General features: G+C 37.7%; 3 protein-coding genes, 1 long non-coding RNA gene and 1 pseudogene across 5 annotated transcripts; 2 read left to right on the top strand and 3 right to left on the bottom strand.

The window, feature by feature from the left end:
* Positions 1–2,881: 2,881 nt before the first annotated feature.
* Positions 2,882–4,078, bottom strand: LOC148700260 (putative metal-nicotianamine transporter YSL6 pseudogene; annotated as a pseudogene).
* A 15,320-nt stretch (positions 4,079–19,398) lies between these two features.
* On the bottom strand, positions 19,399–31,050 carry LOC103713741 (putative metal-nicotianamine transporter YSL6). The gene is made up of 7 exons (XM_039130952.3): positions 30,347–31,050; positions 28,460–28,632; positions 25,783–25,880; positions 23,851–23,988; positions 23,321–23,510; positions 21,877–22,009; positions 19,399–20,524 (listed from the first exon to the last, which is right to left on the bottom strand). The coding sequence occupies exons 1-7, from the start codon at positions 30,690–30,692 to the stop codon at positions 19,590–19,592; spliced, it is 2,013 nt and encodes a 670-aa protein (XP_038986880.2). The 5' UTR covers positions 30,693–31,050; the 3' UTR covers positions 19,399–19,589.
* Positions 31,051–39,384: 8,334 nt separating this feature from the next.
* Positions 39,385–40,446, top strand: LOC103713734 (uncharacterized). Its single transcript, XM_026807197.4, has one exon. It carries the CDS (start codon positions 39,511–39,513, stop codon positions 40,165–40,167), a length of 657 nt encoding a protein of 218 aa, XP_026662998.3. The 5' UTR covers positions 39,385–39,510; the 3' UTR covers positions 40,168–40,446.
* Positions 40,447–43,213: 2,767 nt separating this feature from the next.
* LOC149751466 (uncharacterized) lies at positions 43,214–46,038 on the top strand. The gene is made up of 3 exons (XR_016398168.1): positions 43,214–43,593; positions 44,992–45,037; positions 45,678–46,038. It is a non-coding gene; the product is annotated as an uncharacterized LOC149751466 (long non-coding RNA).
* Positions 46,039–47,887: 1,849 nt separating this feature from the next.
* Positions 47,888–55,963, bottom strand: LOC103713733 (Gap junction beta-4 protein). Of its 2 annotated transcripts, none has more exons than XM_008800749.6 (4): positions 55,165–55,963; positions 52,195–52,435; positions 49,534–49,651; positions 47,888–48,328 (listed from the first exon to the last, which is right to left on the bottom strand). In XM_008800749.6, exons 1-4 carry the CDS (start codon positions 55,743–55,745, stop codon positions 48,237–48,239), a joined length of 1,032 nt encoding a protein of 343 aa, XP_008798971.3. In that variant the 5' UTR covers positions 55,746–55,963; the 3' UTR covers positions 47,888–48,236. The 2 variants fall into 2 exon arrangements, with proteins under 2 accessions (XP_008798971.3, XP_038986881.2); XM_039130953.3 differs by having other exon boundaries at positions 47,978–48,343; positions 55,165–55,842.
* Positions 55,964–62,141: the final 6,178 nt, after the last annotated feature.

Here is a 62,141-nt window from a genome sequence, read left to right as displayed (position 1 = left end):
GTCTATGTTTCACTACACTGCAAATTCACATGTAAATCTAATTTCAATAAACTGCATATTTATAATTTATTTTATTTATTATGTTTGTACAAAAGTTATTTACTAAATAATGAAATAATAATAATAATAATAATAGAGTTTTCCAATAGAAAAGTATCAAAATGGTGCACAATATTAGAAGTTAAATAGAGCTCTCCACAATAAAGCTTTTAATTGTATTATTTAATAAAAGAGAGAGGAGATTGTGTTTTTATTTTTTATTTTTCCTTTTAAGTCGGAAGGGGCATGCATAAGAGGCGTCTGAAATTTTGGTGTGCCCTCTGCTTTAAATCAAATTCCAGGAGTGTTCTTGTAATGATTAATATACTTTAACTTCCATAGTTTAGTGAGGTGGACAAATAAACCCCTTCGATCGCTTATCCAATAACTCTGTTACTATTAGCCATTAATTTACTAGATGCCCAAAGTACCCTCAAAAGAGTTTAAATTTAGAGACGGCAATTAGGTCAGATTGAGCAAGATACGGATCGCATCGGATAGACGATATATTAAAATTCTGTCAATCAAAACATGACCTGTTTGTTAAACAAATCAAAAATTTAGACCCAAATCTGATCATTTTATTAAATAAGTAATCTAATCTAATTTACAATAAATTGAAACAAATTATACGAGTTAAATAGTTAAGCATTGCCGTCCTTAGATTTAATGAATCCAAACTATTCAACACTCTCTACGGACCGTAGGCACCTTCCCTATGTCTTCCAAATGACTAGGGAATATCAGAACATGCAAATGTTCGACCAAAAGGTTTGCGGCCTTACAAGAATTTGTTTCATTAGATATAGAATGTTTGGAGATCTTTCTCTTTTCCTCTCTCCTCTTTTTCTTCCAATATGCATTTCTTCTTCGCACCACCAACCTCCTTCAATCTCTATCCTACACCTGATCTCTTACTTCATCTCTGCAATTAGGGGTGGCAATTGGGTCGGTCGGACATAAATGGGTCGGGTCAGATGCAGATCGGGTCAGAAAATCATAAACCAGAACTTAACATGTTTATAAAACAGGTCAAAAAATTACAACCTTAACCTATCATGTTTAATAAACAGGTAACCCGACCCAACCCGACCCGTTTAACCCATTTAATAAAAAAAAAACTTTAATCGTAAACCCTCTCATTTCTTTTATTCAGAAAATCATCTCCTTCTCCACCGCCTATTCAAAATTTCAAATCCGTCAAAAAATTACAACCTTAACCTATCATGTTTAATAAACAGATAACCCGACCCGACCCGACCCGTTTAACCCATTTAATAAAAAAAAACTTTAATCGTAAACCCTCTCATTTCTTTTATTCAGAAAATCATCTCCTTCTCCACCGCCTATTCAAAATTTCAAATCCCTCTCATCTCTTCCTCGCTTCCTCCCATCTTTCCACAAACCCCCACTCGGCCACTCCCCATGGCAGAAGACGATGATCTCTCATCTTTGGCAGCGGTACCTCGAGCTGGACAACGACGACTCCAGCGGAGGGCCCGACTTCCAGCATCTCTCCTCCCCCTCCTCCTAAGGGCTGGGCTATGAGGGATTCGATAGATCCGATGACCTAAACTGAAGGAGGAGAATAAAAACCTAATGGATGTGGAGACAGCATACCTTCTTATCGTCGCCGCTGTCAACGCCGGAACCCTAACCTAAAGCCGCTATGGTGGGCTCGGGGTCTTGAGGGCTGAAGAAGGAGAATGGAGAGAAGGGAGGGCCTGAAACCCTAACCCTAGCCTCCGCCGCCGCCCTCGTGCTGTCGGATTCTCCCCTCCCCCCTGGAGGTCATGAAGCTCCTGGTACCCTTCATCTCCGGCGCCCTCCCCGCCGGTCGATTTCAGGTCAGTGACGTCCGGGGGTATCGCAGGAGTTGTCGGGGCCGAGGATGGTGAGGGGACGGGTCTTGAAGGGGGAGCTTCCACAGGGAGTGGCAGGGGTGATCGCCGACTAAGGAGGAGGAGATCTTCCACTGCTTGCGGTGGAGGTGGGGCTCGGAAGGGGTGGAGATCTTCCGCCATGGAGCTTCGGTAGAGAGGAAAGGGGAATGGCCAAATGGGGAAACGAAAAAAAAAAAAAAAACTGAGGAACTGATGAACTGTGGACTATGGTATGTGGTCCTAGCAAACAAAATATATAAAAAAAAAACTGTGCGCACCAAATTACAAACGGGTTAAATGAGTTAGACATTTAAAATCTGTATCCGACCCAATTGATAAATAGGTTAAATGGATCGACCTATTTGCGATCCAAACCTGTTTAGGCCAAATCCAAACCTGTTTATGGCGGATCAAATACGAGTCAGGTTGGCAGGTCGGATCATATTTTGCGATCCCTATCTGCAATCCTTTCCTCTAACCTAGTAGTGTGGATGTATACTACTTTTAATTCCATTGACTAGATTGGATTGTTAGACTGTACCCCCGTTGTTCATGGTGATCCATTGCAACTCTAAATGATTTGATAGACTCCCAAACCTACGACTAGAATTAGCAAATGTTGAAAGACAATCAAGAGTAGTGGGATTATAATTGACATAAAATTCCAACATTTACTTAGAGAGGAATGAAACTGAAGTGGCTGGCAGTAATACCAGGCGTTCCATGCTTCATAGGTTATAATTGATACAAAACTCCAATGCTTACAAGAAAATTTAAGCCCAATCGAATTATAATCAAAGCATCACTTCCCACTTAATGGGATTGCACTCTAACCAAACACCACAATGATCACACGTATTAGGATATGCACATCCAACACCAAGAGAGTGAGCTCCATCTCCCTTTTAGCATTCACAAACAGGATCACAACCGAGAGGGAACCAATCTTCAAACAATAATTACAACAACAGATACAGCAATGCTGATATTATTCATTAGACATAATACAATGTTCTATTTTACAAATACAGATAGTAGTAAATCTTAGAATAATCAGCAACCAGGCTTACTGATTGACACACTTAAAATGTGCTATTTTACATATTTACAGACAGTAGTGAATCTTAAAATAATCAACAACCAGGCTCACTGGTTGACATATTTCAGCCGGCAATAGCCGGCGCAAAATACATGCATATTGGAGGATCAATCCTAAAGATTGAAAGGATTGCTGAAGGGACAGTCCAGATTCCATCACCACAGATCAAACCGGATGCCATCGCTCCTGCATAGTCCTCAGCGTCCTTCTGGTTCACTCGCTCCCAGAAATACAAAATGACCGTCCCAACAAACATATCAATTGCAAAGTATGCCCCTATGTAGAATGGCACTGCCATTGCCATTGGTATTGGGATATACTTTGATACATTCTTTGGAGCTACATCCCTTGAAAGATTGACAACCAGTGCCGCCACGAAGAACACACAACAGATCTCTAGACAGTGCTTTGGCAGTGCTGAGAAGCCTTCAATACCTAAGATAGCCATCTCCCGATATATAACAGCATATGGAGCCTTATACACACCATCTGGGGATCCGATATCAAATGCTGTCCAAAACAACCAGAAAGTAAGAGGTGCAACGACACAGCCCAATGCTGTCCCAATCAACTGGGACACAAACATGGACCGTGGTGAGGAGAGGGTGAGATAGCCTGTCTTGAAATCCTGCATGAGATCAGCAGCAGTGGACACGATGGACATCATGACACCACAAGCTGCTAGTCCAGCAATGACGCCACCATCCTTGCCAATGATTGAGGCAAAGATGAAGAGACCAATCTTTCCGTAGGTGGAGGCAAGGTTCCAGTCAGTGAGGCCAGTGCCATAGGAATTGCAGAAGGCGAGAGCAGGAGCCAGGATGTAACACACGAGGACAAGGTACCATTTCACCTGTGGGAAGATGATAGGTATTGTTGCAATGGATATTGCAGCCAGGCCAACATAACCAGAGGCTGCAAACCAGGAAGGTATGCTGTCTTTTATGAACGTCTTATTCCGCAGCCGTTCCTCTGTTAACAGCTTGGAGCTCTCATTGTCTGTGGATGACAAGCTGTGAATTAACAAAGCGAACTTGCAGTACACAGTCACCAATGGTCATAATGAATATCTTTATGCCAAAATTCTTTTCTTTCTGATAAAAGTCACGAGGCTGGGCTAAGAGGAAGGTTGAAGCACAAAAAATGAGTATAGCAGACATGCGAACTGAAAACTTGTTGAAAAAGAAAGCTCATAGTCAAAGAAAGTTTGAAGAGAAGGTATAGATGCAACAATTAAGATAGGATACGAAGGTTCAGCAAACATCTGGAAAGGCTGGATGTATGTTTTAAAAAGGAGAACGTCAAAGAAGATGTTCGCTTTAATAGAATATTGAAGGATTTATTATGTTGACTCCAAATAGTTGAAATAATACATTTGCTTTGATTACAGTAATGGCTAATCACAACAGCCCCAACTGCAATGGATTTCAAAATCCCAAGCATCTCATTAGTTAAAAGCCAAAGCAACTTACCAACCTGATATTATCTGCCAAAACATTCTAGCAAAATTTTTAATTGAAGGGAGGGGGGGAGATCTCACCTGTGAGCGGCCGTGATCCAATATTAGGTCGGTCAATCAGAGGCCATGGACGGCCCATGCCAAAGAACCTTCTTTTTCACTCGATTATGGCTTCCCCTTCCATCAAAACCTTAGATCTAAAAATCCTAGAATGCATACCTACCTTCCAATTCATGGAAGGGTCCTTAGCTCAAGTGAATTCCGGTTCCCATGGGTGGAACCAGCTTGATCTCAGCCGGAGGTGATTAGAGAGAAAAGAGAAGAAGATCTCTATCCTCCGGCCGTGGACGTCGTTGGTTCAGGGCACTGCTAGTGTCGTTGGCCCGGTCGTATGCCATGCGGGCGCCGCTAGCTTGGCCGCAAACCGGCGTGCACCACCGGCTTCGGCCGGCTTCTCCTGGTCCATGAGGAAGGGAAACCCCCCTTCACAAGAGAGGGATAAGAAAAGGAATTAGAGAGAGGAAGGTTCGGGAAGGAAGAAAAAGGAAGAAAAGAAAAAGAAGAAAAGAAAAGAAGAAAAGAAGGAAAAGAAAAGAAATAAGAAAAAAATGTTGTGGGCCGAAATGGGCTTGGTTTCGGCGGTTGCTTCAAATAAATTTGGCTTTAGAAGCCTGAGGCCAAACTGGGTCCTAGTCCGAGCTCAGTGTTCTTAAACCCAAAATCAACTGGGCCTGAAGAGCACGAATTTTAATAGAGGGACTAAATTGAATATAATTTGAGGCTAGATCCTCTTTAAATTAATTAGAACTGATAAGGTTTAATTATAAATTAACTAATTGTGTTTCTGGGCCTTAACACAAATAGGCCCAGTAACTGAACCCGGCCAAGGGCCTGATCCAGAACCTAATTAAACTTCAAGCCTGAATTCAAATGGGCGCAAACATGAACCGGAGGGCATTTGGGTCTAAACCAGAAGTGAAATTGGCTCAAACCTGAATCAAAAGCTGTATCAAACCTAAACCAGAAGCTGAAGCTGAATCAGACCTGAATCAGTAATTGAATCAAATCTGAGCCAGAAAATTGATTAGACCTAAACCAGAAATTGGGTCAGACCCAAATCAGAAGGTGAACCAGACCTAAATCAGAAATTGAATTAAACCCGAACTAGAAAGTATATTAGACCTAACCTAGAAATTGAATTGAGCTATAGGCCTGAACCAGAAATTTAATTAGGCTATGGACCTGGAAATAAAATTGAGTCCTATAGATGGGCTGTAAATGACTTTAAGATTATAAATAAATAGAAATCAAATATGCAAGTGACATGTAATTTAATGATCTTGCTAGGTATTGGAGAGTTGGCTTTGGTAAGCAAATTAAGGTAAGTGACCCTGATATAATCTTATAATTTATTAAATACATGTGACTATTTTATTATGAAATTGTATTTAATTATTTATGTTTTCACAAAATTAGGATCAAGCATGCGTTAGTAAATGTTGCATGATTTTAAATAGATGACATTCATCATAATTATCATGCTATGTATATAATTTATGATGATATAAAAGTTGCACGAAAATTAAAGTTTCTAGCATGATCATGAATTTAATGCCATTATTCACCTTTCAATGTATCTATGAATAAGATTTATGAAAGGAATGATATAATTTAAGAACCCTCAGATTGCTATGTAAGTCCTATGCCAGTGGGTAAGAGCAACTCAGCATAAAACCCTCGCTAGTGGGTAAAAGTAACTTGGCTTTACGACCCTCGCTAGTAGGTAATAGTAATTGGAAGATGATCCTGCAGAGGTAAAGGCTTTGCCGTGGGAATAAGAGCGGTCTTAGCTACACTACCATCTGAGAGTATGAATTTCAAAGGATGGAATAATGGCAAAAATTTTATGATGCATAATCATATTTATGAACATGCATGATTGGATACATATTGTTTTATGACTGGTTTGATTATATGTTGTATGAAATTCTTACTTTGTTACAACTATTAGTTTCTTAAATTAGTGCACTGGCATGCAAAACATTATGCTTGCGCTGATAAGATTATGCATGGTTACTTACTGAGCTTTTATAGCTCACACCTACTTATTTATGTTCTTATAGATAAATAGGATTGCTAGGAGCAAGGAGCGTGACATGCTTCAGGGTTATGAAAAAAATAAAATATTAAATGCTAGTATTTTTAGAGGCTCTGTATCAATCCTTAATGATGAAATATTTGATGACATTCATGAATAAAATTGTTCATAATTGATTTGAAGTTTTGAAGTGGCTGCGTTTATTGTATGCTTAACTTTGCAATAGCACGGCTGTCATGATCCGAATTTAAGGCGTGACATTTAGTGGTATCAGAGATATAGGTTTAGCCATGATTAAAAAGTTTAAGACTAATCATGAAAATGGGTAATTAAGTTAGCTTTCACGTAATTGGAATAACAATAATAATAAAAAAAAATAAAATAATAAAATAATAAAATAATAATTTTGGTTTATATTGTCTTAGGTGACAATGAGCAACAAAAAGAAGAAATGTAGGGCTAATACAAGTCATTCTAGGGACGTGATTGTGACAGAAAAACTATCAAAGCTTAGGTTCAGATCATTGTGAATTGTGATTGAAAAACTATCTGAGCTTAGGTTAAGATCACATGGGATTGTGACAAAATTAGAACCAAAGAATAAGTTTAAGATCACTAGGGTTTACAACAGAAATGTATCATGGCTTAAAGTTATGATCACTTGGGACATGACAAAAGTAGTAAAATTAAATTTAGTGCTTAAGTGAAAGATCACTAAGCATTGTGATAAAATGTATGTACTGGATTTAGTATTCGATGAGTACGGAAGGACTAGATAAGATGTTTTTGATCAGGATGAGAGATGTTTGACCTAAGATAAGTGTAGGAAGGTTTACCATGGTATAGCAGTTATACTATGTTCAGATATTATTTAAATGAAAAGAAAGTTTAAAATTGATATGGATTTGGATGTGATTATTAGAGTGTGATTTGTACATGGATTGGTCATAGAATTGGAATGAGCCAAGAAAGATTTTTTTAATATAGTATCATAAAGGATTGTTCTTCGAGGTTAAATCTGTACGTGGTTATAATTGGTATTGGCATACTTGGATATTGCAAATAATTGTATTTCTATTGGTGGATCAAATTCTTAAGGCCATAGAGTATGCATATTGATGGAGGAGTTCTAGTTAATTTGAATTCTCATGTTTGGATTGGGCTATTAGATCTTTCTCATAATTATTGGACACTATTGGATGTGTTAGTTTAACCTCAAGTCTAGGTTTATGATTTGACAAGGGATCCTTGTTATTGAGTGGAGACTTCGATTTTGGAGATTGTAAGGTCTTGGTGAAATCATAAATAAATTTTAATTACCGCTTTTGGATCCAAATAATAGATCTTATTCACGTTTATTGGGGACTATATGATGTACATGAAATTTCAAATCAAAGGTTAGAATTATAAGTTGATCTAGGGTCTTTTGTCAATATTGTTGAGGTTGTTGTTGAAACCTAAAATTGCATGAAGAATTTGAATGGCATGGTTATGATGGAAGATATTCCTAAGATAAAGGTTGATCATTAAATCATGGGCAAAGTTAAGAGAAGAAAAAGGATTAGGAATTATGAAAAGTATTTGATGCTAATGCTCTCACCTATTTTCATTAAGCCAATTATGATTTTTGTGTGAAATTAATCATGAGTAATTAATTTATTGGGCAAAGAATTATGGCATCTAAATCCAAGGTTGTTGGAAGGTTGACCTTATTTTAAAGGAGATCAAAAGAACATACTATGTGTTGTAAATAGAAAGGATCAAGTTTTGGGATGCAATCACTTTGTATGTCATAATTCTTACGCCAAAAATCTTGGGATTAGGTACTCTGAGAGGGAGACTAACTAAGATCTCGAGGAGCGACCAGTAGGCTGGTGGAGCAAGCTCCGAATACAGTAGCCACGCAGGCAGATATTGCTGGTGTATGCCAGGTGGTAGCCCAACTCCTTCTGTAGCAGCAATAGATGCAGACTGCCTCTCGACCTACACTGTCTGCAGAATCCTACCACGAGCGATTCCTTAGGCTCAACCCACCAATGTTTGATGGTGGAGCTGATTCTGTGGCTGCTGAGACCTGGATTCAAAAAATTGAAAAGATGTTCAATGCTCTACAGTATTCTGATGAAGTAAAAGACATATTGGTTATTCCTATGCTGAAAGAAAATGCAGAGTTCTGATGGACTGTCATGACAACTGCATTCGAGAAGGAAAATGAGCCACTGACATCGGAAGAATTCAAAGGACTATTTTATGATCAGTATTTTCTAGAGTCAGTCAAATTGTCGAAGGAAACTGAATTCTTATCTTTGAGGTAGACAAATAGGATGACTGTACTGGAATATGCCAACAAATTTAATGAATTAGGCAGGTTTTGTCCTCAGATGATAGAGATAGAAAGGAGCAAGGCCAACCGATTCGAGCAAGGTTTGAGATACGGAATTCGATCCCGATTGTCTGCTCCGATTTTCACCGGTTATAGGGATGTATTAAAAAGGGCTCTGAAGGTTGAAGTAGAATTGAGGAGATTAGAAAAAGAAAAGGGCGACCAGAATAGACCCGAGATGACAGGAAGTCTGAGTAACAGAGATAATACAAATAAGAAGAAGAGATTTGAGGCCTATACCTACTGTGGCAAGACTCATGCGGGGCTTTGTTTTAAGAAGATGGAAGTCTGCTTCACTTGTAGACGACATGGACATTTGGCACGGAACTATCCAAATAAAAATGAAGAATGACTCGGAACCTACTGAATCTAGTGCTCGGCTGTTACATTGATTCAGTAGAATGCTGGTGCAAGTGACCAAATAGTGACAAGTATCATTCTAGGTAATTCCACAAATGTCATGCGTCAATTAATTGTAAATCTTCTGACCTGTTTGTATCTTCTAGGTTTCAATCCCTCTATAATACACACCATAAGAATTGAACCAACCTTTATGTGATGTCGTCTCTCTTAAAAAAACTATTTATAGATGTTATGTTTAAGAATCTTATCACTTAAACGAGAAAGTTAGAGTTCATACAAATTGAGACTGAGCCTTAGACATGTAGGGCTCGATCAGATTTGCGTAGCAGAAGCCTAGTAAAATATTAAATAAAAGACTAAGTATCTTAATTTGTTTAAGAATTAAGATATGTAAAATTTTGAGTACGAAATTTCTTTTAAAAAGTGAAGAATGTAATTACTGGGCCAAACAGGCCGACCTAGACCATAGTCAGCGACCCATCTGGAAACTTTGAGAGAAAGATAACGGTGGAGATCGCCAGCTGTTGATGCAGTTATAACCGCCTAACAGCCACGATCACCACATTTGAGCTTGATCGAGGGCTATAAAAGCCTATAGAGTCCTCAGAGAGGGACTCCATCAACCATCCTCTCATTGCCTCTTACCCTCTCTTCTTTCTTTGCAAAGGAGACGAATCTGGAGCAATGGAGGAGACACCCCCAACTCGTCACCACAACTGAGCCGCTGGAGGAGACACAATAGCTCGCTGGAAAAGCTTCACAGCTCCTCGAAGCTCGGTAAATTTTCTATCACCCATGTTCATGAATTACATTCGATCGATCTAGTATAATAATTAAAATGGAAATAAGAGAAGGGTAGAAATAAGATGTAGTGGAGGGAGGGGGAAGATCTCACTCGTGAGCGGTCGTGATCCGATATTAGCTCGGTCAACCAGAGGCCATGGACGGCCCATGCCAAAGAGCCTTCTCTTCCACTCAATTATGGCTTCCAGCTCGAGTGAAATCCGGTTCCCATGGATGGAACCAGCTTGATCTCAGCCGGAGGGGATCAGAGAGGAAGGAGAAAAAGAGGATCTCTATCCTCCGGCCAGGGACGTCGCCGGTTCGGGGCACTGCGAGGGTCGTCGGGTCGACCGCGAGGCTGCCGCGCGCCATGCGGGCGCCGCTAGCTTGGGCGCAGACCAGCGTGCACCACCAGCTTCGATCGGCTTCTCCTTGTCCATGGGGAAGGGAAACCCCATTCACTAGAGAGCGATAAGAAAAGGAAGAAGAGAGAGGAAGGTTCGGGAAGGAGGAAAAAAACAAAAAGAAGAAAAGAAAGAAAGAAAAGAAGAAATAAGAAAAGAAAAAAAAATGTTGTGGGCCGAAATGGGCCTGGTTTCGGCGGTAGGCTTCAAATGAATTTGGCTTTAGAAGCTTGAGGCCGAGCTGGATCCTAGTTTGAGCCCAGTGTTCTTAAACCCAAAATCAACTGGGTTTGAAGAGCACAAATTTTAATAGAGGGGCTAATTGAATATAGTTTGAGGCTAGGTCCTCTTTAAATTTATTAGAACCGATAAGGTATAATTATAAATTAACTAATTGTGTTTCTAGGCCTGAACACAAATAGTCCTAGTAACTGAACCTGGCCAAGGGCCTAATCCAGAACCTAATTAAACTTCGGACCTAAATGCAAATGGGCCCAGACCTGAACCAGAGGGCATTTGGGTCTAAACTAGAAGTGAAATTGGCTCAACTTGAACCAAAAGCTGGATCAGACCTGAATCAGAGGTTGAATCAGGTCTGAACCAGAAGCTGAATCAGATCTGAACCAGTAATTGAATCAAATCTGAGCCAGAAAATTGATTAGACTTGAACCAGAAATTGAGTCAGACTCGAACCAAAAGGTGAACTAGACCTAAACCAGAAATTGAATTAAATCCGAACCAGAAAGTAGATTACACCTGGCCCAAAAATTGAATTGAGCCATGGGCCTGAACCAGAAATTGAATTAGGCTATGGACCTGAAAATGAAATTAAATCCTATGGATTGATTGTAAATGACTTTAAGATTATAAATAAATAGAAATCAAATGTGCAAGTGACATGTAATTTAATGATCTTGCTAGGTATTGAAAAATTGGCATTTGGTGAGCAAATTAAGATAAATGACCCTGCTATAATTTTATGTTTTATCAAATATATGTGACTATTTGATTATCAAATTGAATTTGATTATCAAATTGAATTTGATTATTTATATTTCACAAAATTAGGATGAAGCATGTGTTAGCAAATGTTGCATGATTTTAAATAGATGGCATTCATCATGATTATCATGCTATGTGCATAAATTTATGATGATATAAAAGTTGCACGACAATTAAAGTTTATAGCATGATCATTAATTTCATATGATGCCATTATTTATTTTTTAATGTATCTATGAAATAAGGTTTATGAAAGATGCCTAGTGCAACTCACCTCACCAATGCCGGAGGAAGCTCCGGTGATGAGAACAACTTTTCCGTTCATGTCCTCCTCCGACAAAGGCCTCACAATTAAGCATCCATCGAACAACTCTCCACACCAACCTAACTGGTAAGTTGGCTAAAAGGAATATAGCAATGGCCAGATGCATCACAACACTAAGAAAGCCATTGAAGAAGTCCATAGAAAGAGCGAGAGAGAGAAGCTATGGAGGCTTGCCGCGGTGCTCTTGTTGTATCAATGGCATTGCATGGCTGGTGGAAGCCTATTTTTAAAGACATCCGCTGTTCGAGCACCGCCCGGTAATCGATACCGCTCAACAGGCGGCAGGCGTACAGCTCCAACGAGACGCATCTATGGGGTCTGATGCAAGTCCCGAGAGGGGGTGGGTTCGGGTGGTATCTTTCGCGCGAAAGCATGATTCACATTCCTTCGCGACGTCGACCGTTGAATCGCGCCATGACCGCTTCGAGATCTGTGCAGGAGGTCGAAGAAAGATTTGATTGCCTTGAATCTGTGCGAGGTGAGACGCAACGGTGGGCGTCGTGGAAGAAGGTGAAGCCGAGTCCCGGAGCGATGACTTGAAAGGCTCTCACCAACCCGAGGATCAATTCATTGCAAATGCAATAAATAGTTGAAGGGCAAGTTCCCCAGGCTTTCTATTGTGGCGGCTGTACATATCTGTTTATATTAATAAGATGTTTGAGATATTGTTTTGTATCAATATCAGACATAAAACTTTATTATTAACAACAGTCGAGGAAGAAATATGTCATTATCTGAGTACCTACGCCAAAATGAGTTTACAGAAGGTTCATTACGAAAAAGATATTTTTTTAAGATGAAAAACACAGTCCGAGAGAGACTGTATCAATAACATACATGCTTGGCCTCGAAGGCTCTTCCATTCCATACCATTACCTAGATGTCTCGAAACAAGGGGTGATCCAAGCCAGCACCCCTCAGACCTCCCTAGATCCAGCTGATCATAGTGGCCAAATCCTCTTTTAGAATGATTGAGCTAGCATGTAACACTTGTTGTGCATGTTGAAGGCCCATCTAGACAGCCCTCAACTCCGTACTAGAGACCGAAATGTTGAATAACTAACAGCCGCCTACTGCCACCACCCAACCATCAAGTTTCTGAATAGCAAAATAAATTAAGAAGTCAGCTTTTTAAATAATTTAAAAAGTTGCTTAGAACGCTTCATAATTTTTTATTTTTTATTTTTTAAAATGTATTCATACTAAAATTATATAAATAATTTATTTTAGTAAAAAAAATATTTTTTTGCTTTCTAGATATTATTTTTTTTGGTTTGAGCCTTAAAAATATGCTAAAAAAATATATAACCAACCATATTTAGGGTGTGTTTGGTTCCATGCCGCTGGAATGCTTGCAAGTCTATGTTTCACTACACTGCAAATTCACATGTAAATCTAATTTCAATAAACTGCATATTTATAATTTATTTTATTTATTATGTTTGTACAAAAGTTATTTACTAAATAATGAAATAATAATAATAATAATAATAATAGAGTTTTCCAATAGAAAAGTATCAAAATGGTGCACAATATTAGAAGTTAAATAGAGCTCTCCACATAAAGCTTTTAATTGTATTATTTAATAAAAGAGAGAGGGGATTGTGTTTTTAATTTTTTTTTTCCTTTTAAGTCGGAAGGGGCATGCATAAGAGGCGTCTGAAATTTTGGTGTGCCCTCTGCTTTAAATCAAATTCCAGGAGTGTTCTTTTAATGATTAATATACTTTAACTTCCATAGTTTAGTGAGGTGGACAAATAAACCCCTTCGATCGCTTATCCAATAACTCTGTTACTATTAGCCATTAATTTACTAGATGCCCAAAGTACCCTTAAAAGAGTTTAAATTTAGAGACGGCAATTAGGTCAGATTGAGCAAGATACGGATCGCATCGGATAGACGATATATTAAAATTCTGCCAATCAACACATGACCTGTTTGTTAAACAAATCAAAAATTTAGACCCAAATCTGATCATTTTATTAAATAAGTAATCTAATCTAATTTACAATAAATTGAAACAAATTATACGAGTTAAATAGTTAAGCATTGTCGTCCTTAGATTTAATGAATCCAAACTATTCAACACTCTCTACGGACCATAGGCACCTTCCCTATGTCTTCCAAATGACCAAAGAATACCAGAACATGCAAATGTTCGACGAAAAGGTTCGCGGCCTCACAAGAATTTGTTTCATTAGATATAGAATGTTTGGAGATCTTTCTCTTTTCCTCTCTCCTCTTTTTCTTCCAATATGCATTTCTTCTTCGCACCACCAACCTCCTTCAATCTCTATCCTACACCTGATCTCTTACTTCATCTCTGCAATTAGGGGTGGCAATTAGATCGGGTCGAACATAAATGGGTCGGGTCAGATGCAGGTCGGGTCAAAAAATCATAAACCTGAACTTGACATGTTTATAAAACAGGTCAAAAAATTACAACCTTAACCTATCATGTTTAATAAACAGGTAACCCGACCCGTTTAACCCGTTTAATAAAAAAAACTTTAATCGTAAACCCTCTCATTTCTTTTATTCAGAAAATCATCTCCTTCTCCACCGCCTATTCAAAATTTCAAATCCGTCAAAAAATTACAACCTTAACCTATCATGTTTAATAAACAGGTAACCCGACCCGTTTAACCTGTTTAATAAAAAAAAACTTTAATCGTAAATCCTCTCATTTCTTTTATTCAGAAAATCATCTCCTTCTCCACCGCCTATTCAAAATTTCAAATCCCTCTCATCTCTTCCTCGCTTCCTCCCATCTTTCCGCAAACCCCCACTTGGCCACTCCCCATGGAAGAAGACGACGATCTCTCATCTTTGGCAGCGGTACCTCGAGTTGGACAACGACGACTCCGGCGGAGGGCCCAACTCCGAGCATCTCTCCTCCCCCATCTCCTAAGGGCTGGGCTCTGAGGGATTCGATAGATCCGATGACCTAAATCGAAGGAGGAGAATGAAAACCTAACAGATGTGGAGACAGCATACCTTCTTATCGTCACCGCTATCGACGCCGGAACCCTAACCTACAGCCGCTAGGGTGGGCTCGGGGTCTTGAGGGCTGAAGAAGGAGAATGGAGAGAAGGGAGGGCCTGAAACCCTAACCCTAGCCTCCGCCGCCGCCCTCGTGCTATCGGATTCCCCCCCCCCCCAGGTCATGAAACTCCTGGTACCCTTCATCTCCGACGCCCTCCCCGCCGCTCGATTTCAGGTCGGTGACGTCCGGGGGTGTCGCAGGAGTTGTCGAGGCCGAGGATGGTGAGGGGACAGGTCTTGAAGGGGGAGCTTCCACAGGGAGTGGCAGGTAGTCATGGGCATCGGGCCGTGCCGGGCCGGCCCGGCCCAGGCCCACCGGGCCACAGACTAAACGGGTCGTGCCTGGCCTGGCCCGCTTCGTCCGGCACGGCCCGCTCAGCCAAAAACCCAAGCCTGGCCCGGCCCTAGGCCTGTGGATTGGCGGGCCGGGCCCGGCACGGCACGAGACGGGCTGGGCCCGGCACGGCACGAGACGGGCCGTGCCAGGCACGGCCCATCATGGGCTGCCAGACGGGCCGTGCCAGGCACGGCCCGTAACGGGTCCAAACGGGCCGTGCCTGGCACGGCCCTTCTGGCAGAAAAATTCTGCCCGTAACGGGCCGTGCCAGACCCGTTACGGGCCGTGCCTGGCTCGGCCCATCTGGCAGGGGGGAAGAAAATAGCCATTTCCAATGGCTATTTTTTTGTTTTTTCCCAAAATACCCCTCCCAACAGTCCAAAAACGGCTAATTTGAGGGATATTTTGGGAAAAAAATTTGGAGTCCTATAAATACCCCTTTCCTCCCTCATTCTCACCACACCAAACCAACTATTCTCTCCTTCTCTACTACTACTATTTCTCTCTTCTAAAGTGCTCTTCTAGCAATTTAATTTTTAGTTTGCATTTAGCAAGTGTTCAAGTGCTACACAAGAGGAGGTTCCTGTTGAGAAGAGAAGGTCACTCCTGTTGAGAGCACAAGAGGAAGCTCAGAATCTCGGCTCTACCTCTGCCCTCTGACCCTCTACTCAATTCCTCCTTGTGGTTAGTTTTTATTTTTTGCATTCATCAATTTAGATATGTCATCTTTTGAGGAAAGTCATTTTGGCATTTCTCCTGTTTCTAAGGGAGAAGAAACTAATCCCCAACCCCATGTTCCTAGTTCCTCTAGAACTAGTGAACCGAGTGAAGATCAAACCTCTTCTCGTAAGAGGACTAGTGCTGTATGGAATGAATTTGATAGAATTATGGTTGATGGAGTCTGGAAAGCAAAATGTAAAAAATGTGCCAAACTTTATAGTTGTAGTAGTAGTGGGGGAACAGGTCATTTAAAAAGACATCAAGAGAGTCATAGTATGCATGATTCTCATGCTCAAAGTACCCTTAATATACAAGGGGGATCACTTGTAGGTAATTTTGCATATAATCATGAAAATCAAAGAAAAGCACTTGTAAAATGGATAGTTAAGGATGAATTACCTTTTAGTTTATGTGAATCTTTTAATTTTAAAGAATATGTTCAATTAAACCTACAACCTGCTTACAAAAGAACTAGTAGGCGTACATTTAGAAGAGTAGCTATGACTAACTTTTTAGCAATGAAACAAACTTTAATTGAAACACTCTCTACTTTAAATGTAAAAATTTCATTAACTTCTGACATTTGGTCAGCTTCTGTAAGTAGTAATTATTTTATTGCCATTACTGCTCATTATATTGATAATGATTGGCAATTAAATAAACGTATTCTTGCTTTTCGTGCTTTTGATTTTTCACATTCTGGGCAACAAATTTCAAATGCCATTTATCAGACTGTATGTTCATATAATATTAATGATAAAATTATGTCTATTACTTTTGATAATGCATCTAATAATAATTCTGCTGTTACATTATTAAAGGACTCATTGCATCCCATGTTAAATGGAAATTTATTGCATATTAGATGTGCATGTCATATCTTAAATCTTTCTGTTCAAGCTGGCATGGGCATAATTCAAGATGTGATTCAAAAATTAGAAATGCAGTTTCTTTTATTCATGCTTCAAGATTAAGACTTCAAGAATTTAAGGAACTATGTATAAATCATGGTAAACATTTTAAAAAAAATTAAACTTGATGTAATTACTCGTTGGAACTCAACATATAGCATGATACATGATGCATACCCATATAAAAACTTATTAAGTACATATATTAATGATCGTGGATTAGGCTTTACATTGACTGAAACTGATTGGAATAAAGGAAAAATTTTGGAAGATTTTTTGCTTAGTTTTTATAATGCTACTAATGTTCTTTCTGGTATTTATTATCCAACTTCATGTTCATTTTTACAACAAGCATATATAATTAGTCAAAAATTTGCAGAACATAGATATGATGATGTTTTAATGCCTATTATTGAACAAATGGAATCTAAATGGAATGAGTATTGGGACAAGATATGTCCTATGCATAACTTAGCTGCTGTATTTGATCTAAGAGTTAAATTGAATGGCGTGCTAATTTTACTTGATGCATACTGTGAAAATATGATTCAAGATCCTGAACCTGCTAAAATTGAGGTAAAACAACTTCTTTATGATATTTATGCTATATATGATGAAAAAATTCGTGGATCTAGATTCTCCGTACAAAGCTCTATTTCTTCTTCTAGTAGTTCTCGTTCGTCATCTATTTTTTCATTCATTGCACAGAGAAAACACACACATGCTTCAAGTTCTTCTTCATCTTCTTCATCTTTAAGTAGTGAACTAAAATTTTATTTACGAAATGATCTTCAATCTGCATATGATGAAAATCAAATAGAGAGTCTAGATGTATTATCTTGGTGGAAGAGTGTTAAAAATCAATATCCTGTTATGTCTGCAATTGCACGCGATATTTTAGCTGTGCCGATGTCTACAGTAGCATCGGAATCCGCTTTTAGTGCAGGTCGGCGTGTTCTTGACGAAAAGAGAAGTAGGATGACTGGCGAAACGGTTGAGATGCTTCTCTGCTTCAAAGATTGGTTGGATGCTGAGGCGAGACTTCAAGATAAAGGTGGACATAATACAACATCCTCTGATGATGATGATACAAACACTACTGAATAGTGAATACTAAATCACTGATGATTAGTAAGATTTCTTAATTTTTTATAATTGTATATTTTTATTTTTTTAATTGTTAAAGTGAGTCATCTCTATTTTTTCTCCTTTCTTATTGTATTCTGGAGGTCAGACCAAGGTCCAAACCTCCCTTCATGTACCATTTTGATTTAAATTAATAAACCGGTAGGGGTCTATGCCAAACCCCCCACCATTAAGGTGGCTTTATATTAATAAATCCTTAGTTTTCAATATTTATTAATTTATTAAAAAAAATTATTTCCATTCATTTTAAGGGGAACGGGCCGTGCCTGGCCCGGCCTAGGCCCGGTTCAGGCCCTTATGGGCCGTTCCGGGCTCGGCCAGCGGGCCAGAAAGTGGTAACCCAGCCCGGCCCCCTTTAATGGGCCGTGCTAGGCACGGCCCGTTACCGTAGCTGGCACGGCCCGCTTCGTGCCGGGCCGTGCCGGGCCATGAGCGGCCCGGCCCAGTGCCCATCTCTAGTGGCAGGGGTGATCGCCGACTAAGGAGGAGGAGATTTTCCACTGCTTGCGGTGGAGGTGGGGCTCGAAAGGGGTGGAGATCTTCCGCCATGGAGCTTCGGTAGAGAGGAAAGGAGAAATGGCCAAATGGGGAAACGAAACAAAAAAAAAAAAATTAAGAAACTGACGAACTGTGGACCTGTGGTATGTGGTCCTAGCAAACAAAATATATAAAAAAACTGTGCGCACCAAATTATAAACAGGTTAAATGTGTTAAACATTTAAAACTTATATCCGACCCAATTAATAAATAGGTTAAATGGATCGACCTGTTTGCGATCCAAACCTGTTTAGGCCAAATCCAAACCTGTTTAGGCCAAATCCAAACCTATTTATGGCGGATCAAATACGAGTCAGGTTGGCAGGTCGGATCATATTTTGCTATCCCTATCTGCAATCCTTTCCTCTAACCTAGTAGTGTGGATGTATACTACTTTTAATTCCATTGACTAGATTGGATTGTTAGACTGTACCCCCGTTGTTCATGGTGATCCATTGCAACTCTAAATGATTTGATAGACTTCCAAACCTACGACTAGAATTAGCAAATGTTGAAAGACAATCAAGAGTAGTGGGATTATAATTGACATAAATTTCCAACATTTACTTAGAGAGGAATGAAACTGAAGTGGCCGGCAGTAATACCAGGCGTTCCATGCTTCATAGGTTATAATTGATACAAAACTCCAATGCTTACAAGAAAATTTAAGCCCAATCGAATTATAATCAAAGCATCACTTCCCACTTAATGGGATTGCACTCTAACCAAACACCACAATGATCACACGTATTAGGATATGCACATCCAACACCAAGAGAGTGAGCTCCATCTCCCTTTTAGCATTCACAAATAGGATCACAACCGAGAGGGAACCAATCTTCAAACAATAATTACAACAACAGATATAGCAATGCTGATATTATTCATTAGACATAATACAATGTTCTATTTTACAAATACAGATAGTAGTAAATCTTAGAATAATCAGCAACCAGGCTTACTGATTGACACACTTAAAATGTGCTATTTTACATATTTACAGACAGTAGTGAATCTTAAAATAATCAACAACCAGGCTCACTGGTTGACATATTTCAGCCGGCAATAGCCGGCGCAAAATACATGCATATTGGAGGATCAATCCTAAAGATTGAAAGGATTGCTGAAGGGACAGTCCAGATTCCATCACCACAGATCAAACCGGATGCCATCGCTCCTGCATAGTCCTCAGCGTCCTTCTGGTTCACTCGCTCCCAGAAATACAAAATGACCGTCCCAACAAACATATCAATTGCAAAGTATGCCCCTATGTAGAATGGCACTGCCATTGCCATTGGTATTGGGATATACTTTGATACATTCTTTGGAGCTACATCCCTTGAAAGATTGACAACCAGTGCCGCCACGAAGAACACACAACAGATCTCTAGACAGTGCTTTGGCAGTGCTGAGAAGCCTTCAATACCTAAGATAGCCATCTCCCGATATATAACAGCATATGGAGCCTTATACACACCATCTGGGGATCCGATATCAAATGCTGTCCAAAACAACCAGAAAGTAAGAGGTGCAACGACACAGCCCAATGCTGTCCCAATCAACTGGGACACAAACATGGACCGTGGTGAGGAGAGGGTGAGATAGCCTGTCTTGAAATCCTGCATGAGATCAGCAGCAGTGGACACGATGGACATCATGACACCACAAGCTGCTAGTCCAGCAATGACGCCACCATCCTTGCCAATGATTGAGGCAAAGATGAAGAGACCAATCTTTCCGTAGGTGGAGGCAAGGTTCCAGTCAGTGAGGCCAGTGCCATAGGAATTGCAGAAGGCGAGAGCAGGAGCCAGGATGTAACACACGAGGACAAGGTACCATTTCACCTGTGGGAAGATGATAGGTATTGTTGCAATGGATATTGCAGCCAGGCCAACATAACCAGAGGCTGCAAACCAGGAAGGTATGCTGTCTTTTATGAACGTCTTATTCCGCAGCCGTTCCTCTGTTAACAGCTTGGAGCTCTCATTGTCTGTGGATGACAAGCTGTGAATTAACAAAGCGAACTTGCAGTACACAGTCACCAATGGTCATAATGAATATCTTTATGCCAAAATTCTTTTCTTTCTGATAAAAGTCACGAGGCTGGGCTAAGAGGAAGGTTGAAGCACAAAAAATGAGTATAGCAGACATGCGAACTGAAAACTTGTTGAAAAAGAAAGCTCATAGTCAAAGAAAGTTTGAAGAGAAGGTATAGATGCAACAATTAAGATAGGATACGAAGGTTCAGCAAACATCTGGAAAGGCTGGATGTATGTTTTAAAAAGGAGAACGTCAAAGAAGATGTTCGCTTTAATAGAATATTGAAGGATTTATTATGTTGACTCCAAATAGTTGAAATAATACATTTGCTTTGATTACAGTAATGGCTAATCACAACAGCCCCAACTGCAATGGATTTCAAAATCCCAAGCATCTCATTAGTTAAAAGCCAAAGCAACTTACCAACCTGATATTATCTGCCAAAACATTCTAGCAACCTTCGTGTATTCAGAACAAGATAAATTTAAGGCTTTGTTTACTCATCCCTCATGACAGGATTAAGGCATGGTTGATGTCTCCGTTAAATGCTGAACGTACACACAAGCTTTGTCTATGAGAACATGTAAGTTCTTTCATGCATGCAAGTTTGACCGAAGAGAAGCTATATCTAGATTTTACTCCATCATGTCAATCATGTTGAATTCTTTTCTTTTTTTGGATAAGAGATTCTTGTTGGAAAAGTACTATGCAATCTTGGATTGGAAAAATGAAAGAAAGCATGAAGAAACTTCATAATAACTTTTACAATCCAAAAATCAGAAATGCCAGAACATTAATAGAAGACACGAGCAAATAAATTTGCATCAGATCGTGGCGGAGAAATGCAACTATAAATCACAACTATGCCAAGTTATAAGTGATGAATGGGGTTGTGCCAGACCATGAGAAAGTTTTCAACAAAAGATACGCTTACCTTTGTCTATGAGAACATGTAAGTTCTTTCATGCATGCAAGTTTGACCGAAGAGAAGCTATATCTAGATTTTATTCCATCATGTCAATCATGTTGAATTTTTTCCTTTCTTTGGATAAGAGATTCTTGTTGGAAATTACCATGCAATCTTGGATTGGAAAAATGAAAGAAAGCGTGAAGAAACTTCATAATAACTTTTACATTCCAAAAATCAGAAATGCCAGAACATTAATAGAAGACACGAGCAAATAAATTTGTATCAGATCATGGCAGAGAAATGCAATTATAAATCACAAGTATGCCAAGTTATAAGTGATGAATGGGGTTGTGCCAGACCATGAGAAAGTCTTCAACAAAGGATACGCTTACCTTGATGAGTTGTGACAAGAGGAAGGCTACTCTTTTTTGAGCGTGCATTCAAGACTTCCTTGACGGTTAAAACTATGATTTTAATCAAGTTGTAAAGACCATCTCCAAGAATAAGAGAGATCGCTACAAAAACCTGTGGAAAAGTAAAATTGGTCAAAGATACCCCATCTAGAAAATTGATCAATCTCTGTTTTGGTTTACATTTTACTCTTCATACAATGAAACATGGTGGAACTTTCCCCCATTTTTTTTTAAAAAAAACTTAAATTTCACTATAAAATCAAGCAATTCTGAAATAGCATGCAGGAATAGTGAGGACAATGCCTGCTTGACTACAATAAACTAAAGACAAAAGTGCACAAGATGCAATGCTGACAACATTTCTACAGGTATCAGTTAAAGCATATAAACAATTGAGTCTAGTCATGAAAACAAACACCAATGTATAGAGTTTCAATGAATGCTAAAGTGAACTTTTTAAAAAGTGTTTCAATTGAGTCACCTATGATTCTGTCAAAAACAACTGATCCTTAAAAAGTGACCTTTTTAATTAGGATAAAAGACAACTGTTTTCAATCGTCAAACACAACAGTGTGATTAGAGGGTATTATTGGATACCAACCCTAAATGATTCGATATTCCATTTGAAAGACTTCATAGCATAAACAATATCAAAATAATATATTTATAGTTTAGTAATTTCTTGTAAATATATGCAAAATTTATCAAAGTAATTTTACTGATTTGCATGCAAGCAAGCATGCACATCTCAAAAGAATATCATAACAGATACTTGCAATTACATGTGAAATTTCTTTTTGAATAACCTGACATAAATCTAATGAGGTAAAAATATGAACCTAAATTAATGGCCAGGGATTCAAGTTTCTGTTGCAAACACAGAAAACTGGAAGCTAAATTCTTCGGATATTCCAAATTAGTTACATTAAGATACCACATATGCTCAAGTCAAGCATGCAGAGATGGTGCACAGTTTCACCATCAAACTCTAGAATCTGGCTGCATGATATTTGCCATTTAAATTCCAACAAGCGCAACCCAAACACAGCATCTAGACAGCTTGACTAGGGTTACTTATTTCAACAAACTGAAGAACAATGGATGCTTATTCCTAAATTAATGAAGCATGTTTTCCTGGTGTTATTCATCGGCCACTGGTTTCTCTTGTTCTGTTTAAGGATCAGTTGTTTTTGACAGAATCATAGGTGTAAACCCTGCTTTTGACAAGTCCATATGTCAAGAACATCTTCGCAATATTCAAAGACTTCAAAATACAAACTCATGTTATTTAGTTTCACAAATTATCAAATGATTTGTTGACTCATTTATAAGTCCAAATAACTTTCCAGGTACACATAGTAATAGGGAAAAAATTCATCATCCACAACACTCAAATAGATGAAGAGAGAGAACTTTACCACACCTTGTATCCATAGAGTCCTTTAAAGTCATTGCTTTCAAGGTTATCTGGGTACCAATCCCCAGCATGCGTTGTGATGAATGGCCAGAGAAAACCCCATGATATGATGGCTCCAAGAAGAACTGAGCAATTGACAATGTGTGGACAGATAAGACCACATCCAATATAAGTTGGACTGAAATCAAAGTAGAACCTGCCCAATGAGAAAAGAACATTAGATGTTGTACAGATGACAGCTGCCTTCTCTATTACTATAAGAAAAGATACATCTTGTGGAAGGAAACTCAGACAAATTAAAATTTTATGTTGATTGTATATACAGTAGCTTAGTTGCCCAGAGCACAAGCTATTTTATACGTGTCCATACATGGAAAATCTCATGATACAGAGTATTATTAAAGATTAAAAAAGAACCATGAGCTAGAAATTGGCTCATGACAGGAAAAGATGATCATAACAATCAAAATTCCTCACCTATATGTTGTTGAGACAGGAGATAACTGATAAAACGATTAAAGGCACAGTAAACTTACGTATTCTTAAATGCTGCAAGGCCCAGTGTTGGAAAATTATCAAAGCCACAGGAATCTCCTACACCACTGAAGAACCACTTAAAGCAGCTCCAACAGAAGCTTATGCTAAGATATTTTCCCAGGCAATGAACTTGCTTCCTGCATTACATTATACAAGCATGGAAAATATTAGAATTTTGTAATTCTATACTTTCATTAATTATACAAGTGGATACAACATCTGTTTCACCCATGCTGATCACAGGGTGGGATGGTACAGTAGCATACTATGTTGTGACAGTCTTGTGCCACAGCTGCTGGTAAATAAAAGTGGTCCATGCTGGTTTATGCTGGATAGATACATACCTACAGAGGTATGCACTTCTATACTTAGTCATACTTGTCCAGCTCTGGAACATATGAAGGTTTTAAGTTTCACCCAGAATCAATTGCTCTGGCTGAGACCTAGCTGAAACTGACCCCCATATTTGTGCTTCAGCAAGTTTCCATTAAAGCTGACGAGTTTCATGGTTTTGGTGAGTTTGTGCTGTAACTATCTAAAACTAATCATGGTTCTATATGTATTGATTACCTGACCTTTTTGGTTTCATGCCAGTATCATTTCTTCATTTATTTATACAAATTTGACTGGTGCCTATTTTTGGTCATGATCTTTCATTTTCCTTTGAGTTGAAAGGGAGGTTCTAACTTACATAATACCAGCATTCAGTCTATGTAAATTAATCACTAAAGTAAAAAACTGATATTAGTATTCATAATTGATATTATTCAGAATTGTATAGAATGGATATAAATTAATCACTTTTTCTAATATAATATTTTAACAATTAGTCACCTAGGGGATCTATAGTGCCTACTCCTTGTAGTAAAGCTAGCATTTAAGAAACGTTTTTCTAAAACCAACCATTGATTTTTTGCAATTTCTCCAAACGCCGGAAGCAATTAAAGAGTTCAGCTCCAAGAAATTGAGGAAAAAGTTAAGAAAATGGAAGGAATAAAAGAAAATAGTGTTTATTTACACTCATTCAGCCTGAGGAGCAGATTCATAAGATTTTCACTCAAATCTGCACATCTGAGCTCAAATATTATAAACAGTTAAACGTGGTACGTCTAGTTGTTGGCATATTTGCGAACTTTCTAGATTATAGTTTACATGTTAGTAGATGGTACCTGCAATGTTACCTCGACACTCCAAGTTTTGGACTTTTTGACAAGTTGGAAACTTGGACACTTGAGGCACTTCATGACGCTCTTTGACACTTCATACCATCAAATTATAGTGTCATCATCATTATGTGTTTACTTCTGGCACTTCTATATGGATGCTTTTAATTCTAACATAATAATTAGCAATCCTTTTATCAAATTTCATGAATTAAGAAGCATAGGTCTAGCTCATTATTCATTGTATGCTAAAACAAATTTATACGTACATATATTAAGATATAAACATATCCCCATGTCTGATTTTTGGAAGATTCACATGTCGGATTCTTCTGGATACTGGGACACTCGGTACCTATGTACCTAATGTGAATTTATGAACTGTATATCTTGTTGTAGTAATATTTGCGAACTATGAAGCAAATGCGTATTAAGCAAGTGTGCAAGGCCCCATAAGGTAGCTTAGAAAATTGCTTGTACAAGAAAAACATCATTGATCATGCAAGTTGCAGAAAATACTTAGTTTTTTTCAGCAACTTTTCAATGTCATGTTAGTGGCCCTACAGCATGTACTCATTAAAGAGAAAAAAGATTTTTTTCTGAAACAAATCAAGCATATACGACTTAAGTTATTTCCGCCCATTGCTTGAAAAAAAAAAGAACCTACAAAGAACCATGGCATGTTAGCAACTTCATAAAGTAATAGATATGCAGAAAATATAAGCTGCTTTTGGCAACAAACATGTGCATGTAAGCCACCAAACTTACCGTGCAAGCTCAGCGCCTGAATTAGTATGAAAGCTATTTATTAGCATAGCTGTGGCTGTCCCACTAGGATATGTAAGCTTGTAATCAATTACCATGACCTACAAGCATTCAAACAAATAAGGAGAATATTATTAACTATCATCGACCTGTTTAAATATATACAACATGTTTCTCAGAGTTTTAAATTCCTGAGGTATATTAGGTCTAAATTCATGCTCTTATTAACAAAAATGAGAATCTGTAAGCTGATACAATGGAAACTCTTCAATGCCATTGTATGATGCATCGGAATTCGAGAAAATTTAACAATTATCTCTCGACTTGATGTCATTGCTCTAGCAATTGGTGCTGTAACTATTTAGCAAGGCAAAACTGCAAGATAAGGATTTAGATGATAAGGAAATGATTTGTTGGCAGATGGAAAAACCTACCTTACTGGTAACACAAAATCTAAACAAAAAAGAGAAGAAGGGAAAGAACTAATATAGATTATCCACAAATTATAATAGGTATGGATATGGATATGGATATGGATATGTGGATTAACCAAGAATCATCATCCAAAAGATGAATCTTCAAGATACTTGAATATATGGAAGAACAGTATGAAAGAAGAGAGATTAAGGAAAAACCAACAGAATTAGAGCAAGGTGAAGAAATGGAGATGCAGATAAAGAATAATGTATTCACCACATGCATGTGAAATATAAGTGCAATTCTGTAACAAAATAATAGTGAAAAGTACAATTATATAAAACAACTGGAAAGAAAGTAATGTTCTGCAATTTGGAACACTAAAGTCAGATAGCTCAAGCATGGAAGATTTGAATGTTACAGAGGATTTTATATAAAACTGGAATGAATATAACTATAGATAAAAGCATAAAAGGCAACTTAATTAATTGCACCACTAATATTTGTGGCAGTATGCTCCAGTCAATGTGAGAGCAGAGGAAGCCTGGAAAGGATGGGCTTGTATATGCATGAAATGGTCCCTGAAAAGCTAAAGCTGCAGTCCCCAGAATGTGCTTAAATAGGATTTTGCTTTGATCGAGGATTTACAGGAAAGGATGTGAAAGATTAATATTAGATGTTGTTTCTGAGGGCTTTCCTATAAATACAACCACTGGAAGATACTACTCAAGTATCTTCTCAATCGATGCCAACAGCTAAAATAGTGGCACCCTTAATATCCCTTGACACCAAATGCAAGTATATTTATATGGAGGTTGCTGCACCAAACCCTTACATGTACTTGGACATTGTATCCTAAACAGAGGCTACTAGTCTTTCCAATTGAACAGGGAAATCTTTATGGATCAAGATATAACCCAGCAAGGTTTGACAATATTTGTACAACCACCTCACAACCTAAAGCCAACCCTCTGGGACTTGGGGCTGAAATACTGGCCAAGCTAAGTTTTGGCAAGATTTGGAACTTGCTATTGAATTTAAGAGCTACTGGTGGCAAGAAAACCTAATCAAGTGATTAGGAAATCCAAGATCATGTAACTAGGGAACAAGTCATCTCAAGTTCTCTAGTCTCGAAAGAGCAAAGCAAGAAGAAAGAACAATTTGAACTGAAAACTGCATATTCTTTAGAGCACAGATTATAATAAAAAAATGTCATATAAAAACTATAAATAACAAAAAGGGACCCTAAATCTCTAAACGTTAAGCCCTATTCCACATACTATAAAGCACAATCTTTCAATCGGCATGTCCTCCATATCTTTCAAGGCAGAAAAATTTTACTTCCATGCATACCTGAAGATTTGACATGTGTGATGGACTCAACTCATTTGAAGGCATTGTTGTTTTGGGATGCATTTTGTCATGGGCAGACAAATCAATATTACACGTTCCTAGTTCATACGTATTCCATATGTTGAGTACATTAAAGAATCTGACTGAAATTTGTTATGGATCTTGTTAAGGAATGTTTTCTGAAAGCTGGAAATATTCTACCTTGCAGTTTATTGTAATTGTGAACCTTGTAAACAGTTTTTCTGTCAGTAAATAAGGAAGAAAAATGTACTGATACCCCAGTAGATGATCAGATGTAAGAAACCTCAATTTTAACTACTGCAACAATGCATCCATCTCTGCTATTACTTTATCATAATGCTTGTTATATCACAATCTCCATGTGGTTACTGCAACGTACTTCGATCAAAACCCCTGTTTGTGGAGCTTCCTTGTCATTCTCAGTATAATGGATAAGAATGGAATTCCATATCAGTAATTTATAAAGTTGAAGTTAACGTAGTACATTTCCAAAACATCACCATACAAAAGTTGGCAATACAATATCCATGAGAAGTTACAAATTTAAAACTGATGAACATTTCTCTGAAATAATTGCACAACATAGCTTATCCAGGCCATATTTACTACTAGTAAATTTTAAAGTGCACTGTGCTCAACCAAGTTAGAATCTAATGTAGAATTGATCAACAGCACTAGTATAACTGACTCATAAGTATCAAGCCTAATCCTAACTCACTGGGATCAGATAGCAAGCAGATTAAATGTCTTATTTTAGCAAGAAGGCACTAATCTATTATAGGTATTAATTTAGTGCATACAACTTCATAAATCATTGAAATTTTCCACAAACTACGAAAAAGATTCAACAGCAATTTTTTACAAATGCGGATGTGACAATCATAGATACCTTACGTAGTGCGACGAGGCTAAACAGACCAAGAAAACTCACAACAAACATGAAACCAATCATCCATCCCAAGGAAGGATTTTTAATGTCTTCTTCCCTGTTACCAGGATAATCGACTCCAATAAGTTCATATGTTTTCCGATCCATTGATAGCATGTAGGATCCAAAGCCCCCTGTCAAAATGTTATTCAATCCAACAGTTCAAGAAATGAATAAAATCAATCGTGAAGATGATTTTCAGTTTATCAATTGGATGAATATTTCATGTTTCAGTCAAACACAAGCTTAAGAATCTAGTAGATAACATTTCCAGGTCATTTCAAAATGAAGTGTTAGAATCAGTTGAACCTTGAGAGAGATTTAGGGCAACAGCCAGAACCATAAAGTAGACATAAGCCAACCACAACACAAAGGAGGTCTATAACAAACAGCAGATTTATTGACAAAAAAACAATTACAAGAGTTCTTTGAAAGCAAAAGAGGATGTTGAATGCATGTTTGTTAATAGAAACCAAACAAACGCAACAAATATTAAAATTGGATAAGAAGAACAAAAAATTAACTTACAGTACTAGAACTACACATTTTATTCTAAGTATTTTTCCTACAACTATGTTTAACATGTTGAAATGTTAACCATTAAATTACAATAATCAGCCAATGCTGTCAAAAAATCAGAAGAATAATAATGTCTATATCTCAGAACAATGTGTTGCGCATATTAGTCTGATATACATATTGGTTAGTGAAAAACAGTTGCAATACCATAACACATAAACACTATCTAAGTGCACAGGAAAAGCCATGGCCAACTCCTGTTAAAGAAATTCCATATAGTAGATAGCCACATACTCGAGACTCTGATTTCAAAGAAAAATAACATTCAGAAATTGAGTAAAAAGCTAAATAAAACAAAGACAAGGACTCATCAATTTTGTTAATCAGAAAGAGCGATGTCAAACAGGTAACTTCAAAGTTAAATTTTAACAAGTTGCAAGACTGTCATGTCTACAACCCCTGTTAAGGTCACAGGGAAAAGGAACTTTTCTACTCTTGTCCCCTTATACCAGTCTATTCATTAATTATGTTCCGATTTTCAGCTTTGACATCACATAACCAAAATCCTGAAGCACACACATGCACATACTGAGAGAACCAAATGCACAAAAATCTAAACAAAAAATGTAGGAACAAGAGGAACAAAAAAACATCTTGTGAAAGTCCAAAAAAATTAGCCTCATCAGAGATAGGATTCTCAATATAGACACCACAAAGGCATTAAGTAGAAATGCCACATTGCCAATTCATATAAAACAATTTTCCACTAACTACAAATAACCTCTAGATACTCTCCATCCTTTTGATTCAAGTTGACAAAACAATACTATATTCAATTGCAACCAACAAGCATTCAAGACCAGTCGGCCAACTAACATTTAAAAGGAAAAAAGGGGGAGAAAAAACAAAGGTAATCTCTCATTATATCCCCCAAGCCATACAACCGAATTCCACCATAAAAACGCAAAATCCAAATCTTTCACTAAGATTCTTAATACAAAAAGTTCATTATAAAACAACAGAATTAGATTGATCATGATAACCACTTCCTTTTGACTTATCAGAAAACAAAATCTTTGTCCATATCCTACAAATCTAGAAGGAAAATTCTAGCAATAACAACATAAGATTCAATACCCCTCCCCCCCCCCCCCCACCAGAATTCTTAAAGTAAGTATCTCATTATAACTCTAGAAACAATACACATCACCAAGATCCCATCTCTTTTGTTAAAAAAGAAGTACCCCCATATTCCCCAAAATTATACAATCAAATTGAACCCAAAAAAAAATCGTTATGAACGCAAGAGAAAGAAACCGAGCTAATTACCGCTGAATGCCAAGCCATAGCAAGCAACAACGCAGGTCTGGATCACAGTATTCTCCTGCGGGGTAAACGGCTTCGACCACACCCCCATTCCCTGGAGAAACCCCGTCCAGCTCTTGATGAGGAAGAACCCCAGAAGCCCAGCAGCCACATTGAGGGATGGAATCACCCCCACCGTGAGATTAAGCTTATGCGTTATAATACAAAACAGCGTCCCCAGAAGCGCGCTCACCACCAGACCCCTGATCGTGACCTGATCCCTCCACGGCGGGATCTTCTCCTCCTTCTCGGAAACCCCGTTCTCCTGCGCCGGCAGCAGCGGCTCCACGATCTCCACCTCCTTCTCCATTCCCCGCGTTGGATTCGGGCTTCCGGGGGCTGATTTCTAGGGTTAGGGTTTGGGATCCCGGGGAAAGGTCTCGCCTTTTTCGATTTTTCCCTTGGAACAAGACGAAACAGGGGAAAACAGGAGAGGGGACGACAGTTTTGGTGGCGGGCGTTAAAAAATAAAAATAATGGCCTCTTGCTCCACGTTATTGGCTTTTAAGTGATAGCTTCTTTCGTCCGGAAGTTGGCGTGTGGTAGCTGGGGGAGGTGAGCTTACCTTTGGAACTGTTTCCCTCTTTGTTTTGGAGCTCCTCTCGGCATTGGTGTAATTGTACAAGGGTGGAACTTTTTGGAAGGTGTTTTTAAAGTGTCTGGGAATTGGACAAAATGTTAGAGTGGATTTTTGTTTTTTTTGCTCTTCTGTCGTTGATTCTTTTTTTTTTTTTTTTGGCATGGGGTGGTTGATTGAATGGTAGGTGGAATCTAGAGGTATGATAGATATTTTGAGTTCCAAAAATGCTTGGTAGGTTGAATCGTAAAGGAATTGTAAATATTTTAGGATTCCAAATGATTGAGGCTAGACACATTAAGTGACTTTCTTTGAATGATGTTAATGGATGTAGAGATCCTATAGATATTTTAGGATCAAAAAAAGGCTTAAGTAACACAAAAATATTACTCAAAAAGCCATTCAGCTGGTTTGGTATATTCTCATTGCTACTTTGCATTGTTATCTGTCAAGTTCTTTCGAATTGCCATATCATGGCTAGGATTTTTCTTGTCCAATTGGACCTGAGTTCAAGGATGAGGAGCTAGACTTAGATTTTTGATGCATTATATTTGAATATAGTTGAAATCTCTGCAGGATAAGGAGATCTCAGGATTAGTATCTTAGTTTTTATACAGAAAAAAAATAAAGGCTATCTATTCATTGGTCTTGAATGGCAGTTGGAGATTTTACAAACCATACTCCTACCAGCCTGCTATTCATGTCTCTTGTGTGTCACGCCAATTCCTGATTATCAAATAGCAATGATCTAAGCAGTAATTTATCCTAATGCTCATGTTCTAAAACTATATAAAACTATATCCTAATGATTATCTATTCATTGCCAATTCCTGATGAAATTGTTTTTTTAACTTTTTCTAGATGTTTATAGAGTTGATAAGGGTAAAAAGATAGTTGAAGAAAATAAAGCAATTTCTGCCCCTCTTTTGGTGTTTAGCAAGGATATTCCTCCATCTAGGGATATCCCAACTTATTCTAGATCTAAGTGCATTTTAAGTGATAATTTTTCTTGCCTTTTCTTATGCTTCTTTTGATATATGGTATGTATTATTTTAGGCTGAACTACTTGGTAAGTACGTTTTGCTAAGATCTATATGTTTAATGTATTTTAATTATACCTTTTTTCAATAGTATACATCTATAGGATACAATGTGTCAATCTTCCAACTGGCATGTATTGTAAGATTTGTTGATGAGGTAACCAAATAATTATAAAATTCAAACTAGTGAGTGACTTGGATAATTTTGGAAGCCAACTTGAGCCTAGCAGTCATATGCACTAATGAGAGGTCTAGCTTTCATATATGAAATGTTTTGTCCTATCCTCAAGAAAACAAAAGCAATTGGATCCTATCTAAAAATCCATATATTTAGATGGATATGCCTGAGAGTACATAAGCTCCACAAGAGTTCTTAACTTACTTATGTGGGACTATTTTTCCTTTAACACCCCTCTCAAGTGTAGATTCCGCGGGATAAAATCCAAAATGAGAGGTGACACTTGGACTAATAAGTAGAAGCATGGAGATTTTAGCAGGCAAGAAGGATCGGTGGGCCCCGATACCAATTTAAAGATACTATCTAAAATCTTGGACAGTTAGATGGATGGGCCCAAAAGTATATAAGCACCACAGAAGTTCTTAACTTATCCGATGTGGGATTGCTATTCCTCAACATGGATTTGTACGCCTAGGACCTCACACATATCCTCTAGGATTGAAGGATTTACATGAACTCTTCACTACATTACCAAATTTGATGAGCATAGAAGTAATTTGGAGCATCTTTGTTTGGGACCTATATTGTAGTAAGGGATAGCAAAGCAATGCTTTTATGCCAATAAGATGTTACAGATGAGTAGCAATCTTTTTCTTTTGCAACGTGAATATCTTTCACTATGTTAACTGCTAAGGGCGCAACTTACTTGAGTTCAGTAGGGTACTTTGTAAGGCAACATTAACCAATTGATTGGCAAATTGTCTATTTCTTGCCTAATTCGATCAAACAAGAACCCTAACAATCCAAACTCAAACTTGGTTGAATTTTTAAGTGTTCCACCCAAGGATAATTTGAGCTGCTAAGTTTAATTATATCAAGATGGTTTGTTCATCATTAGGATCTCTAGTACAAGTCTATTGAAGTCATCACAGTTAGATGTATGCCCTAGAAGCCAATCTGGCTGACACATTATTAATTCTGGGACATAATTTTGTACTTAACTTTATTATTATTGAATAATAAATGGGCATCTTTTTCATTCATATTATTTATGTGTCTATGAATCGTCCAAGAAATTAATATGATGATGATACAAATTCTCAAGAGTTGAGAATTTAAGCTATGTATCATTGGTGATTAATTTCTAAATGCTCCTGATCAATGGATTATCACGAGGATGGTGATCGATCCGATGAGATCAGTGCACAGATCGCTTTCCTTATGGATGGACGAGACTCGAGTCCACAGTGTAGAGACACTGAAGTGATAGTGCAGGTGCTTGTTAGAGAACAAGGGTACTCAGCATGACCAAGATAAGAAGTCACTTGGATGTCTATCCACTCGTCAGTGACTTGCTTGATGTTGCAGTAGTGTGACTAGTCCTTTGACCTGCGGTGCTTCGGCTACTCACCGTAAGATTATTATAGTTTGACTACACATATACATGGTCATTGTAGTATAGATTGGCTGCAGTAGGTTCACTGTAGAAGTAGGGTATGCACCTACATGGAATCTATCAACCTTGATAGATGAGGAGTGATCCTATGTGATTTATAAGACTGAGTTCTAAGACCTTGGCCAGGGCAGTATATACAGTGGAGAAAGAGTTTTCCACTCTCGAACTCAAGTCGAATAAATTTAGACATATGACAGACGACAGGGTTTGACGAGTTATCCATGACCTCCGGTCTATAGGGATCCACGATAGAAGGACTGTATCATACGATAACTGCATCTAGAGGTTCATCATTCCATTTTGCTGGATAGCCACTACATGTTGCTAGGTGTCGCTGGTGGATTGTGAGACTCACAGGGACCATCTTGATGGTCGATGATCCCTGGTGAGTTGAGTTGGAATTGTTTCAACCCATTGAAAGGAGTTTTCAATGATATTGTGATAGAGATCACAATATATCTCACTACCAGATAGAATAGAACCTATGGGGTCACACACATTAGAGGTATTGACCGATCCGATGGTTAAATGTGGTTAGGAATCACAAATAATCAATTTGATTGATAATTAGTTAACTCGCTAAAAGTTAGTGAGTTGAAGAAGGAATAATTGCGATCGAATTGCAATTTAATTTAATTAATTAGATTTAATTAATTGGACTTGATCATGAGTCCTACTTAGAGTAGGGTTCTTGGAGTCCTAATTAGATTATGATTTCAAATTAAATTATAGTCCTACTTGGAGTAGGATTTCTAAAATCCTAATTGGTTTAGGGCTGAAATTTAATAAGTCCTAATTAGATTAGGAGTTCTTAAGTCCTAATTAATTTTAATCTAATTAATCTAATGACTTCTAATTGGATTAGGATTGAAGAGTTCAATTGAGTCATGGTTCAATTGAATCTTAATTGGATTAGGATTTGGAGGAAATTGAAATGGGTGCACCTAATCCTATTTTGAATAGGATTGGATCTAGAACTAGTCGACCCTAACCCAATCCCCACTTAATTTGATTAAGTGGGGCCAACCAAAGGGGATAAGAGGGCCCCTCCCTTGCCTGATGGCGTGAGGGAAGAAGGAGGGTCGTACGCCCCTCCTATTTTGAATTAAAAGGAGATAAAGATGTGCTCCTAAAATTTAAGAGCTCATCCCTATCCACACGCCATCAAAAAGGAGGGCTTCAAGGGGCTGCGAAATTCAGATGTTTCTCTTCTCCTTTCAGCCGTGAACCCCTCCTCCCCTCTTCCTCCTTTGAGCCGCAAGCAAACAAGGGGAAAAAGAAGCTTTGGCATGGCCATTCTTCCTCCTATTCCTTGGTTCTAGCGCATGGAAAAGAAAAGGCTGCGAAGGGCCTTGTATTCTTCTTCCTAGATCACTCATTCTTCTTCCTCCTCTCAAGTCAATCAAGAGTTGATTCAAAAGAGAGGACTTCAGCCATCAATAGCCATCTCTGCAAGGGAGCTAGCATCCTGGGGAGATACAAAAGCTTCGATAGGTGCTTTGCCTCGTGTGGATACCCGTAGAGGCCGGACGCGTGTGCGGCTTCAAGCGAACCTTCCATCAAATTCACGAATATCGGATTTGCGGTGACCATCTATCCGCACAAGGTGAAGATCTGATCTTCCTAATGATATAAAATGGTTTAAAAGATTTAATCCTAATCTATCTCTCAACGAAGTTTTAAAAATACGTTCATGCAATGAACGGGATCTCGTGCATGCTTTTCCGCTGCGATCTGAAAATTTTTGAAATTTTTCTAAGACATGCATGGGATCCTAACAATCACAAATTTCAAAGCATAGTTGTTTTTGTTTTTTTATGTGCTGGTCCAATTAGCTCAGGATGAACTTCAGGCATAACAAACTTAAGCAAGTTCTAGTAAAATTTTGTCTTATAGCAAGACTTTGTCATTTAGTAGATGTTAATTTTTGAATTTGGATAGAACCCAAACATCTCACCCACTAGATACTTTTTTTAAGAGAGCTTGAGGCATCCTTCTTGTGGCTTAGGAAAAAAGAGAGAGGAAAAAGTGTGGGACGAGCGGTATTATAGTGTACAATGTCCTTGTAGGAGCTTCGGGCTTCTATGTTTTATTAAAAACTTTATCATCTCTCCAGAAATTTTTTTTCTCTCTCAACTTTTTTCTTTCAACATCTATTTTCAATAACTTTTGGTATTTGTTCTGAAACCTGGACCAACACGGTTGATCTACTTCGGATAACGTTCCATTCTATAAAGTCTACACCAATTTGGGCCACGCCCAATTACAAAAACAAGGTTCCACAGAAGCTCAGACCAGGGAGGGTTGGCAAAGCAATCAATTTAAACTCAACCTTGCATTGATATTTGACTATCAATTTCCAGTCCATGCTTCACCAAATAAACTAAGCAATGGACTAACTAAGCTAAAATATGATTTGAGTGGCTCAAGTTCAAGAAGCTTCAGTTGCAACCCTACTAGAAAGCCAATGATGTAAAAGAAGTGGGCTTGAGATAGTCTAATTAGTTTTGTATTGCACTTTAGTGGCCACTTAGAAATGGTTGCCATATGTCCCACTGCTGACCTTGGGTATCAACAGAAACATCAAGATTTTTCATCTCAGTTAAGATCATAGCCTAGATATTTACTTGTCATTAATAGACACTTAATGAGATGGTATATTATATAAATCTCAACCAAATCTAAGCGTTGGTTATACAGCATAACAACATGCCATTTTTTTATTTTGGGAAGAGAACAATGCACAAACCATGCATCACTTCATGTCTTTGATACATTATTAATTTGATACAGTCCAATGCTCCACATGCTTGAATTCTTTTATAGCATTAAAACAAAAGAGAAAAAATTATCAAGACCAAGAAAAGAAGCATTCTCACAACTATTCACCCAAGCATGATTCTCAAATATATTAACCCCTCTTAACGATTCTCAATAACTTCGGCTTTAACTAATCTTGCACCCTAAGAGAGCTTCGATTACTCACCACTGATCTTGTGTAGAGGTAGTTTTGTTAAGCATAAGCCGACCAATGTCTCCTAAAAGCCACACTCCCTAATCTCATGATCTTAATCTCTGTCTTAAATATCTCTTTAGATCATTATTTCCTTATCTTTTTGTCCTTCTATGAAACTTCCTTCCTCTCTCATAGACACAAGTATATCGTACTACTAAGATCTAGAGGATCTTTTTAGGGGAAATCTGTTCGACTACATCAATGGTATCTGCATATAACATGGATTTCTTACATCCAACTGGATTTTTTTTTAGTTGATCGGTACTCCCCTCTACTCAATGCTTGTGTTTGAGAGAGGTTTTAAGTTCAACTCAAGATGATTGTGCAACATGAGACACCTGTTCACCTTGAGTTCACACAAGATGATTTGTCCTTCCTTCCTTACTCAAAAAAAGCTGGCTTTTTTTCTCTAAAAACATAAGCAATAATATTAGCTTCCTCTATCTTTCGCTAGTTGGTTACACACTTACATCAATTTTAATCGAACAGGTTTACCAATTACTAACAGAGAAAAGATAGAGAGCTCTGTCAACAAATAGATTTCTTCTGCCATGCAACATGAGACACATGCTCACCTTAAGTCCACCCCATTGTCCTACAAGGTTCGTATTGTGTCTTTCACATAAAAGAATAATTAATCTTCTTTTACAATGTCGACCATTGGATCGTGCTCTACACAAATCTCAAAGCGCTTCGAACTTTTCTATTCATCCACCTGTGGGGATCTTGAAGCAACCGTTGCGGGCTCGTTTGGTTCGTGGAAAATATTTTTCCTTCCAGAAATATAATTTCTGAAAAGTAGATTTCTGGAAAAATGATGCTTGGAAAAGTACTTTTGGCATGTTTGGTTGACAATGGGAAAGTGATAGATTTTTAGAGTGCTCATGTTTGGTTTACCATCCACTTTCCTGAAAAAGTTATGTATAATTCCTATTATACCCTTAATAAAAATTAGGTCTTTAATGCCTCTTTAATACTGAAGGGCTTTTTTAGAAAAAAAATAAAAATGAAGTGATTTCCAGCTTATGGAAAAGTAACTTTTTTATGTTTCTTATTGGAAAGACTTTTTAATTAAATATGAGAATTCTATTTCCATAGGAATACAACTTTTCCATCTCTCTCGTTTGAAAACTCTAACCAAACAAGAGACATCTCATTATTTTTCCATTGACCATACTTTTTCTCCTTCTTTTCTCACAAACCAAACAAGCCTTGCGAGATCCAATGGTGGATTCATGCGAAAGAAGGGGAATCCTTCTTTCTCTCTATTTAACTAACTAGTAAATTTTCCACACGATGAAATAAGCAATGGACTCTCTCTCCTTTGTTGGCGGGCCTTGGGATTTCTCTGGAGAACATAGAGATGAGTCTTCCATAGCAAGTTATGTTGCATAGTTTTAATCACATCCATGATTTCAAATGGGAAAGCTAGAGAGACATATATGGTGCATCCTCTGTTTGTGTTGTCTGATGTTGACCAGAATGCTGAATGGGCTACTCAATAATTGAGTCCCAAAGCTAGATGCCACATTTCCTTGTACTGTTTGTACAGGTAACCAACAAGTCAGTTGACATGGAGCCCAATTTATCCCCATGTTTCCTTAGTCCCTAAGGTTTGAGGTTTTGGATCATTCAGGGAATATATTCAGTCCCAGTGTCCATCTATATTCCCTTCTTTTTCTTAATTTTGATAACCAGTTTACTACTATAACATACCTATTCAACTTTATAAGTGGTTAGGTCTAACTTAGTACAGTAGAATGTCGTGTGATGTACTTTGTAAAAAAAAAAAAAACTTACATAGTTATACAATTATTACATATTGGATGAATTAAAGACAAGAATTTCAACCAACTAATAAACTTTTATGCCGAATAACATTTCGATTTATTAGTATTTTTTCCTTCTTTTTTTTGCTCTTTTTTGTTCTGTTGTGCTTGCTTGTACTTGTTTTCAATGCTTCAATAATGCAAATCTTGAGACTTAATTAAGGTCTCTATCAGAAGCCCATCTTTTGCGCCAAATAAAGGAAGGTGAGATGTGCTTTCCCAAAGGTCAGAATTTTTCTTTGGACGGTCGACTGGCAATCCATTATGGCAGCATACTCTTTCTTGAGAGAAAGGTTTTATCACCTTTTTTATTCATAAAATTTCGTTTCAAGCATCACCTATCATTGTCCCAATCATATTGACTAGGAAAAAGGGGAAGGTAACTTTGGGTGCATGGATTCAATTGTTAGTTCACCCTCAATCAATGCCCAGTTCACCAATTAAAGACTGCTTCCAAATTATTTTGATACATGGGTTCACCAACAATAATTCAATCATTAACATAAGTGACTTCACTAGAGTAGCCCACAATAAGTTTACCATTACATTTAAATTAAGTACATGGTCCTGCCATTCAATCAATGTCAAAAAAAAAATCATATATTACATGTTTTTTTTTTTTCTTCAAAGGATAACGCCACCAACTTGACTTATTTAAAAATTTAAAGGGAACACCCTTATATGTACGGGCTAATGATGCCCGTTCTTTAGCAAAGCTTGGGCACCGACCCATAGTAAGCAATAAAGAAAGAAATTATTAGGTGCATGTGGACAATGCTCGAGTTGCGAAGTGTCCCCGCAGGCTAAAGGGAGCCAAATAATAAGAGGACTAAAGCTGGCATCTGCTGCATGCCACCTTTATCTTCTCTATATAATTCTCTCCTTGCATTGCTCTTTGTTCTGTCGGATGTGGATCCTTCCCTTACCTCTCTCTCTCTCTCTCTCTCTCTCTCTGTGTGTGTGTGTGTGTGTGTGTCTCGATCCAACTTACTTCCCTACTACTACTTACCTTTGTCCAATCCCCTCAGCACTATGGACCCAATTAAGATAGAGAAGCTCCAAGCCATGAAGAGATACAGGAGGAAGCAGTCCCTCCCTACCTTCATGCAATCCTGTGTAACAGTTGTCATGCTTGGTCTATTCCTCTCAATTCCCCATTCGCTTCCCACCATTTTCTCCTCCATAAGGAAGTTCTTCTTGGTGTCTCTCCCAAGCGTTGGGGCCATCATCTGCAGGCCCAAGTGCTTGTTCATAGTCTCCAACATCATCATCATCTTCCTAGTCGGCGAGTCGAAGCTCTCCAAATCCCCGCCGACGCCTGATACATACGAAGAGTATGTGGAAAGAAGGCGAAGTATTCAAAATCTATCTAGTGGTGAAGTTAAGGTGGTGGAAAGTGTAAAGGAGGAGATTGGGAAGGAAGGTAGTGCGAGGGAGGAGAGTGTGAGGGGCCCTTCGATTGAAGAGACAAAGGAGGAAGTTGAAGAAGTGGAGCAGGAAAGAGAGAAAAGTGATGGGGTTGAGGAGGAGGAGGTGGTGGTGGAGATGGAGAAAGAGTGTGAGGAGTTGGATGAAGAGGAAGAGACGGGCTTGCCTGCAGAGGAATTGAACAGAAGGGTAGAGGACTTTATTGCAAAGTTCAACATGGAGAGGAGGCTCGAAGCAAGAACTATAGTTTCTTATGGGTGAGGAGAGAGAGTAATATAACATTAATGGTTCCAGGATAGAGAGAACTTAGTGTAATAAGTCCAGCCAAATTGAGCAAACAAACCCTGGTCTTGTGAAATCATTTGTAGACATTGAGCTCCCTATTGACTACAAGCCATATGAGATAAAAAGAGTTGGGGTTGTAAAGTTTCTCTTGTTTGTAAAGTTTATTAGACAAAAAGATAATGGGTTGGCGTGGGATTGCAAATTTATTTTCTTTTTTTCTTTTTTGTTATGTAGAATGAATTTTTATTTTGCTGATGGGATCAGTGTCTTTTTTTATTCTTTCCTTTTTTTTCAGGAGAGTGAGAACGGTATCATCAATTAATTATTCCTTCCCTGTGAATTAGCCTGGCGTATTCTATAGTTTATATAGTTCTTGTTGGTAATAATAAAATATGCTAGTAAGAAAAAAACAAATTAATACCAAATATTTTATTAATAGTGGGATCATATCCATCCATCAGATATGCAATAAAAGTCGGATCCTTGACTATAAATTTATTTTATTTTAAAAATAATTTTAATTATCTTAAGTTGTAATAGGATAGGATAAGAAACATTCTAAGCATACTTCATGAAATAATAAGCTAGGGCCCTTCGTTTCCGTGAATATCAAAAATCTCTATGCAGGTAACTTGCTCATTTTCCCAATCAATCCAAATGAGCATATGCGCCTAGCATCTCATTAACTGAGCCGAATCTAAAGCATAAAGACCAAATGTACCCTGCGTAAAGTTCTGGTCAGGTCAGGTAATCGATTTGAATCAGATATATGTTGGGTCAGTTGGGTTGAGAGTTCAAATGACCCAATCAATAATCAAGTCAAGCAAGTTGGGTTCTATGGTATCGGGTATGATTCGAGTTTCAGGTGACTCAATACCGAACCCATTTTCAAACCTAATCTATAAAGCATAGCCTGGAAATGGGCCTGGGCTAGCATGGTTATAGGTTGAGCTGTGAGTTTGGCTTAAAACTAATTTGGTAGATCTTCGGCCTAAAAATAGAGCCCAATTAAATGTTAGGCCGTGCTCGGGCCGATGCTTCACTCCTTTTGGCTTAGCCTGATGCTTAAGCCTAATAAAACCCATTCCTAGCAAGATCTCTCCTCTATCTTCTTTCTTCCTCTTGATCTCTTTCTTCTCTCTCCCCGCTCTCTCCTACCAGATCTCTCTCCCTCATTGCTCTCCCTCATCTCCCTCATCTCTCCCCCTCTCTCCATCCCACTCTCTCTCTCCACGCTGTCCCTCTCCCCCTCTCCTAATCTTTCTCCCCCCACCCAAAAAAAAAAAAATTACCTTCCCCTCTCTAATTTTGCACTAGAGCCCAATCAAGACTTAGATTCGGGCTAGTCCAATCAGGCTTTTGATTGAGCACAAGTTCGGACTTAGGTCAAACTTGAGCTAGAATTTTGAAAGAAATTTCGAACCCTGACCTAGTCTGAAATCCAAAATTCTTTGTGCTAGGCCTAGAGTGCATATATTATTATATTATATTATATATTATATATATATATACACATATATATGCATACATGCATGTATATATAATATAGAGAGAGAGAGCTAGATTTAGTTACACTTGAGTGAATCTCTACTAAGATCTGGTCAAGCCTATGTTGAATATTATAAAAAATTTCACAAGAATGATGCAAGCCATTAGATGTAATCTATTGTTTTTAAACTATTTACACTTAAAAAATATATGATTTAGAGACCCATAACATATACATCAAGTGATAAAAAAAACATATAATTTAATTTTATGTAGACGGTTCAATTTTTGATCACTCAATACATAGGCTAGAGTTTCTAAATTATATGATTTTTGGTACGTAAGTGATTTAAAAATAGTAGCTTGCATCCAACGGCTCCAATTATTGATGTAGAACCCTCATCATCTATTATATATCTGACTAGATCTAAATTAAGATCTACTCAATTGTAGCCAAGTTTGGCGCTCTCTCTCTATATATATAAGTACAAATAATTTGATCTTTGGATTTAATGAAGTTCGTCTCAGTTGTCCAAATATTTTCCTCTACTATCTAAACTTGATCCTTGTTGGGTTTTGATCTAATTAAAATCATCTCAGCTATCCAAAATAGGACCAAAATTTGACAAATTAATAGATCCTAAGATGAAGAGAACATATGTCTACCAAATACCAATAAACATCAAGTTTCAGGTGACAATATTAAAACAATGATTCCTGCGCACTTCAGGTTTCTGTAAGTTAATAGATTACGAAATAAACAACCCAATCTCCTATCTTGGTAAAGTTAAAAAGCACAATGTACCATTTTAGACTTTGTTTTTTTCTAGGCTCTTGGTTGACTTACTTGATCATCGATATGCAAATAAATCTTCAATTATTCTATCAAACTATGCATATATTTTGATGATTATAAATTGTAAAGATTTGATTGCCATATTATTAATTTTGTAATCCAGAGGCGGAAATACCCTTTTCTTTCAAAAGGGTCTTGATCCATATATTTGTGTCTGAATAAATTTCTACCCTAACCATTGAAGTAATCTCTCTCAAATTAAGAAACCTAGTTCCAGCAAGACTCCAACACGTAAATTTCTGGATTAAAAAAATCATTATCTTTTTTTTAAAATTAAATTGAGATAATAAAATCGAAACGATCTTCTATCCAATCCGATTGGAGGCTGGGAGTATTTTTCGCTTCCAAACTCGCTTTGATGATTTCCAAGCACACTCAGACGTTGGATTCCTGATCATCCATGGCCAAGTCCACCCCTGTTCTTCTAGTCCTACCTCTACACACCGAAGTATTAAGATGGATGGCCATGAACGAATAGGTTTGCTCTAGCCTGTTTAGTCCATCAGAGGCCACCATGCTTGACCCTCTGCGGTCCCATTGCTTTTTTTGGAGACCACTTTTGTGACAATAGGCCCAGAATGGGCTGAAGTCGGTGGCCCAAAAGAGAAACGGAACAGGAAATTGTGATCGCGGTCCCTTGCTCCTTCCTCAGGCTAGATGGGGTGGAGGTGTCGTGGCCACTCCGCAGTAGCCCCACGGCCGTACCGCGGCAGCCCCATAGCCGCTAGGAATGGCCGCCAGTCATGCTTAACCGCCGCAGGAATCGTAGCGGCGAACAAGCCACTATCCCATTCAGAAACCGTTATAAATCCACCTTTTTTCTGCCACCAAGCCATCATCTTCGAGCCTCTCCTCCCCCCCTTCTCCTTCTTCTCCAGTGGCCGGCGTGCCACCCCAGCAGAGCGCCGCGGCCCAAAGCTCCCACTTCTCCCTCTATGTCATCCGAGTGCCCTATTTTTTTTGATTTCTCCTCGTTGCCGGAAGTGCCGCCACCGCCGCCGCTTGACCGCCAGACCGAGCCACCCTCGACCAAGAACCCTCCTCTCCACCACTCACCGGTAAGCTTCCCTTCCCTCTGTTCTTTTACTTTTGGTTAGATAGAGGCCAATTTCTTTCTCTATTCCGGCTCCAAACCGGGACTACTGTCGATCTCTTCCCTCTTGCCGGTCGTCACAACGGCTACCGGCCGCCAATGCGGTCGGTAGGGCCATCGACCAGACAACAGCCCTCGGCCACCCCGCCAGCTTTTCCTTCCCTCTCTTCGGACAATGGCCCCCAGCCACCAGGACACGGCCACCCCGCCAGCTTCTCCTTCCCTCTCTTCCCTTTATCTCTTCTTCCTCCTTGTTCAACGGGATGAAGCATACCCACACCCACAGTGATCAGTTTTGGGCCGTGAACATTCAATTGGGCCCTATTCAATTTGGGTCCAACTTAGTGATTTTAGGCCCTATTGAGCCATGCCCATTGCGGGCCAAATTTGGGACCAGTTCAGCCATTTTAGGCCCTGTTGGGCCATACCCATTGTGTGGGCCCAATTCAGTCATCTTGGTCCTTGTTGGGTCATGCCCTTTGGTGGGCCAAATTTGGGCCTTGTTGGGCCATGTCCATCGTGGGATGACTTCGGGCCTTGTTCATTCTATTGGGCCGTGTCTATTATGAGTCGTGTCTATTATGGGTCCTATACCTTTTGGGCCCTGTTCACCCTATTGGGGCAGTGTTCATTGTGGGTCATATTAATTTTGAGCCCTGCTCATCTATTATGGGTCGTATTCCTTTTGGCCCTGTTCATTCATTATGGGTCATATTTCTTCCGGGCCCTATTCATCCATTGTGGGCCGAGTCCGTTCATTATGGACTAGATACATTGATTATTCCAGGTTTACCTAGGCCAAATATCTCTTTTCTGATTTTGGTCAAACCAGACTAAGTAGGCCAAGCCTGATTGAACCTAACTAAGTGGATCAAGCCCAAAAGCTCAATTAGACTTAGATTGTGTATCTCTTTCTCCCTCTAAGCAAGCCCACATTCTGACCAGATCTAGACCTTTTTTCTAAATGTCAATCCGAATCACTCAGACCAAGCCCAAGACCGAGATCAAACCAAATCCAAATCCAAGCTAAGATTATCTCTCCTCTCCTTTTTCTCTCTCTAGACATGCTCGAGGATCCTAGTGTAAGCTATTTTCTTCCTGTTGTTCAAATCCAAGTTGACCCAGTTTAGAGATCCTGAACTGCCTCGATCCCTGGGAAGTAGACCAGCCATGACTTCAGCCCCAGCTAGATTTAACTAATTTTGATCTTTATTTGACCCATTAAATACTCTTGGCTCGGACTAACCTGAGTAGTCAGGCACCGTTACCCGACCAACCTGATCTGGGGGCATGAGATAGTAGTGTTTAATTTTGACTTTTGGAATAATATTAAAATTAATAATATTTTAATAATATTAAACAGGTGCATCTGACCCGTTTTTCTGAAGTACGATTTAAAGCAAAACGAGGTAAGCAACTTAATACTTCAAAGTATATTTTCCAAAGTGTTTGGCAAAGTAATTATTAGTGGATTAATTTTGAAATATGTTTTGTACTTAGTAAAATGGTCAAATATGCTAAATATTATTTTAAAATTTTGTTATATACTATAAAATCTGTAAAATATGACTGGGCAACTTATAAAATCTATTTTTATATGTATATATTCTCAGCATGGCTATGATCTGTTCTGGCTTCACTAATGGAGATTATTCGTTGGCCCTATCAACTTGTATATGTGAAAAACTAGTTTCAACACCGTGCCACCAATGATAAGAATAGTAGATTATGACACCGTTACCACCGGTGATTAATAATAGTAGATTTGGACACTGTTGCCACTAGTAGTTAATAATAGTCGATTTGGCACTTTATGCAACCCATGCCACTGCGTTACGTGGCTTTAACCAATTTATGTTGAGACTTTAGTATCAGAGTTTTTATAAAAATACTTAATAAATTTCAAAAAAAATATACTTATTTGTGATTTAATTTCCAATCATTATTTTTTATTTTGATTAATCATCTGTAATGCTTTGACCCCACTCTAGGATATTATGTTGCTTACTAGGCTAGTATAGCTCATTATTATATTTTATCTTTTTTCAGATCCAGATGCATGATCGCACGGGATTGGAAAGTGCACTAGATTTCTAAAGATTTCTTTCAGTTATTGGCATTTTAAATAGACTAGTTATAATAATTGATTTATCTTGTCATATATTATTTTGAAACTTTGAAAGATTGCTTTGAGTATATTATTGATTTAAAAAAATCAGAAATTTATCATTGCTTTGATATGATCTGCAGCCTTGCATGCCTGTATGATTCGCCGTACATGCGTGCAGCGTCTGACGTGCTTCGAGCTTGAGGCACGACAACTTTTGCTTTCCTTGTGGGTAGAGATGGCAAAGAATTAATATTGTTGGTACATAAAAAAGAGAAACTATTTTTTCGGACCTTACATTGAGGTCCTATTTGGAAGAGCTTTTGGTGAGCCGGAAAGCACTTTCTGACCCTCCAAAAGTTTTTGGATAGAATAAAGATGTTTGGTAAAAAAAATCAGAAAGGTGTTTTAGCTTTGTGGAAAAGCTAAAACAGCTTCTTGAGAAAAGCTCCAAAATAGAGTTTTTTCGAAAAAACACTTTTAGTATATGTCAGAAAGTTGTTTTGGTTTATAATTTTTCTTTTTTTTTGGACCAAAATACCAATAAAAAAATATCATAATTATAGAAAATATTCCTTTGTATTACAAAAATCAGCAGAAATCCTAATAAAAAACAAGAAACACAAAAATTAGTTCCTAAAAATATTATATTAAAAAAATATTAATATATAATGATAATAATTATAATATTTTACACCTTTATTATTATATTCTACTATAAATATAATATTATATTACATTATATCATAATACATTATATATTATATTATATAATATCAAATTATATTATATTATTATGCTATAGTATATAATATTATATTACTATATTATAATAATATTATAATATATTGTAGTAATCTCATATTATATTATATATTTATTTATTAATATATATTATATCTTATTATGCTCTGTTGTATAATATTATACAATATTTTTTATAGTAATTTCATCATACTAAAAGTATTTTCTCAGATTGTTTACCTTCCACAACACTTTAGAAATATAGTTACCAAACAACAAATAATTTTTTAGAAAAACTATACTTTAAAAAACTCTAATTTTGAAAGCTGTATTATCAATAACTCTATCAAATGGAGCTTAAACTATTCAGTCTATATATCTACATTGATGTGAAGCACTCTTATGATATACAAATATATATATATATACACACACACACATATTTAAGGTTTATCGTATCTGACCCTTGCGGCATGACCAGCCTAAGGGAACTACTAGTAGGCCATCGGCCATGGCCAAGAAAACTATTAGTTGGCCACAACGGATACCTAAGCATTACAGAAACATTCGAGAATTGTAATGGTGCAAATAATTAGGGTTCTTCTCACCATGCGTACAAGGCTTTAGAAACTGGATTAAAATTAGTTCGTGGTGGTCTGAGTTTGTAAATCAGAACGATGCAAACTATTAAAAAGAAAAAAATCACCAGACAAATCCAATGCAAAAATTGGTTATTGGCTAAATCATAGATGCAAAAATCGGTGATGGCCGAGTAGTAGGCGAGGCCCGACTGTTACCATCAACCTACCAAACAGCATAAGAGTTCATGAAATGAAAACCACATCAAATTTGTACCTCTTCAGTGGCATCAATCACCAGTGGCAAGCTAAACGCTAAAACGTTTCTCAATATTACAGATATTACAACAACAAATAAACAATCTGTAATCATAGACTCTGGACCAACCTATATCCCAGTCTTTTTCTTTTTTTTTTTCTTTTGATAAGCAGGGAGGTCAGAGACTCCAAAGAAGGTAAACCCCTATCATCATACTCAATCAGGCGAGGCAAAATCTGAATGAAAAATAGAGCTTAGACATTTTGGCAGTTAAATTTTCAAACAATGCCATCAGTTATAAGTCCATGGGCGAGCAGCCACAGCAGTTTACAAACCTTCAATTTCATGCAGAGACCCTCCTAACTTCAGATGAATCAACATCCACAGTAACGGATGAGGCATAAAACATACCTAGAAAACGCAAGGCTGTTTGAGAAACCCATGCCCACAGAGCCATGTGTACTTGTTCATGACAACTTTTTGCATCAAAGTTTATCATTAGCCTACACTCACGATGGCCAAAACTTCTAACAAAATTGTAAAGAAATATAAGTATTTGACAACAAAAAAATTAACCAATTCTATCAATTAATAGAGACGAAATTTTCTTAAAAAGAGAAACAGCTCCGATGGACTGATCTGAAACACTCAGAAAACCTAGTACAGCAGGAAAAAATTAACCATCTAATAACTCGAAAAAGCTCTCTCGCCAACCGAAGCTAGAAATACTGTTACACAGGCACTAAGAGGTCTCTCAAAAGCAGGTAAAGGCCCTGCAGGTTAGAGTCAGTGTGGATCCAAAGTGGATCACGTCAAAAAATAGGTATGCAATAAGAATTCTCATTCAATCCTAATTGGTTGGCAATTTCCAACATAAAAAAAATCTTGATCCATCTCTCGTCACTGCATAATCAGTATCCTCAGAGTATAACAGCAGCCTTCTCCTTGGAAATAAGAGGAATAGGACTAGCTACCAAAGGTTCATAATGGTCAGCTCCGGCACCACACCAGCCTGTAAATTTCAAAACTGATCAAAACATAAACAGCAAAACTATAATTTCTGACTTTTGACAAGGAATCAGATAACCAGACATATATAATATAACTAGGAGAAGGAGATCTGCATGGTAGATACTTGCTTTATACTAAATATCTTCACAACTTTTCCAGGATGGTATCCATGAAAGAAAAGAGGAGAGGAGAAGAAGAGGGGGGCACCACTCATTTTTATTTTTAATTTATGAGACCGGTGTAAACCTTGATAGTTTCCAGTATGGTATCCAAGAAGGAGGAGGGGGGGGGGGGGTATAGTATTATATAGCATATTTTTCACCATTTATTTGACTGGCGTAAACCTTGATAGTTTTATCTATGTTTAATAGATAAACATTACCCATTCCCTTTTACAAAACAAAAAGAATAAATAAAGAACTTGCCCAATTTCAAGTACACAATGGCTTAGCAAACGATATTCAGATGTGATGCAATCTATTATGAACTATAAACAAGCAACAAAACATGTATATGTAAATTTAGTTGTCCAGTCTATAAAGTGAACGAAAGGGAAGTGTGCAAAGCCTGTGCACAAGGTAGCCAGAAAAATTGTCTGCACATATCAATAAGCAATAGAAGCACTTGCCGTTACCTAGAAGGCTTAAGGCTAATGATACTACAAACTACTATATTTGTGCTAGCGAGACTCGAAGAAACTTGACTAATGTGCAGATAATTTATGTTCAGAGGTGCAGGCATGGGTCTGATGCAAGAAAAGCTAAGCCAAAACTCAAACATTTTGGAGGCAGAAGCACCTAGGCGCATGCAAAGTGTGACCAAATATAGTTAAGTAACCAAAATCCCTTGTTTGGTAGTTGTAAGAGCTTTTATAAATAAATTTGGATGTAGATGTCATGTCAAAGCAGAGAAATTTTAGAGATCAAAATATAACTCTAATTTTGCTACACTCACTCTTGATAAACTATGCTTGCATTATATGACGAATGACTCGAAGCTGAGTTAGTACATCAAAAGAATTAAGAAGCAGAGGCAAGTTCTAAATAAATACTCCGAAGTTTGTGCTAGAAGAATCTATCAAGCTCATATGAGGAAATCTGACAACAATAGGGCTTAATTTTATTGTTTTAAGAACAATATATGATACAATGATAATGATCACCTGCAAAATTAGTTGCACTAAAATGGCAAGAAATGGCTACATACCTGTGCCTTTCATAAACAGAAAAATTGGAGGTCCACAAATCTGACCCCTAGGTTGGTGTGGGAGAAAGAAGACACAATTGTCTTCATCAACCATTGCATCTGAACCATGTGCTTGAACCTGATAACATAAAAAAGTAAATGAAATTTACAGAAGATATACCCACATGTAGCAAAGAAATATTGTTCATTTTAACATTTTTTGAGCCAGCGTGTCTCTCTTTAAACAATAAGATTCAAATTGTTTGCCAAAAATGGAAAGACACCCAATTTTCTAGACATTTTAACACGATAGTTGGAAATCACATTGTTCACTGTAACATATCTGTCCAGCTGTATATTTCCTTTTAAACAATACTATCAAAATTGTTCACTTTAACACTCTTTTACTCGGCACCGTTGTTATCCTTAAATGCCTTTTCAGAGGAAGATGGTCAGTCTAATCCATGACAAAGTTTAAAAAAAATAAACACACACACACACACACACAAAAACCATGCCAATTACAATGAATCTGAGACGTGTATAATATGATGCCCTCTTCACTGTACTTTGTCAATCTTCATTGGAACCAATGAGAAACAAGCCTACATTGAACCGCCTCACAATGAGATGTCAAATTGAACAAGCCATCAAGCATCCTTCCCGAGTGTCTTAATTGGTTTTCTTAGACATGCAACTCCAATCAAATAGCCACTTTGTTGATGGCTATCTTTTATCATTAGGCCCCATAGCCTCTGACCTTTTGACCTTCATACCAGTAACGTAAGGCTAATTATAAGGCATCAATCTAGGTGCATTATCCTTTTTGCACATACATTTAAAACACCTAAAATCTACGATGAACTATGAACTGCATGTCTACTCCAGACTATTTGCTAAATCTTTCATTTAATTGTCACCAAAAATGTCAATAATCTAACAAGCCACATATTTTGCCTCAAAATTATTGTGTATCCATTCTTTTGAGCATGACTTGGAAATTTTAGACAATAAATGCCCAAGATGCTTGAAAAACTAGAACTATTCACACATACATTGCACCATCATACACCAACTCTGTAAGTACACTCCTACCTATGAGCAGGCTTCTAGTCTATTAAATAAAGATCTAAAACTCAACTTGCATTATTCACCAAACATGCAATATTTTACATGAAGTATATATGATTTAAGATGGTAGGGATGGATTTATTTGCATTTTACATGACAATTACGATCAAAGTGCTTTGCATTTTACCCAATTTCATCGTAATCAATGCTTCACGACTGTGTCCATTTGACCAGTAATATGACCAAGCAAACTTAATGCCATCAGTGATGTAATAGTCATCTGAAACTTGACAGCTACAAGTTGTTGTCATATTGTTAAGCATTCTACATTGCATTACTCTCACCATAAGGACTGCATTATTAACATTACAAATTCACGAATACGCATTATAAACAAGGATTCATAAGAAGTCGTAATAGGTACCTGGATTTCATGGTCAACCAACTTGGCATTTTATGCAGGCTCCTTAAGCTTTGCACTCTCTTTCTAAGGACCTTGCAAAATTTAACATCAGACTTTTCTGTCCTTCAAGTTCAGTAGACTTCTCTTCGTTTCACCATATTTTTTTTGATCTTCTTAATTAATTTTATGACCACAAATCTTCACTATTTCTTTAAAATCAAATGTCCAGCTTATCACTTTTTTACCTCCTTCATTTCAATGGTTTGCTTCTAGTTACAACCGTGGTCATAAAAGCTCATACAATGACAAAAATGGTAGCAAAAGGAAGAAACACTTTGTATACTTTTCCAAACTTCTAGATTTTCCTCAACAAGAACACTTAATCAAGATCATCACCTTCAACTCAAGTTTCTCCTGATCAACATTATTCATTGCTAAACAAGAAACACCTTAATGACTTGCTAACAAGCAACACCTTATGATGATCTTGCTAAACAAGAAAGGTGTTCCCTCTTCTCACCAACACTACTTCACTCTAATACCAGATGCAACATTATATATATGATCACTTTCTATAATGACTGAATACAAGATCTGGAAGATAGGGAGTTCACAGTAAATACATGAGAAAAAAGCAAGAGATGAGACTAATGGAATTTGACAAAGATTCCTGCATTCAATATGGACAGTGGAAGTGAATCCAGTATAGAATAACTTAAAACAACAGCCATTCCATGTTACTGTTGAAACAAATAAGCTTTCCAATCCTCATGTTCATCTTTTATGACATATCTTTTTAATTGATTTTTTTTATCATTTTATTTGGAAAATAAAATCTATAGACTTGTCATTTAAATTTCTGTTCCACCTGCTTTTTGATGCCAAGGAAAACGCTTGGAGATCAAAATGAAGAAAGGTACATGACTGGTCTCTCATTTACCCTTTCTTGTACATGTGCAACACTATTAATTAGAGCTAGGCATACTTTACAGAGATACATATATCAGTAACACCAGAGTCAGCAAAACAATGCAATATCTAACAAATATCAAACAACATGGAATAAAAACTTTTCCATCTCATAAAAACCAACACAAGTACAAAAGCACAACACACACATGCACATGAATATATCCCAGGTGCACGGACTTTCATTTAAAAAACAAAAAGAATGCAAGATGAGAAGAATATTATTATCATACACTCACCACATAAACTTCTTGCTTGAACTCTGTTGCCAAGCTCTCAATTGCAATGTCATCCCCAAAAGCTGCAGCATGGCCATCCCAGTTCTCATCTACGCTTAACAAGCCCTCTTCTGTATACTGCAAAGTGATTATGTCGTGTTCATCTTCTTGAGAGCCAGAGATGGACATATACTTTGCCCAACTAGGCCCATCATTCACAGCAATGCATCTCTCCTTATAAATAGATTCTGCTGCAACTTCCCTGCAACCAATGTTGGATATAATAATGATAACCTGTTGTTGATAATTACACTGCAACATAACTGCTTGAAAATTTGAAGAAAGATTCAACCGAAGCTTTCTTTTAGGCCACTGTATCATAGAAGAATGTGTTAATGGGGGAGAAGAACACTGGATATGAAGCCAATCAAGAACCATAATTTTATAAAATGGCACACTATAGAATGGAAATTAAAAGGGCATGGTATGTTACAAGTCATAATAATTTTCTAGTTTTCAGTAACTGCTTTGATCTCTCAATTATTCATATGAAGGTAACAATGTAAACCGATTACCCTGCTGATTCGCCCATTCTTTGAGCGTGGATTATCGTACTATGGTCTCTGTCCATATTTTGCCAATTTATGATGTCTACACCTTAGTACTATGGACAAATTCACTTCAGATCATGCAAAAAGAATCAAGGGAAAGATAATATGCGAAAGAAAGGAGAGTGCGTGCATGCATGTCTGTGCTTTAAGAAAGTCAAAAGAGTCCAAAACTGCAGTTCATGCAATCAATTGGCCCATTTTTTAGCCCTTGTTTTTAGATGATTATACCAGCAACTATATGCTTAGCAACCATGTTTTGAAATTTCCATACTTTGTTGTAATCATGCCCAATATACAGCATGCAACCAAGATGCAGTTATTCACACAACCAAGTCATGCACCAAATCTATTATGATCCATTCAGGACTATTATAATGGGTAAAAAAATAAAATTTGGTTGAATAAAATATCACTATATGTTACAGTTATAGTAACATGGAATAACTTATACTAACAGGATAACAATGTCATAAATACTAAGTCTTCGATGAATATTATCATACATAAATTCAAAAAATTACTATTACAACTTTCAAACATTAATTAATTAATAGCAACCAATTTGGTAAATATAGGTAGGACGGGGGCTCTCAAACCCATCCATGCAAGAAAAAAGAGGAATAAAGAAAGAATGGAAAGAAGAAGAAAAGGAAAGAAAGAAAGGAAGGAAGGGAAAAGAAAAGGAAAAAAAAATAGAAGGAAAGAAAAAGAAAAACGAAAGAAGGGGCACCTTCCGAAGATATGCGCACTACGGAAATGAAGGAGGGGCAAAGAAAAAGAAGAAAGAAATGGAAGAATGGAAAAAAAAGAAAGAAAGAAGAAAAAAAAAGAAAGAAAGAAGAAAAAAAAGGGAAGAGAGAAGATGAAAAGAAAAAGGGAAAAAGAAACGAAACCAAGGTAGAAGATAGAGAAAGGAAAGGAAGAAGAAAAAAAAACAAATAAGGGAAGAAAGAAATACAGATGGAGAGTACCTACAAGAAAGGCCATAATAGTGGGGCATCCCGTCCAATAGAGAAATAGGGACACCCCCGTCTCACAGGATTTAAAATTTTGATAACAAATATAGCTATTGCATTCCATAATTATGGTGGGCATGCTATATATTTAATGATTAATATTTATATAATGTTTTATATGTGACTAATGCAAAAGAGGTTGCAGAATTGTTAGTGGTCATTATAACGGAATTATTCAACTTATACAAAATTACTATTAACAACCAACCCTTACAAAATTAGATTTGACCTACAGTTTATACTTTGATTATCTTGTCCAAATCTAAGGCATCATCTTCTGTAAATTATTTTTTACTACAAAAGGGAGAGCATTTATTAAAACAAATCCTCCACACCGCATCTTGAGTAATTTATTCTCCAACTCTAATGCTAAAACATTAGCTTCAACTAGTACTAACCTACAAAACTCCTTAATTTTGATTTACAAAAGGAACCACTAATCATCATTCATAGTTACATGCTGAGCACAAGCTGCAAAAAGGCTAGATAATTCATGTATGCTTTGCCATTGAAACAGCTTCAGCATTACATGCCTACATGTTTTTATATAAGAAATCCACCCACACTCTACATGACACGCACCAAATCTCCTTGTTATGTGGTCCCTGCATGCTTTTGTTACATAACCCACTTCAATGATTTTTTTTTCCTGAAAAACAAGTGGGATCCTGGCTGAAAATCAGATTGAGAAGGGGATCAAACCAATGACTCGAATGTTACCAACTCAATCAATTGGCACCCCCAATGAAAGAAACATTTGTAGTCACTATAAAGTACATCCAGGCAGCATGCCACAATAATTTTAAATATCAGTTTCTTGCAACTCTCTCTCTCTCTCTCTCTCTCTCTCTCTCTCTCTCTCTCTCTCGGTATAAGTGTAAACCACAATCCTGAAATATATTAAAAGTAGGGTGCATAAAATTTGATAAAAATCTTTGCTTATACAAATGTGGACTTCCTGAAGTAGCTAAAGGTTAAAAATTCGACGCACCCCTTCTGTTAAAGCGGTTCAGGGTTACAATTAATTTCATTTTTTTTAGCTAAAGATCTTATGTCAAATTAGTATCAAATCAGTTTTGAAGAACTGCCCAAGTCCTACACGTTCATACTGTCTAGATCCGAGATTAGAGCGAGCATTTTAAATTTTAAAAGAAAAATATATTACTATAAAAGAACCATAGCATCATCTGAACCCATGAATATATCATGTAGTTCCAAAAAAATTGAAATAAAAACAAACAACTACAGATAGATCTAAAGGCAAGGAAAAATAATGGAAAAAAATGGATGCAAGAAATGAAATTTAAATTTAAAATTAGAAAAGAAAAAGTGAGATAATAACGTCTCAAGATCAAGATTGCTACCTGTGGAGCCCCAAATCTACGAGCTCTTGGATGGCGGCTTCCAGGCCCTCCCGATCCACCTTCCTCGCGAGGAGCTTCACCTCCTGGACCACGTGGATCCCCCAACCGGCCTTCAGATCCGGAGAGTAGAGGTGCCGGATCGCCGCATCTACCGCCTCCCTCCCTTCCCTTTCCCCCGATCCGTGGTCCTCTAGGAACCGCCGCACCGTCCGCTGCCTCAGTTCCCGCGGTCCCATCCCCTTCGCCGCCGTCCCCATCGCCCTCCCTGCCGCGGTAAACAGGCAGTTCCCGTCCGCCTCAACCTCACCGCCGTGCTCCAGCCGGAAAACCGTCCCCGGCGCCGACGCGTCCTGGGGATTCCGCCAGAACACCCCCCGCGCGTGGATCTTCTCCAAGTGCCGCCGCTGCTGCTGCTCCAGCCCGGACACGGCCCCCCATGCGGCGGCAGCGGTGGTGGCCGGATCCGCCTCCGCCGGCGGAATCGTGGAGGCAGGGGGTGGGATCTCCGGCCATTGGAGGAGGGGCGGCGAGGGCTTTAGGGTATCGGCGACGGCGCTCGAGTCGCAGAGAAGCTTTCCCATCGCCTCCTCCTCTCTCTAGGGCTTCTTCTCCCTTCCCGTTTCTCTAATTTTCTTCTCTCTACCCTTCCTTAGAGAGATAGAGAGAGAAAGAGAGGGAGAAAGAGAGAGAGAGCCCCCGTTATAGCGGACCGGATGAAGACGAAGGACACGTGGCGGATTATTATAGGATGGCATTGGCGATCGTGCCGCCGGGACAGGATAATAACCGGGTATCCGTTGGGATTTTTTTATTTTTCTTTTCTTTTATCACACGAGTGGTTGGTTACAGCTGGAAATGTTTGACTTTTGACCGCTTTGTTGTGCGTTCCCACACTGAAACCGTTAGCGAAAAAGGAAATTCCAAGATCAGCTATCTGAATCTAGAGAGGAAACTCTTCACGAAAACAGTACATACTACGCGTGGCACCGACTAATTTCAACATGAAATGCTTCCTGTTTGTCACTCACAGCTGCTCCTAACGCTGGAACAGAATAGAGCATAGCTTACCCTGGAATAGGGAATCTTGTGGGTGTGACTTGAAGCATTGTCAGAAATCAGCTGTTCGAACTCAAACAGGATATGACTCGAAATCATTAAGTTGCCTCACAGCACATCAAAGTGACAACGTGTCGATGAATGATTCTTGCACAACTGACTGTTTCCTATTCGTAAATTACAGCTGTCCGACAAAATAGGAAGTCGGCCTTTGTGCCCGTAGGGTTTCCAAAGGATGGGATTGGGTTCAAAGGGGAGATATTCTCATCGAGATTCGTGCAGTTGGGTTTCAACGGTGGGATGGGTCAAAAGGAGAGATTTCGATGGAGTCGCGCGGTTTGGTGCCTCTACGTTGGACGTTACGTAGTTGCGATCCCCCGGGTCGCTAGGATGTGCCACGTGGCATCTTCGGAGAATACGTTGACCGGAATTACTTTGACCGTTTGCTGGTTTCTTACTCCGACGGAGAAGAAGCGGTGATAGAGCAGCGTGTATCCGGAGGGAGGGAATAGGGAGATGACACGTAAGCATTACGGCAATACAAAAGATTTTGTTTCAAGAGTTTTTTTTTTTTTTTAATTGTGACATTACATGGCTCCCCACGAGCCGCAGTCCTGACACGTCCCCAAAACTCTTGGAACAGACAAAAAAAAAAAAAAAAAAATCTTAAGCACAAAGTTGATGAATTCTGCTGCTCGGTGGGAATTTGGATGGAAAGGTGTGAGAAAATGACTTTTCTTAGGTTGTTTCCTTGTGGTCTCCGAAACGTTGCCATAATTTTTCCGCCTATGTCCATGTCTACATCGAGTTTTACTAAGTATTGTGACGAGCTTTTACTTCTTAATCATATGCCATGTTGGTTGGATAGCCAAGTAAGAGGTTTTGTTACAAAACAGATGTATAAAGTCACAGTATAGGTGTTTCTCGTATGTGTTAATAAGGGAATGATGTAGATTTTTATATATTGTGGCATCGATCAATTTCTAAGCTGTAAAATTGTCAAGTAATGCTATTGATCATGCATGTTGATTGCTACCGAGCCCACCACTTCTACGGGACAATCAGAGATTAGTGTAATGCATAAAAAGGTAGGTGTCAGTAAAGATCTAAATACCATCTAACCCATCTTTAAAAAAAATTTGAATTTTTTTTTTTGATAAAGTTTGTTACTAGAATTATAGAAGCTTTAGATCCAATCCAACCTTCATCAAAGTTTAAAGGTTGAAAGTATTTAAAAGAAAATTCCTCTATTATGTAGCTGCATTACTTATAAATCTTTTCGACCAAAAAAGATAAATTTTGAGTTTTTTATTTGTCTCTTGGATTACAATGCAAGATTGACAAAAAAAAGCCTAGGGCATAGAGAACTGTGGTATTCAATATAAAGTAAATTGCATGAACATAAATAAGAATAAATGTCAAGTTTGGTTACAAAATGGAACTTTCTGCCGTCCATCCCTATATTTTTCATATTCGATACATGGCTGTGTGTCTGGTGGTCAATTCACTGTATCTCATGTTTTGAAGGGGAATTGAGTTGCAAATGAGCTTAGCCAATATAGAATGTGAACTTGGACGAATGAGAGGAATCTGGGTCATATTTGAGGTATGTTTGAGCCCCATATTGGATAAGATTCCACTGTAAACATTCTAAGGCATACAGTGAATCACCAAATGCTCTTCATCTCTCCTCTCTTTTGTTCTCATTCTTTAGTTTTTCTAGAATAAAATTTCATCAATACCAGTACATACCGACCATACCGATACCGAGCATACCGATATTACAATAATATGGTACCAGTATAGGATCCGGTATCGAAACAGTGTATTTTACTCTAGAGTCTCCAACTAACACCCAAAATTTTGAGGTGTGGAGACCAATGAATAATCTCTCGTAGCTCGTCCAAAGAGCAATAGCGTGCTCTGGTGATCCGGTGATGAGATTCGACAACTTCAGAAGAGAACCAATAACGTCATGACATATGCTTGAAAGGCAAAGTGATCGAGGTAAGCTTCCACACACTTCCTTATTAATTTACATTGGTATTAAGAGTCGGCTAGCTCGCTTTCATCCTGTTAATCATCCTCTCTCTTATTTCCCCTTTTTGATTCACATCAGGTTGTGTAGAAGAAATAAAAAATAATAATTAGGGGAGAAGCCAGCTAGTTTCACCAATGTTTTTCCGCCAAGCCCAGGTATCTTTAAAGTTCCAAAGCTATTCTCTCACCGTGCATCGCAAGCCTCTCATTTTTAGAACTTCTCATAAAAAACCAAGCTGGCATCAAGAACATAACCTTTGCTCCATCTCCATCTTCTTATAAATATTCTCCATTCAGGACTTTTGCAATCACCTACCAAAAAAAAAAAACTACCATCCTTAATAGAATTACTGCAACTAGCTTCAAGTTTGATTATGTAAGCCCCCATCACAGCTATCTCTATCAAGGACTTTCAAGAAAATTAAGAAAGAAAAAGTAGATGCTCTAGTTCTCTAGCCAAAAGCCCCATTTAGCTTGAACATGGCAGCATCCTCCTCCAGGTAATTGGGCCTAAAATGGGCCAGGATCACAAGGATTGGGCCTGTTTCTAGCCCAGGACTGACCCTGGAAAAAGACCAAGCTAATTGACGCCCCTACATGGAATTGCAACAAGCTTGATGAATATACCACAATCCTCTCTCTCTTTCTTCTTTTTTTTGTGGAAAGCTAATCTTCTTTTTTCAACATGCTTAAGAGAAAGAAGAGAGAGAGAACAAAAAAAGAAACTGCGGAGGGATCCTTTTGTTGTCGAAATAGCTTGGACTAACCTTGATCGGGCAACAAACGTAACAAAACTTGAAATCGTGCAACAAAAGCTTGGTGAATTGCTCACTTGAGTTGAGGATTATAACATCTATTTTAGTTGCCTAAATTATATTCACCGGTAAAAATATATCGAATTCATTAACTTTAAAAAATTTTACTCCTTAGAAAATCTTGGCGACTGAGACTCACATTCTCTTTTAATTTGTCAAGAGTGAGTCTATTTTGACCTCAAATTAACAATCAAGCTCCTGTATATTGCACTAAAGACCAGATATATATGCTTCATTTAGTAGACCAGGATAATGATGAAAGCAACAATAAGAACAAAAAAAATGACGATGGCATCCTAAAATCTATCATATTTTTAAGACTTGAGATTTGAGCATGGAGCTCAATTACTAAAGGAATGCGCAAACATCTTTACAAACATTATTCTTGACAATTAAATCTCAAACAACATCATGTGTTACAACCTAGCTTTGCAATAACTTATATTATTCAGAGCGAACGATGGTTGTCGCATAATTGAAATGCATTATACACCAAGTATTTTTGTGATAAATTCGCAAAGAAACATGAGTTTAGAGGTGGAACAAGAGGGAGTACGCAAAAGTCATTTGACCTATATTTGCATAAAAACTCATTGAACCATTTGGATTAAACCATTTTTCTAAGGAGCGAAATAGGTATTTCTGAGAAATTAAATCTTTTTTTTCACTTTCCAAATCCCTTCGGTTACATGATACATCGACATTTCAGACATTTCATAGCGTACCCTACCTCCAAGTTCTGGTTAAGATAGGAAACACTTCCTCCAACGGGAGGACATATTTGAACATTAAAACAAAGTTTTCATAGAATACATAAATCTTCAACAGGAAACCCTAAAAAAAAGTTGGGCGAGGTCTTATATACCTGGTAGGCGTTTCCTATGCTCAGCATCATAGGCTCTTCCTGGTCTCTCTCTCAGAACTTATTTGATTTGCTAAAGTTAATGGTAAAAAAAAAGAATACCTCTTGTTTAGCTAAAGTTTTTAAACAAGAGAGATAGAAAACTAGTATTCTATAAAAATAAAATTCTCATATTTCATGAAAAAAAATATCTATAAAAGACATGAAAAAGCAACTTTTCCCCCGGTTAGAAATTGGGTTCTTTTTTTTTCAAAAATATTCTTAAGCCATCAAAATCAATGGGTAAGATCTTTTTCTTTATCAAGAGTATAATAGATATTTCATACAACCTTTCTATGAAAATAGATGCTCAACCAAACATAAGTCACTCTGAAATAGGTCATTTTTTATATCATTCAAATATGCCAAAATTATTTTTTCACATATTATATTTTTTAAAAATATTTTTTGAGAAAAAAATATTTTGGTGAGTTTTTTTTTGGATTTTTTTTGCATGGATACCCTTCTAAATATCAGATTTTACATGAATACCCCTTCAAAATTGATAGTTGCATATATACCCTCATAAAACTCTATTATTGTACAAATGCTCCTAATATAATAGTTTTTCTAATGGTGTTAAGAAAAATCATATTTATATTAATTAAAAATAAAATAAAATTTTAAAATTACACTATCGTCTCTATTTTCTTTCTCTTCTATCGAAATCGCAATCATGATTCAGTGGACTTTTGCGATCGCAATCCTGCGGGCGATTGTGAACAGTGCTTGTGAGATCCCGATAAAACAAAGTTTACGTTCGGTCAAGTGCCGTTGTTGCTATTTTTTTATTATTATTATCCGGGGATGTATGTGGTGTTCTGAAAATAGAAATAGGTGGCTCTTTATTTTTTTATCTTGGCCCCTCCGCCCACCAGGTGCAACCACACTAAGCTCCACAAGCGCATATTTAACACTTTAAATATAGAACATAGGAAAATTCCGAGTTCTTGTGGATTTTGAAAAAATAAATGCTCTAAAAGTAATATTCATCAGTTTATTTCGTTGTCACAGTGACCGTGTCATCGCTACTCTTGTTGCCGTCACTATTTCCAGCATATTGTCGCTGCCATCATCATTGCGCTGGTCGTTCACCTTAGTTGTCACCACTATTGCCATTTCCGACACTATCATTACCTCCTCGTCCATACTATTATCTTGATTGCCGTCACCTTCTCTATACCGTCGTCCGGCTTGCTACCAACATCACTATCATTTTAGCTGATTCTGCTCTAGCTACCACCATTTCTATTGCCATCACCGTATTTGTTTAATATATATATATATTTCAAAGTTTAAAAATAGCAACAAAATTTTTATTTTTTGTTTATTGAAATAAAATAAAGAAAGGCCCAGCTAAGTGCTGGTAGTTCCTGATTGTTTCTTTGAGCTCAGTTCGTGTGTGCTTTTATTTTTTTAATGGATGGGTCTGAATTCTCATAACCTATCTCTACTTTTTTCTGGTTGAGAGTGTGAGGACTACCTTTACTTTAGTAACTAGGTATAAGGTTGGGGTTGTGCTTGAACAAACTACCCATTTTAATCCAAAAAAATAAAGATTGTTTGTATGAATACCCTCCTAAATATCGGATTTTATATGAATACCCTTTCCAAATTGCCATTTGCTTGCATACCCTTATAAATATTTCTATTTGCACGTCTACTCATTAAGAATATTTTAGTCATTTTAATTTAAAATTGTTAATTTTTTAACGCCATCAAATAGCATGGATACATATGCAGAAAGAAGAATAAAAGAAGCATAGAATATCAAAACAAGTGTTTTATGAAGGTATACATGTAAATATCATTTTTGAAAAGATATTTATGCAAAATTCGATATTTATGAGGGTATTTATGTAATTTTTATTTTTTATTTTTTTGAACCAAACTAGTCCTAATACACGTCTAATGACCATGGTTGTCTCTAGCCCTAATCACCCACCACCCTACCACCAATAGCTTCTCACCACGTTTCAGACACCGTTGGCACTGCAACCTTCCATGTGTCATGGGGTCGACATCAATCATATCTTGTGCCAAAGGGAAAGGGATCATGGTGCTCCTGTCCATGTAAGGGCCAAGGTTTGCCATCAAATGAGGTATTTATTACATGGAGGTGAGAGCAATCGATGGCTCTAATGACAAACCATAGGATTGGAAGC

Source organism: Phoenix dactylifera, chromosome 13 (genome assembly GCF_051530095.1).
Source record: "Phoenix dactylifera cultivar Ajwa chromosome 13, Ajwa_hap1_PhDact_Kaust_v1.1, whole genome shotgun sequence".
Classification (NCBI taxonomy): domain Eukaryota; kingdom Viridiplantae; phylum Streptophyta; class Magnoliopsida; order Arecales; family Arecaceae; genus Phoenix; species Phoenix dactylifera.
The sequence above is the reverse complement of the archived record's forward strand: the minus strand, read 5'-3'. Positions and strand labels throughout refer to the sequence as shown.

Coding starts and splice junctions, on each gene's coding strand:
- LOC103713734 (XM_026807197.4), top strand. CDS start 39,511: ATGGACCCAATTAAGATAGAGAAGCTCCAAGCCATGAAGAGATACAGG.
- LOC103713733 (XM_039130953.3), bottom strand. CDS start 55,745: ATGGGAAAGCTTCTCTGCGACTCGAGCGCCGTCGCCGATACCCTAAAG. Junction 49,652..52,194: donor TCAAGCAAGAAGTTTATGTG/GTGAGTGTATGA, acceptor TTATGTTATCAG/GTTCAAGCACATGGTTCAGA. Junction 48,344..49,533: donor TCTGTTTATGAAAGGCACAG/GTATGTAGCCAT, acceptor TGTTTTGATCAG/TTTTGAAATTTACAGGCTGG.
- LOC103713741 (XM_039130952.3), bottom strand. CDS start 30,692: ATGGAGAAGGAGGTGGAGATCGTGGAGCCGCTGCTGCCGGCGCAGGAG. Junction 28,633..30,346: donor CTATGGCTTGGCATTCAGCG/GTAATTAGCTCG, acceptor ACATTTTGACAG/GGGGCTTTGGATCCTACATG. Junction 25,881..28,459: donor GCCTCGTCGCACTACGTAAG/GTATCTATGATT, acceptor GAATGCTTGTAG/GTCATGGTAATTGATTACAA.